Source organism: Python bivittatus, unplaced genomic scaffold, assembly GCF_059951505.1.
Source record: "Python bivittatus isolate LINGU-HERP-01145 unplaced genomic scaffold, Pbiv_v1 ctg000220_np1212, whole genome shotgun sequence".
NCBI classification, from domain to species: Eukaryota; Metazoa; Chordata; class Lepidosauria; order Squamata; family Pythonidae; genus Python; species Python bivittatus.
Window position 1 is genome coordinate 22022858 of NW_028277048.1, and position 71942 is coordinate 22094799.

Below are 71942 nucleotides of genomic sequence, written 5' to 3' on the forward strand. Positions count from 1 at the left end.
TTGTCGGAGCTGCGTTTAAAGCCTCCTTAAAGAGACATTACTTCCGGCCATCCCACTTCTAAAATCACCTTTGTTGTTTATTATTCATAGAATTTAAAGAGGCTATCCCCATTACAGAAATACTTCTTCTCTTGGTTGGCTTTTCATTATGTTTTGGGATTTCTAAGTGCGTTGTACTGGATCGGAAGGATTGAAATATGAGCACCCAACTCGGAAACTTTAAAATGCTGTAGAAAGTTTTGTATATTTTCAGGAGACTATTTTTCTATGTATACCTTACCTTTGTTTTTGAAAAGAAAGATTTTTATATAAGTGGTTTCCTGTGGAGTTGGAACGATCTATTTTTAGATGCTGTGGGAAAATTTTCGCCTGCTGATTTTCCTAAACTGTGATTGGCTGTAGACTTCCTTCTCCCTCTGCTTTGTTTCTAGTTGTGAATATCTGGTTACGTTTGATTGTTGGGAATACTATCCTGGGCCACAAGAGGGAGCTAAGGTATTATATCTGGATTATTGGATTACTGAAAGGAAGAAATAGCCCTTTTCTCTCTCCTTCTAAGTAAGGGGGGGAAAGAAGAAGATAGAAATAAAGATAATGGCCACCAGAAAGTTAACAAGACGTGGCTCTGGTGATCTTGACTGGATAAAAGGTATGTTTGAAGAATATACTTTAAAAACAACACAAATGATTACCCAAAGTGTTGCTCAAGCACTCAATTTAAAGTTTCTTGAACTTGAAAAAGGTTAGATCAAACAATTGATCAGAAAATTGAAATAATGGAGAAGAAATTAGAAGGCGGGATTAAAAATCTTAATGACAGAGTTGACTTGCTGGAAAAGGAAAGGGAAAAAGAGCTGGACAAAATTGCATTATTGGAGTTGAGAGACAGAGTTTTGTCTGAAGCTTAGGGGAATCCCTGAAGTTAAAGAAGAAAACTTAACAAATATGATTACATGTGCCATGGCGGAACTAATTGCCTGGGAAGAAAATAAAATGTCAGATGAGATAGAAAAAGGGTTTTGTATAAACTCCAAATGTGCAATTGTACATGGTAAGCCAAGAGATGTGCTGGCACAGTTTTCTAGGAGAAAAACAAGGGTTTTGATTTTGCAAGTGCATTTTGACTCTAAACTTAACATTGAGAGTGTGGATATAATGGTCCTCAAAGAAATACCAGTAAGGTTTTTAAGGAAGAGAAAAGACAATGTATTTCTGACAAATGTTTTGAAAAAAAATAAAATTCCCTTTCGCTGGGAAAAACTGGAAGGGATTGTTGGAATAAAATGCTTGCTTATCAGAAACTTGATTCAGGCTTCTGCAGTGTGGCCAGGCCAGTGGCCGACACACGAACCAGAAACCTAGGATGAGGGAAGGCACCAGATAATAAAAGCACCTAAAAGCACGATAAGGCGATCACTGCTTGAGAAATACCTGATGCCACGTAAGCAAGTAGGGAAACGTATAACCATGACAGGCTATACAGGAAACATAGAATAAACCAATAGTGTTGCTTAAAGCTGTTGCATGACTATAAAAGGCTATATGCCCCCACAACCTGCCCCCACAACCTGCTTCCTGACTTGTAATACCCAATAAAAGAGTAGTTCAGAACACGCTCTGGGCTCACTCACCTCGAGGAAAACCTGCGTGTTTGTCTTCACTCTCGCCTGTCGAGACCCCATGAGTGGCCCACCCTGATGCGGACTGCAAAGCCGCATTGTGGTGACCCCGACGTGATCGCGTGACTTCACGAGGTGCGTCTCGGACCGTCCTTACTTATTCGCTCGAGGGGAGCTGTGCACTCGTCCCGTCTGAAACACGGCTGGATATTCGTAAGTATGGGCGGAAAATTCTCTCAACAACAGACAGCGCATCTGAAGGAATTGAGGGAATTAACCGAATCTTCCTCTAAAATTTCTTCAAACGGAGGCAAAACCCTCCCCCGTTTGAAAAACAAAGAATTAATTGGCCTTTTGTCTTACATTTGGCAACAATGTCCATCATACCCTGAAAAAGGGTCACTGAAAATATCCACATGGACAAAATTGGGGGAATACTTCCACGCGGCCCCTAGGGCCCCGGTCCAAATTCTGACCTCATGGCGTGTGGTCATGGAATGCTTAATGATTCACCATAAATTCGAAAACCAAATGCCGGCAGAACCCATACCACCCCCGTATGATTCTGTTAAAAATTCTCCGGCCACTTTACTTCCCATGTCAGCAGGTTCTGGGTGCCTTGATCCAGCCAATGGTCCCACGGCTCCCATGGCTCCAAGCTCCCCCCTGACTATAAAACCTCAAAGGTGGGGTCACATAATCAGAGCTATGCAGACTGCTCAGCAGTCAGGTCAACTCTCTGCTGAGGATCTTGAAGCGTGTGCAATGTTTCCGGTGACCTGGGTGGTGCCCGCCGGAGCTGCTGCGGGCGCTCCCGGCCAGCCGGTGCATACGCACATAGATTACAAACAAATCAAAGAGATTAAAAGTGCTGTTAGAGATTATGGCCTGCAGTCGCGTTATGTTATGGGCTTGCTTACTTCGCTTTCTACTGCTGCTGTGGAAATGCTGCTTGCAGATTGGCAGTCGCTTTTTGGCATGATTTTAACCCCTGCTCAATATGTAATTTGGAATTCGGAGTACGGCAAACAGGCTGCCGTTGCCATAAATGCTGGACTCCCTCAAAATGTTACTGCTGACGATGTCCTGGGGACTGGCACCATCAGCACTATTGCACAACAGCAAAACTCCGATAGAGCTGCTTTTCCTATTATTAAAAATTGTGCCTTAGCAGCCTTACGAAAGGTTGATGACAATCAGGGCAAACCTTTGCAAACCTTTTCTAAAATAATTCAATCGCCTACAGAAGACTATTCTTCCTTTATTAGTCGCCTTCAAGTTGCATTAGAACGCCAAATTGACAACGTAGATGCTAGAGGTGAACTGTGTATGAAATTGGCTTATGAAAATGCTAATTCGGACTGTCAAAAGGTGCTCCAGCCCATAGCTAACAAACCTGGCATCACCCTGGCTGATTTTCTCCAAGCATGTCGTATTGTCGGAACCACCAGCCACAAAATGGCTGCGCTGGCCTCCGCCATTACCACAACCTTGCTTCCGCCTTCTTCTTCCTCCCTCACGCCACAAGACGCACTTCCTGTGTCACGCCCTGCCGGAAATTGCTTCAATTGCGGGAAACCTGGTCATTTCAAATCTCAGTGCAGGGCACCAGGAGGGCGCACATCGCAGTTTCTCCCAACAGGCAGTCAAGCCTAAGACCGTTTGTCCAAAATGCAAAAGGATTTCATTGGGCCAACCAATGCAGGTCCTTTAATCAAAGTCAGCAGAATTCGGGAAACTGATTGTGGGGCATGCAGCCAGCCCCACCCCCAAGGCTGAATTACCCAATGAGGACCCGTCCCCTCACTCTGTAGAGATGACTGCGGACGAGACCGTGACCTATTCTTTACCCGCTCATGTTTATCATCTTTTTATATCGCCTCGCTTGCCTTTGACATTGCCCCCGAAATGCCGGTGCTTGTTTTCCCTAACTTGGACCTTACCGCTCAAGGAGTCATAGCTGCCCCTTTTTGCGCAGTGCTGACTCCTTTTCTGATTTCGCCTTGGCAATTATGGTTAATTCTCCGGTAACCATTAAACAGGGAGATGTGGTGGCGACAATGATCCCCCTTGAGACTTTTTCTGACTGTATGACTATAGAGCAAAACGTCAACTCCAAAAGGCCAGTAGCCAAGTTTAAACTCAATGGACGTTCTTTTTCCGGTCTTCTAGATACCGGTGCCGACGTCTCGGTCATCTGCTCAGCTGAATGGCCTGCCGATTGGCCTACTGACCCTGCCCCATCCGTCAGAGGGGTAGGAGGGATCCAGACGGCTCAGATCAGCTGCAATTGGATCTCAGTCACGTCAGCCACAAGCCCTGTTACCGCTTTCATTAAGCCTGTAGTTTTACCTTTACATACTAACTTGTGGGGACGAGATTTGATGTCCCAATTCCAAACCAAGCTTATTTTGCAATAATGGCTGTTTCAGCTGTTTTGCGGCTGGAATTGCAATCTCAAACTCCAGTCTGGATAGATCAATGGCCGCTCACAGTGGAAAAACTCACTGTATTAAAACAATTGGTCAATGAACAATTGGACAATGGGCACCTTGAGCCCTCTTTAAGCCCTTATAACACTCCAGTCTTTGTAATTAAAAAGAAATCCGGTAAATGGAGATTTCTTCATGACCTTAGGGCGGTGAATGCAATTATCAAACCAATGGGGGCGCTGCAATGTGGCCTCCCAAATCCAAATTTGATTCCTCAAAGTTACGATATGATGATCATTGATCTTAAAGATTGCTTTTTCTCTATACCCTTGCATCCTAAAGATAAACATATCTTTGCCTTTACTGTACCTGCGCTCAATAATTCTCAACCAACTTCTCGCTATCATTGGAAAGTTTTGCCACAGGGAATGCTGAACAGCCCCACCATGTGTCAATACTTTGTATCGCAGGTTTTACAACCCTATAGGGATAAATATTCGTCATTTTTAGTTTATCATTACATGGATGACATTCTGGTTGCTGCACCAGGACCCAAAGGTACTGTCTTAAAAACATTGCCTCACCTACAACACATATTGCAACAAGGAGGATTACATATTGCACCAGACAAAGTACAACTTTCATCACCTTTTCATTATTTGGGACACAAGGTGCTTGAATCACACGCTAACCCCTGTTTGCCGAACATTCAATTGCCACCTGCGCCTACCTTGCTACAATTACAGCAATATTTGGGATCCATCAACTGGATCCGCCCCTACATAGGTCTTTCCACCATTCAACTTTCTCCCTTATTCACGGCACTAACTAAAGGAAAGCAACCTGCAGATGTCATCCCTTTGCAAAAGGAACAATTGGACGCTGTAAAATTAATTAATCAGGCCCTACGTACCAAATGGGTGGATCGCATGAAAGACAACTTGCCTTTCTCTTTGCTCCTACTGAACACGCTGACACTGCCAACAGGTGCGGTGGTTCAGGTGACACCTTCATTGCTAATCCTTGAATGGATCCACCTGTCTCACACGCCTCGTGCAACGCTTACTACTAAACCCGCTCAATTTGCTTCCCTTATTACCAAAGGTCGGCTGCGGTCTAAGGCCCTAGCTGGTGTTGAACCCTCTGTCATTTATGTTCCTTGCTCTCTCTCCACATGGGAGTCACTGCTAGCGGTCAGCGACCACCTTCAGTTTGCCCTCGCTGACTGGCCTGGCACTGTCTCTTGCCATCCACCACCAGACCCTCGGGTACAACTTCTCAGAACCACTCCCTTTATTTGGCAAACTCCTATGTCTCCTTTCCCCATTCATGATGCAGTCACTGTCTTCGCCGACGGCAGCAAAAAATCTGGCGCCTGCGCTTGGCAGATTGACGGCCAATGGCACACAAAAACCACCCCTCCACAATCCTCCGCCCAACGGGCAGAGCTTTATGCTTCCATCCTTGCTTTTGAGGCCTTTCCTCATCAATCTTTTAACCTTATTCTCGACAGTTTTTATGTTTCCCAAATTATTTCCTCCATTTATCAAGCCTATTTATCCCCCTCTATCGAACCAACTCTTCTATCTTTGTTTCTGTCCTTACAACACCTCATTTCTAAAAGGACTCATTTTTTCCATGTTGCACACATTCGTAGCCACCAACCGTTCCCTGGTATCCTCCAGGAAGGAAATAGCGTGGCCGACGCTGCGGCCGCGGCTGCATCCTCCTCCCCACTCATTTTTGCCTTTTCCTCACCCACTCCGTGGGAAAGTCATTCCTATTTCCACCAGAATAAAAAGGCGCTCATTAAGCAGTTCAAAATTTCTGCTACAGAGGCCACTGTAATTTTACAGCAATGCCCCACCTGTAGCAAACAAGCGCACTCTGTGCCCATGGGAGTTAACCCCAGGGGGACAGAGTGCAACCAAATTTGGCAAATGGATGTTACCCAATATGCTTCTTTTTCCCCATGGAAGTACTTACACGTTTCCATTGACACTTACTCGGGGTTCATCATGGCCACCCCTCAAAGGGGCGAAGCCTCTAAACACATTATTAATCATTGTATTCGAACCTTTGCAACGCTGGGACGCCCAAAAGAACTTAAAACAGACAATGGGCCTGGCTATACAGGCAGTGCTTTTGCCGCCTTTTGCCAGAAATGGGGAATCACACACAAATTCGGCATACCATACAACAGCAAAGGTCAAGCCATAATTGAAAGAGCAAATCAGACCTTAAAACATGCTCTTGACAGATATATAGAAACAAAGGGGAAAGGGCCCCTAGCCTCCCAGCGGTGCAAGACATTCTCAACCTTTGCCTCTATACTCTTAACTTTCTCAACTTGACCGGACTACCTGCCACTTCTGCTGCTTGTCGTCACTTTGCCTCACAACCTGCCGCTGACCACCAACGACCACTTGTCTACTATCGTTGCCTGCCAGACCCCGCCTGGAGAGGGCCTGCACAACTCATCACCTGGGGTCGAGGTTACGCGGCCATTCAGCTTCCCGATAAGGTTCTGTGGGTCCCTGGTCGCTGCGTCCGTCCTTGTCATCTCCCGCTTTCGCCGGACGCCCAAGACGCCCCTCCTCCTCCCCACATAAGAGGCCTTACTGGTGTCACTCCGGAAGCTGACCCTCAACGTACGGCCGAGGAAGAGGACAGCAGGGACAACAGAAGGTAGACCAAGGGAAGGGCCTCAGTCAAAATGTCACATCTGCCTCAATTGGGAAGAATACTGTGGTTCCCGGTTGCCCTTCAGCTACTGAGCGTTGCCCTCTGCGCACCTAACTATGCGCAGCACAATCCCCATCAACCCCAGAACCTAACGTGGGCGGTATTGGACGCACACGCAGACATCCTGAACTCCACTTCATCTATGGCGGTGCCGGGGTCCTGGTTTCCTGACCTGTACTTTGACTTTGGAGTGATGATGGACACCACCACTTCTCCCAACAGACCGGGTATGGTTAGCCACAGATGGATCAAGAGATGGCCCCTTTATGTCTGCCCCGGCCATGTCAGGGCAACAACATACCGGAAGAAGTGTGGTGGGGAAAACGATTATTTTTGTGCGGACTGGAGCTGCGTCTCCACGGGAGAAATAACATGGAACCCCCCTTTCAGAGGTGATCTTATTACACTCAGACGGACTGGTGAGAACGTACGATGTGAGCAAAACCAATTTGGAACATATGTTAATTGTAATCCGGTTAAAATCTCTTTCACCACTGAGGGAAAACGACACACGGGGTGGCAGTCTGGGGTCACTTGGGGAGGCCGAGTTCATGATAAAACCGGGGAGCCAGGGAATATTTTTACTATACGCCTAACACAAACCCCCATAGAACCCCCGGTACCGGTGGGCCCCAAGACAATACCAGCCAACCGCAGGGAGCCACCCCCACAACCCACCCCCACTCCCGGGAAAAGTTCGCCTACTTCCATCGGTTATTCTTTTTCCCCTTCACGGAGCCGCCCTGGGAACCCCCTTTGGGACATCGTCACAGCCACCTATCACATGGTCAATGACACCAATCCCAACCTTACTACAGCCTGCTGGTTTTGCTACGATGTTCGACCCCCATATTATGAGGCTGTAGGGCTTGTTTCTCCATACAACACTTCCTCGAATGACAAGGCATGCAGATGGAAACATGGCTCACAAACATTGCAGTCAATCTCAGGCAAGGGAACCTGCCTTGGACAGGTTCCCACACAGTATAAACAATACTGCAACACAACACATAGTGAGGTTGATACAACACTCTTTTACATACCACCCACAGATGGATGGTGGGCTTGCTCTACAGGCCTCACGGCCTGTGCCCATGGTCATGTAATAAGCACCAAAGGTTTTTGCATCCTTGTCCAGGTCATGCCACACATATACTACCACACAGAAGAAGAAGTTTATAACACTTACTCAGGGTCAGAACTCATAAGACACAAGCGTGAACCCATTTCCACCCTCACAGTAGCTCTCTTGGTAGGACTTGGCCTAACAGGAGCAGGAACTGGGATAGCATCCTTTGCAAATCAGTATGTCCAATATCACCACCTTAGGGCAGCCATCGATGAAGACTTAGAGAGAATAGAAACTTCGATCTCTCACTTACAAAAATCCCTAACCTCCCTCTCAGAAGTGGTCTTGCAGAACAGAAGAGGCCTTGATTTACTTTTTCTAAAAGAGGGGGGGTTATGTGTGGCTTTAAGAGAAGAATGTTGCTTCTATGCAGATCACTCTGGCATAGTGCAGGACTCCATGACCAAACTCAGGGAGGGCCTGGATAAACGTAAAAAGGAGAGGGAGGGTCAGCAAGGATGGTCTCAATCCTGGTTCAACTTTTCCCCATGGTTGACCACCCTGATAGGTACCATAGCAGGACCACTGATATTGCTACTCCTTGCATGTACATTTGGCCCCTGCATTTTATCTCGCCTAACAAAATTTGTGGAAACTAAAATAGGTGCCTTGGAAAATATGGTACTGGAACGCCACCATTACCAACCAATACGGTCTGGAGAAAATATGGAAAAAGCATCCCTCCGCATATTAGACTCTGATGAAGAGTTGGAATCCACCAGTTTTACTTTTAAAACAAAAACGGAGGAGATGTTGGAATAAAATGCTTGCTTATCAGAAACTTGATTCAGGCTTCTGCAGTGTGGCCAGGCCAGTGGCCGACACACGAACCAGAAACCTAGGATGAGGGAAGGCACCAGATAATAAAAGCACCTAAAAGCACGATAAGGCGATCACTGCTTGAGAAATACCTGATGCCACGTAAGCAAGTAGGGAAACGTATAACCATGACAGGCTATACAGGAAACATAGAATAAACCAATAGTGTTGCTTAAAGCTGTTGCATGACTATAAAAGGCTATATGCCCCCACAACCTGCCCCCACAACCTGCTTCCTGACTTGTAATACCCAATAAAAGAGTAGTTCAGAACACGCTCTGGGCTCACTCACCTCGAGGAAAACCTGCGTGTTTGTCTTCACTCTCGCCTGTCGAGACCCCATGAGTGGCCCACCCTGATGCGGACTGCAAAGCCGCAAGGGATAAGTTTTTCCTATCACCAACAAAGATTTAAATTAACTTCAGTTTCTAAGGCTAAGGACTTTTTAGCTAGATCTGGAACCAACTTGGAACAGGATACATCTGGAATTAAGCAAATGGATATGGTTACACATGGGGAAGAGACAGCTGTCATTCCTAAAGACTAGGGTGAATCATCTGCATAAAGATGGCTTTGAAATGTCTTACATGGAATATAAATGGGACAAATGCTCCGCAGAAAAGAAAAAAGGTCTTTCACTATTTGAATAAATTGAAATCTGATGTAATTTGTTTGCAAGAAACACATATAAAGAAGAAAGATACAAAATATTTGATAAATAAGAATTTGGGACAGGAATTTGTTTCAGCTAATTTGAAGAACATAAATGGAGTTGTATTATATGTTAAAAATTACTTGAAACCACTTTTGTTGTTAACAGATGAATAAGGTAGATATTGAGATAAAGTCTCAATAAACTTGATAATATTGTTTATCAACTCAAGTTACTACATCAACAAATTTCAGTGTTGACTGTGAAAGACATTGAAATGAAATTAAGATATGCTACACAGAGACACTTTGAATTTGCAAATAAACCAGGAAGTGGAGATTCATGGACTTAAAATGATTGTTGCGGGAGTATACACTCCGAATGATGACAAGATCAAATTTTTTATGTAGCTCTTGAATGAGTTGTCAGCTTTCTCATACCAAAGTCGGTGTTTGATGGGAGATTGGAATGGAGTTGCTTCACCATTAACTGATAGAACATCTGAAAAGCAAATTAAAATCAAACAAGGAAAATTACCAAAGTCCTTTTTTGATTTAATGGATAATTTGGTACTGATGGACTTATGGAGATATAAAAATGGACTGGCAAAAGATTTTACTTTTTATTCAGAGAGACATAAATCTTTTTCAAGAATTGATATGATATGGGTTTCAACAGACTTAGCAAATAAAATTTCCACAATGGATATTTTACCAAAGAGTTTTTCAGACCATAATCCTATAAGCATGATAATTAGAGAATTTACTAGGTCTTTTAGGTGGAGATTGAATGAATCTATTTTGCAAAAAGAAAATGTTGTGGAGGACTGTAAGAAGAAATTAAAGGACTTTTTTGAGATCAATCTAGATAAAGGTGTAGTTTTAAAAACAGTGTGGGATACCAGTAGAGCAGTTATGAGGGGACATTTTATTTAGCATAATCATATTCTTAAGAAAAAGTCTCAACAAAAATTACAAATGATTTTAAATCAGATCAAGCTGAAGGAGAAGGAACTCCAGAAAAAACCGTCTGATAATAATATTGTTTATGAACTCAAGTTACTACATCAACAAATTTCAATGTTGACTGTGAAAGAAATTAAAATGAAATTAAGATATGCTAAACAGAGACACTTTGAATTTGCAAATAAACCAGGAAGTTGGTTAGCATGCAAATTAAGTAAAGAGAGAGACAAGAACATGATTTCTAAAATTCAAGAAGGAAATGTGGAATTACTGGACAATTAAAAAATGTAAAAAGTATTTCATAATTTTTTTCTAACTTATATAAAAAACAAGAAATTTCTCTGGAAAAGGTTGATGAATATTTGAACAAGCAAAAATTACCAAAACTTCCACAGCTACAGAAACTAATATTGAACATATTAGTAGTCCTAATATCTACTTTTGAAATAGTTGAAGCTATAAAGAGAATCAAACTGGGAAAAGCACCAGGACCTGATGGATTATCTGCAATATATTATAAATGTTTTGAAGATGAGATTCTTTTACCTTTTAAAAGATTGATGAACTCCATATTGTTGGGTGCGGCAATGCCTGACTCATGGAAGGAAGCCAACATTGTGCTTCTACCTAAAGAAGGACAGGATCCTCTTTTAATTAAGAATTATAGACCAATTTCATTATTGAACAACGATTAGAAAATATTTGCTTCAGTGTTGGCAGAAAGGTTAAAAAAAATCTTGCAGGAATTTGTTCATCATGATCAATGAGGATTTTTGCCTAAAAGACAATTAAGAGACAATGTTAGACAAAATAGACAATATTTACAATATCATAATGAATGTCAAACGCCTCTTATTTTTTTGGATGCAGAGAAAGCTTTTGATAATTTGAATTGGATGTTTATGTTTAAAGTTTTGGAAAGTATGGACTTTGGAGAACATTTTATACAGGGAATAACGTCAATTTATACGCCTCAGAAGGCTAGTATTATTGTGAATGAAGAACTAACAATCATGTCATATACAAAAAGGAACAAGACAAGGTTGCCCTTTGCCGCCTTTGCTCTTTATTTTGGTTCTTGAAGTTCTTAATAGAGACATTAGAAGGGATGAACAAATAAAGGGCTTCAAGATTAAACAAGAGGTTTTTAAATTGAGGGCTTCTGCTGCTGATTTAGTTTTGATATTACAAGACCCTCTGGTATCTGCTGAGCACTTGATGAAGAAATTGAAGGAATTTGGCTCACTGGCGGGTTTTAAAATAAATAAACAAAAAAGAAAAATGTTAATTAAAAACATGACCCTGCCTGATCAAGATTTGCTGATGAGCAAGACGGGTTTCAGGACTGATAAAAAGGTCAGATATTTGGGGGTGATTCTGTCTACTAAAAATAGTGTGTTGTTCCAGAATAACTATGGCAAAATTTGGAATGAAGTGAAAAAAGATTTGGTAAGATGGGAAAAATTACAATTGTCTCTCATGGGCAGAATCTCAGTGATTAAAATGAATGTTTTGCCTAGGATGTTGTTTCTTTTCCAGACTATACCAATATTGACTACAGATTTACTGTTTAAACAGTGGCAGAGAGATATATCTAAGTTATTTGGCAAGGCAAAAAACCTAGAATTAAGTATAAATTGCTACAAGATGCCAAGGAACAAGGAGGTTTGGGTTTGCCTGCTTTAAAACTGTATGTTGACGCTTGTTGTTTGCTTTAGATGAAGGACTGGATAGCCTTGGAGAATAAAGGAGGATTACAACTTGAAGGTCATGAATTAAGATTCGGGTGGCATGCCTACCTGCGGTATGATAAAGTTAAAGTTAATAAGGATTTTAAAAACCATTATATTAGGAATGCCTTACTGCGGATCTGGAATAAATATAAGGTAAGACTGTCTCCTAATGTACCTTTGTGGTTGTCACCTCAGGAAGCATTTACTAGAAGAGAAAATGTGGGAGAAATGAAGTGGTTAAAATATAAAGATTTACTAAATTTTGAGGAGGGTGAACCAAGTTTTAAAACAAGAGAAGAGTTAGAATTAGAAGGTTTTATATGTCACTGGTTTACTCATATGCAATTGTTTGAACGTTTTAAGTTGGATAAAAAGAATTATACTGCAGATTTGTTAATGAAATATCTTATTTTGAGACTCAACTCTGTATAAATGATGAGCATGTTATTGCTAAAATGTATAAGATGTTGTTACAGATGAACTTAGAAGATGAACAAGTCAAGGAATGTATGATTAAATGGGCTAAAAGCTTTGGATACAATATCATGTTGGAACAATGGGAAAATATGTGGAACAAAGGTTTGAAATTTACATTGAATTATAACTTAAAAGAGAATTTTTATAAAATGATGTACCGCTGGTATTTAACTCCTGATAAGTCATCAAAAATGTATACTGGTATAACAAATGTTTGTTGGAAATGTTCACAGGGCGAAGGAAACTTTTATCATCTTTGGTGGACTTGTGAAAAGGCTAAAAAAAATTGGGACCCGATATGCATTGCTATTCAAAAGATTCTTAAAGTGAATATTCAAAAGAAAAAACCCAGAATTGTTCCTACTGGGTTTGATGGAGAAAGGATTGGAGAAACAATATGGATCTTTGCTTCTATATATGATCACAGCTGCAAGACTGTTATATGTGCAAAGATGGAAAGATTCACAAATACCTACAGTGGAAGAATGGATTATTAAACTAATGGACTTAGCTCAAATGGCGAAGCTAACAGCTTTAATAAGAGATAATACTGTTTCTAAATTTGTCTCCTTGTGGCAACCCTTCCCAGATTATGTGCGTGGGTTGGGAAAAAATGAAGCTTTGATTGTGGGATTTATTGATTAGATGGTTTGTGTTGATAGAAATCATGTGAATTAGGATTAATTAGTGGTAAGAGATTTATTTTTTTTTTAAAATTTGTATTCATATCTGTATTGGAGATAGTTGGAAGTCACTTTGTTCCATCTTTCTACTTGATCTCACTCTTTTAGTTTTTGTCTTTTTCTTTTAGTTCTATCTTCTCTCTCTTCTATACTTTCTGATTTGTATTTTAATTGTACTTGTTATATATCTTAATAGTAGTTTTGATTTTAAAAAATGGTGCCTCTCCCTTCTCTAAACTCGGCTTGTTCTTCTGCTATCAAGTTCTCACGATCTAGCCAGTCCTTGAGTTTATCTTGTAGGTGTTTAGCATGAAGTTTGCTAATTGTATTTAGCCGACTTATTGGTCTATAGTTTGCAGGGTCATCTCTGTTTCCCTTCTAAGGATTGGGACAACAATCACCAGCCCCCAGTCATCCGGGATATGTCCCGTATTGTCGATATAAGTGAAGAGCAACGCCAGAACTAGGATCTACTACTCATTATTCTTCAGCAATTCTGCAGAAACGAAGTCGGCTCCCGGGGCCTTCCCCATCCTAAGTTGATCAATAAGAGATTTAATTTCAAGCACTGAGACCGGGGGCCAGTTGGGTATGTCCTTAGCTGGTTGTGTTTTTGTCTCGCTGGAGGGATCTTCATACATCCTCCGAAAGTGAAGCTCCCAAACTGCAGATGATATATGAGAGTCTAACGGGTTATAAGTTCTAGCAGATTGGCAAGCTATTAAATAGAGGAGTTCTTTTTCTTTGCTGCCTCAATAAGCTGTTCCCAAGTGGATCTTGTGTCTTGATTTTTCTTAAATGCCACTAATTCCTTTTATTGTTTTTTGAGTATAAGAAGATGGTTAAGAGTCATTATATTGTTATCTCCGGTCTCCGTTTTGTATGTCTTATATGCTTTCTTAGCTTCTACACAGACCTTATCAAACCATGGCTTCGAAGAGAAGGTGGGCCTCTTAACTGAGAAGTTAGGATCACGGGCAAATAGAGGTTGTAGTTTTTGTACTAGATTTTTATATAGTTCTAGATTTTGAGAGGAGTTGGCTGATATAAAGGCTGATCGAATTATTTGGAAGTTGTCCTCTGCTAAAGCTCTCCTTACCTTCTGGTCAAGTTGCTGGGTTCATGCAACCTGACATCTTATTGGACCTACTGGGGAAATAGCAAAAGGAAAACAGTCCTCAGGAAGCATCTGTCTGGTAAAAAGGTTCAAGTATATGCAAAGTGGTAGATGGTCACTTTCTAGATGCAGTAGAACTTCAAAGTGTCCTATATACTGTATTAAATCCAAGGAGGTTAAGATATAATCAAGGGTGCTAGTTTTAACCCCTGCCATAAATGTAAACTCACCAGGGTAGTCTCCTACCAATGATCCGTTAGACATAAAAAGATTAAGCCTATTTGCCGTCTTAGCAAGGCAGAGTCCAGCATAACTTCCTCTTTTATTTTTAGAGTCGTGTGAGGGAGATATTAGTTAAGTTGGAATCTTGGGGAGGGTATTAATGAAATTTATTGTATAGTGTATAGTCATCCGGCCCCAGTCTGGCACTGAAGTCTCCCCTAATAGGACCCAAGCATTTGGATGTTCCAGGAGGAGATTACTAATGTAATGTTCCAACTCCATCCATAGGGCAGTGATTTTTTTTGCAATGGAGGGAAGTAGACATTAATAAAATAACAAGTGAGTCTGGGCCCAACTTAAAAAGAAGGGCCATAGCCATATGTTTTAGAGGGGGGATAGGTATGGGCTCTACTCTCAAGGAGGGGGAAATAAATATACCCAACCCTCCCTTCAATCTCCCTGGTCCTCTGCCTGGCCTTGCTTCTAATTTATATGAGTAATATCCACTGAGCAAGAGGTCTTCATCAGTCCATGTTTCTTGCACCAGAATGTCTTTACCTCTCAGAGGATCAAGATGAATAAGACCTCTAAAGCGATACCACCCAGCTAGATTCCACGTTAAAATATTTAGAGTGTTTATCTTGCACTGGTCTTCGTGATGTCAATTTATCTTCTCAGCAATGGCCATTGTTGAAACATGATTGTAAGGTGTGGTGGAAGCTCAGCTTGCTTTGTGCTGTTTATTATTAATTATAGTTCACCGAGAAGTGGATTTATTTTGGGTATCTAAGAGGTCATCCTCAGCAACAGCAGAAATAGCCCCAGAGATGGTACAGGACTCCGAGGCAAGGCTCTGTCTCTGGGAGACTGCTGGTTGTTGAACTGAAGAATCTTCACCTTTATCAGTTGTCTCTGGCCCCCCAAGGATTTGCGGCCATTTCCTGGGGGATACAATTGGGGATCCCCCTTGTAGGAAGAGGTTAAAAGCACATCTGACTCAGGTAAGGGCAGAAGGCGAACTATATCCTTAGGGCCTACATACTTGGAGGTCACGATACACCGAGACCTTTTACCAGTCCGCAAATTATCAGGGACTGGGTTGAGCACTGCAATTTCCCCACTGTCAGCCTGTGTATCTGAACTTTTCTTTACTGTAGAATTCTTAATATTCTGTTGAGTATGTTATCACAGGCCTGAGTACTTGGTAAAGTCAAGTTAATTAATGGCTTTGCTGTGGATTGTGTTGTTGTCAGTGCCTCTCTTAATTCATCCAAAGTCTGTATAACATCTGCTTGCTCTGGTTCTGGTCGCACACCAAATAAATCAATCAACAATTCTTCTGGCGCTTCCTCAGCAGACTCCCTAACTGTAGATAACACTTTCTGTTGGTTGTTACTCTGCTTTCTCACGGTCATTAGTGATGCAACAGTTTCATGTTTATCTTATGTGAGCTATCACAATCAAGTTTTAAAGTGATAGTGTCTTCTTGAAGAGACTGATCCAGAAGTGGGCTCACTCTCTGAGTGGAAGACACTTATGGGAAATATTGAGAAAGTACTCAGAAAGGGCTTCATTCTAAAAAGCCTGCTAGAAACTATAGGCTGCTTAAATGTTAATAAAATTCGGATACAGTCTTTTCTAGATGGCAGCCGTTCAGCATGCACTAGATCTATCAGAGAGCATTTACAATGGAGCAGCTGACTCAAGGACAGCGGGACAGCTCTTCTATCACCCCATCACCCTCTGTTCACCTTGTTGTCATAAATCTGCACTGTGATCTGAGCAAACTGCTGTAGACCGGGGAGAGGAGACATTCTCTGTGATGGAGGAGGAGAGCTCTATGAGCTCTTGACTTTCTAATTCTGTCTGTAGGTCCCATTCCAGTGAGTTGTAAGAATTAGATCTATCTTGTAAAAAGTCCGCAGCTGAGTGACTTACTGGAGCGATCTGCTTGTTCATTGTATAGTCGTCCATTTTCTGCTGCTTCAGTGGCTTAAATGAGGTCTGTGTTGCAGAGTGGACACGCTGTCTCTTTTTCTTCTTCCCCATTCTTAAATCCTGGGGCACCCTGTTGGAGAAGGCTTTCTCCCTACACAGTTTTTAAAACCAGTAGATTTTTTCACAACCTAAGCAACTGCCCCAATGCAGGACTTGCAAGAAACAGCCCGCTCTCCTACTAACAAGATGCCGAATTCGAGCAGTGGATGGAAGAGATCCAAACTCAGTGGCTATGATAACAGGATCTTGCAAGTGTGATTCTGGTCTACCACCTTCCCCCTTTTTAAACTCCAGTCTATTAGGAAGGTCTGTCTCAGCTACTTCTGAATATTATCTGGACATTGTGGACTTAGAAAATGTTTTAGCCCTGATTACCTTGGCAACAGAGCTGGTATATCTCCATCAAAGTCGTCGTCTTCAGTGAGGTCCCAGCAGCCTGAATGAGGGGCTGGCCCATCTACTTCTCAAGAAGCTGGATCCAGCAGGTGTGAACAACTGCCCCATCTCCCATCTCCTCTTCTTAGGGAAGGTTGTTGAGAAAGTGGTGGGCCTGCAACTAGAGAGAGTTCTGGAAGAAATGGACTATCTGGACCTGTGGCAGTTTCCCTTCAGCCCTGGGCATGGGATGGCAACTGCTTGTGGACCTGGATGAAGGAACCATGACCATTGTTGCCCCTCTAGATCTCTCAGCAGCTTTCAGGATACGGTCAACCACAGTGTTTGGTCTTTTGTCCTTGACAGGTTTTGTTGCCCAAAAGAGAGCAGGTTTCTGACTCATGCCAACTCTTTATTCCTTATGCCAAAAAAATCAGTAATTTCAACTTTTAAAATATTTTTAAATTTCTTTAATGGTAATTTTATTAAAAATTAAAGTTACAAAGATAAAAACTAATAGAAACTGAAAAAAGAAAATAGAAAGAAAAATAGAAAGTGCAGCAAAGAAAAAATAGAAAAGAAAAATAGAAAAGAAAAAATAATAGTAAAGAAAAATATATATCTTGAAATGACTTCCCCCTCCATTACAAGAAGTATAAACAATTTTAGTAACTTAACACGTTTTCTTAAACTACAAGAAATGATCTCTTCTTCCCATATCTTACCTGTAAACAAACCTTTAAATCCTCATTGTTTCAGTCCTGATCAACAGAACTCCAGTCAGGGTTACCAGACACAACAACTTATCTATTTTAACCTTGATCGCATAAATCAATTTTATATTCCTTCTTTCTATTTTTAACAATCTTGATCTTTATCCCTTCAAATAATGTCCTAGAATTTGATTTGCTTTCATTTTTTCTTTGTCCCTCAAAGCTTTAACAAGCCTCTTTTGTAAATCCAGTATAGGAAAATTATCCAGGTCACTCTCTTGGTTTGTCACCCTTTAATTATTAAGACATCAGCAGTTTTCATTTGTACGACCAGTGTAGCATCTTTTTCCATATCATTCTTGTAGCCTGTCATTTTTAAATCCACCTTCAGATCAGTCTCAGTCTTGTCAGGTAAAACTTGCTCCTCTTTCATAACATCTTAAACACAGTCTATCCATAGAGGCAGACGCTCTTAAAATTAACTTCTGGGTCCATTGTTCAAAAATAGCCTTCAGTATATCCAACGTTAAAATATTTTGCTTCATTCTGTATTAATTAGTCAATTTAAGTGTTCTTCTCCTTTAATTGTAATCTTTAGTTCCTTCTCATTCCCTCTACTGTCCAACCTTCAAAATATCATCTTATCATTTTTTTAAAGAGAATTCAAAACAAAAGCATTTTCCCTTTGGAAGGATTCTTATACTTATTTCCAAAACCTAATTTCAAATTCAAACCCTTTGTCTGTTGGTAACTTTCCAAAATCAAAGTTCTAATCACCCTTTTGCTATTTATTCCAAAAGAAAAAAAACCTAACTCCTTAAATTTGTATTTAAAACATCTTTTGCAAAGGATTGAAGGAAACTCACCCACTGCTGTAAAACCTATAGATGAGATTCAGGTGCTAGACCAAAAAAGGAAAACTATTTGCTAGCTCAATGATCTGCACTGAAAAACGCGTCCATGTTTTCACTCCCCTTTATAATAGGCTGCCTTGGAAATAAGATTGAAGAAGAGTGTAAAAATACTTATAAACAGTAAAAATATCACTGCTTTTCAGCGCCTTGCCAGAACTAAGTCCAGTCTGGTCATCTTCAGAAAGTCTGAAAGGATGACCTGAAAAGTTGACCTGAAAAGATGACCTGGGAAGGTGACCTGAAAGAAGATGACCTGAAAGAAAGTTTGAAGATGACCAATCTGGTAAGGGGGATGTGGTGGTTCATTTGCAGGGCCTCACAGAGGAATTTGCAGAGCACCTGCAGGATAAAATCACTCGGATTCATTCCAAGTTGGACTCCGAGTGTGGTGGAGGGTCTGGGGAGATACCAGGGGATCGTTCTTGCCTAGTTATCTGGAAACGGTTTGATCCTGTGGTTCCTGAGGAAGTGGACAGGATCCTCTGGACTGCAAGGACCACCACTTGTCATCTGGACCCATGCCCCTCCTGGCTGGTGAAAGCAGCTCGGGGGGTGACATGTGGTTGGATCCAGGCGATGCTTAATGCACCCATGTAGGAGGGAGTGTTTCCAGCACCCTTTAAAGAGGCGTTGGTGCACCCCCTCCTCAAGGAGCCCTCCCTGGATCCTACTGTACTGGACAACTTTCGTCCAGTCTCCCACCTCCCCTTCCTGGGGAAGGTGGTTGAGAAAGTAGTGGCTTCGCAGCTCCAAAGGGTCCTGGAGGAAACAGATTATCTGGACCCTTATCAGTCAGGTTTCAGGCTCGGCTATGGAACGGAAATGGCATTGGTTGCACTTAAGGATGATTTCTGGCAGGAGCGGGATGGTGGAAGTGCGACCATCCTTGCTCTCCTGGATCTCTCAGCAGCGTTCAATACCGTCGACCACGGTATCCTATTGGGACGGCTCAGGGATATGGGGGTGGGCGGCACAGTTTTGTGCTGGTTCACCTCCTTTCTCCAGGGCCGATCCCAATCGGTGGTGATAGGGAGCGAGAGGTCCCATCCTCGGTCCGTCCATTGTGGGGTGCCACAGGGTTCGGTTCTCTCCCCGCTCCTTTTCAACATCTATATGAAACCGCTGGGTGAGATCATCCGTCATCATGGGATGAGGTATCATCAGTATGCTGATGATACTCAACTATATATCTCCATCCCTGGTGAGGTAACTAATGCCGTTACCGCCCTCTCGTGGTGCCTGGAGGCTGTGAGGGTCTGGATGGGGAACAACAGGCTCCAGCTGAACCCTGGCAAGACGGAGTGGCTGTGGGTTAATGGTTTCTCTGTATCCGGGACATTGTCATCGTTGGTCTTGGATGGGGTAGCATTGCCCCAGGCAGACCCAGTGCGTAATTTGGGGTCCTCCTGGACTCACGGCTCCTGCTCAAAGAGCAGATGGCAGCCGTGGCCAAGAGGGCTTTTGCACAGCTTTGGGTTGTGTACCAGTTACGCCCTTTCCTGGATCGGGATGCCCGGCGAACAGCCACTCATGCCCTTGTTATCTCCCAGATAGACTACTGCAATGCGCTCTACATGGGGCTACCCTTGAAGAGTATCCGGAAGCTTCAGCTGGTCCAGAATGCGGCCACATGAGCAATTTTTGTGGTTGGAAGAAGGACCCCATTATATAACACCTTTGCTCCGTGAGCTGCATTGGGTACCGGTTTGCTTCCGGGTCCAATTCAAGGTGTTGATTATCACCTTTAAAGCCCTACGTGGCATGGGACCAGGTTACCTGAAGGACCGCCTCACCCCCACGATGTCAACCTGTCCCACCCGATCTCACAGAGAGGGCATGCTCTGGACCCCCTCGGCAAAAGAACTCTGACTAGCGGGGTCCAGAAGGCGGGTCTTCTCTGCTGTAGCCCCCGCCCTTTGGAACATCTTGCCCCTGGGGGTGAGACAGGCCCTCTCACTCCAGGCTTTTCGGAGGGATTTGAAGACCTGGCTCTGCCATCTGGCCTGGGGCGGGGAGGGAGGATATCAAAAATGGGGTTGGCTGGCTCCTTAGCAGCCTGGTGTGGCCTCTATTGGCCTCTTGGATTTTTTAGCCTTTTTATCTTTTTCTTTGTAACTTTGGTTTTATAATCTTTTAATTATGTATTGCCAATTTTAGTTTGTTGTAAGCCGCCCAGAGTCCCCCGTTGTGGGGAAATGGGCGGGGACAAGTCAAATAAATAATAATAATAATAATCCAGTCTGTTCATCTTCAGAAAGCCTGTTGAAAGCCTGAAAGATGACCTAAAAAGATAACCTGAAAAAAAGATGACCAGAAAAAACACTACCTGAAAGAAAGCCTGAAGATGACCAGTCCGGTCTGGTCACCTTCAGAAAGCCTGTTAAAGTCCCTCCTTCCTGTGAGCTGGTTAAAATGTCAGTGACCATTTCATCTGTAGGACAATATATAATGTCCATTAGTCCTTTCTGGTATAAATCCTTTACAAATTGACACCTTAATCTAATTGCTCTACTTCTTGCCTTAATACTTTCTCCTTTACACATAGTAATACAGGCTTGGTTGTCTTCAAACATCACAACTGGTGTAGGTTCATTAATACCAAAGTCCTTTAATAAGTGAAGAATCCATTCCAAATCGTTGCATGCGTTCGCTGCTGATATACATTCTGCTTCCGCTGAGGATTGAGCCATGACAGTCTGTTTCCTACTAGTCCAATCAACAAGATTATTTCCAAAATAAAACAGATATCCACTAGTTGACTTGTATTCCATTGGCTCTTCTCCCCAGCTAGCATCCATGTATGCAACTTGTTAGGATTTTCTCATGGGAAGAAATGCAACTCGCTATCTTCAAACAATTGTTTAGACTACAAAAGCAAGCCATCTTCATTTATTTTTGTTAGTTTGCACATACAGTGGTACCTCGGTTCACGAACTTAATTCATTCCGCGACTCTGGTCGCGAACCGAATTGGTCGTGAACCGAATCAAATTTTCCCATAAGCTTCAATGTAATTACGGTTAATCCGTTCTGAACCATACATTTTTTTTAAAACTGCAAAAATATGACACAAAGTACAGCATGAAGAGAGAGAGTGCTAACTTTGCTCGACGCGACTTCTGGCGTGGAGGACAGGAAGGCGAGTGGGGAGGCTGTTACTGCTTGGAGGGAGAGTTCCCCTCCCTACAGGAAGCCGCAACCATGTGTCACGGGAGGGAAAATGGCCGCGGATCCTGTTCGTCACCCGATGCGGAGTTCGAGAACGGAGGCAAAATTTTGCGACCGGAGCTGGTCGTGACCCGAAAAGTTTGTGAACAGAAGTGTTCGTGACCCGAGGCACCACTGTATACTGCTATTTACTGCCACCTATTGGCATTTGTATGCTAGTTACCCAATGGGGAGGTGCATAGTGTCAATCAATTGTGAGTGATTACATGTCTCACTGCTTAGTAGGATTTTAGCCATCATATAATCAGTTTTATAGGTTATGTAGTAGTAACTAATAACCAAGTAGTGTACCTCTTTTCTGAGAGTTTCTCTCTAGAGACTTTGTTAAACTTGTGCAGTGGATAAGTCTTGGATGGCACATATATGAGAAGAAGTGATTTTTTTCCCTATGTTTTGCATGAAACTTGTATTTTATGTAGTTTTCTATTTTTCTCAATAAATACCAGACATGTTGTATACTTTCTGGCTGGATTTCTTTGGAGAACAAGATAAGGACATTGCATTCTTTAAATCTCTCTAACGCTGGTGTGTATTTTTCGCATGACCTGTGGTTATAGCTGCACTCTGCAGAACAGGTTATGGGCCCCGGATGCCCAGAGTGAGGAGAGATTTATGCCTGGATTTGTTGCCCTGCCTGTGTAACGTCTGGTACAACCTTGTTTGAGGTTTGGATTTTTTCTCTGTGTTTTTTCTGTGTGTGCCTGCAAACTGAAGCATGGCCACCATGGCAGTGAGCCTACCCTTTGAGAGGTTAAATCTGAAAAATTACCAGACTTGGAGTATAAAGATGAAATCTTTTTTCCCGAAGGAGGGTTTATGGCAGTTTCTACAGAATGCCCCACCAGGAGCACCTACGGCCGCAGAGCAAGTTATGCTGGACCGTGCTTATGGTAACTTGATCCTGGGACTTGAATCTTCAGAATTAGTCCATATTCGTCATTTGGAGACTGCTCACGAATGCTGCGGAGCTTTGCGTGCTATTTATGCGAGACAAACCTCAGCTGCTATCATAAGTTTATCAAAGCAGTTATATAATCTTAAATTGGATCAAGGAGCTAATGTAATTGAGCATTTAGATAAGATGAAAACTTTGTTTGCTGAGCTGGAGGATTGTGATATGGCAATACCAGAGAGACAAAAAGCTTGCATAATTCTTTCGAGTTTGGATGATTCTTTTGATATGCTGGTTGAAGCAGCGCAGACTTTGACACCAGCAGATCTTCCAGTGGATTATCTTGCAAATCATCTACAGTAAATTCAGAATGCTCGTGAATTGCAAAGTTCAAAGAAAAGGCTTGATAATGTGAGGCAGCGACCTTCTGCTGGCATAGAGACTGCATGCGTGGAAAAAAATGTTTTCGCTGTATCTCTACCAAACATCTAATAAAAGACTGTCCTATGAAAAATCAGCCAACTGATAGTTCCAGAAAGTTCGTCCGTCATGGGAAGGGACTGCCTGTTAAACAGCAAGCAATTACTAGACTGGTATCTACTTTGATTTCTAACAGACACACACGTTCTTCTGATACGTGGTTACTGGATTCTGCTTGCAGTGAAATCATTGTAAATAATGAGCAGTTATTACTGACTAAATGCAAGCCTAGAATTCAGCAAGTTGCCTTGGCTGATGGTTCTATAGCTAAAGTAACTATGCAAGGTAAAGTCTTCGTCCCTTGTTTGGGGGAAGTGGTTTCTGATGTACTCGGTGTTCCTACACTTGATTTTTCCCTTCTCAGCGTTCCTGCATTAACTAGAACTGGGTATACTGTTACGTTCCAAGGTTCTGAATGCTTAGTTAATAAAGAGGGGGCTGAGTGTGCTAGAGGGGAATTGGTTAATCAATTGTATGCAATGCTTCCTAAACAAGATGTGTTGATTGGAAGTTGTGTTGGTAATGTACCTCTACATGATGATTGTATTCATTATTATCACAGAGTGCTTGGTCATCCTGGATGGAAATGTTTGTCACAGATGTCCAAGGTGTATCCAGAACTGAGATTTAAAAAGTGTGCATAGTTTCTTGATCGTACTGTGTGTAAGCAATCTAAGATCAGGGCTGCCCCTGTTGCTAGAAAAAGTGGTAGAGTATCCACCAAATTTTTTGCACTGGTACATGCTGATTTAGCTGGACCTTTTCCTCCAAGTGAAGGTGGAGCAAGATTTATGTTCGTTTTAGTAGATGATAAAACATGTTTTACGTTTTGTTATTTGCTTAAACAGAAATCAGAAGCATTCTCTCGTTTCAAAGAGTTTGTTGCCATGATAAAGAGAAAACATGGGTACAAAATCGGGAGTTTGCAAACAGATAGAGGGGGTGAATTTATCAGCAATGAGTTTCAGAACAGGCTGCGTAAGAAAGGAATTTTTCACAGACTAACAAATGTTGGTATGTCTGCAGAAAATGGTACAGCTGAAAGAAAGATTGGTGTGTTGAATATCATCAAACAGAGTCTGATGTTAGACGCTCAAGTACCAGCCCATTTTTGGGGTGAAGCAATTCTAACAGCAGTATTTCTTACTAATAGACTTTGGAATTCAGCTGTAAATGAAGTTCCTTATTTTTTGCTATATGGCAAGTATCCTTCTTTAGAGCACTTGTGTACGTTTGGGACTTTTGCTTATGTACAAATTCCTAAGTCTCAAAGAAGGAAGAAAAACCAAAAGCACAACGTTTAAGGTTTGTTGGTTATTCAGCTGAATCTAAAGCCTATCGTTTTTCTTTAGGTCATGGTCAGGTTGTAATCTCTAGAAATGCTAATTTTGAAGAGCCTACTGATCGGAAAAGGCTGCACGCAAATTCAGAGGTCATTTTGCATTCAAACACAGAATTAGCTAGAGAACAAACACCACCTTCTGCACCCACATCTCCACAAGTCCTCAAAGAACCTGCTCAGATAAAAAAAGAAGCAGTTTCACCAAAACAAATGCAGGGCCAGGAGGGGGAGTTAATGCAGGTAGCTGAGTTAGAGCAGAAAACAGAAAAAGAACAAAGTGTTATTGAAATTCCTCGTAGGTCGACCCGCACAACAAAGGGAGTTCCGCCTGAGAAATTTCTAATTCAACAAGTAAGAGTGTGTCAAATTACATGTGAGCCTCAATGTTTTGAAGCAGTTTTAAGTTTGCCTATAGATGAACAAGAGAAATGGAACATTGGTATGGATAATGAATTTCAGACATGAGTAAAACAGAATGTTTTTGAAGTTACTGATTTACCTCCATCACAAAAGGCCATAGGTTCCAGATGGGTATTTAAAAAAAAGCTTTTACCTGATCATACCGTTCAGTATAAAGCTAGACTAGTGGCACAAGGATATTCACAAGAGCAGTTTGTGAATTACAATCTCACATATGCACCTACAGTTAGGCCTGAGTCATTGCGTGTAATTTTGGCCTTAGCTTGCACAAAGAGACATGATTGTTCATCATTTTGATGTGGATACAGCGTATTTGAATGCTGAGCTTCCTGAAACTGTGTACATGAAACAAGCACCAGGTTACACATGTGGCAATTCCCCAAAAGTCTATAAGTTGCGTAAAGCACTGTATGGATTGAAACAAGCTGGGAGATGTTGGCATCAATGTTTAGATAAAGTTTTGTTAGAAATTGGTTTCAAGAAATCATTAGCTGATCCATGTGTATATACTAGAGGAACTGGAAAAGATTATACAGTACTTCTTACTTATGTTGATGATTTCTGTCTTGCTACTGGTTCTTTAAATGTTGTAAAAGAATTTGCCAAGCAAATGGAGCAATATTTTAAAATGAAGGATCTAGGTATGTTAAGATACTACCTTGGTATTGAAGTGTATAGATCTGACAATGGAGAAATCTATCTAAGTCAAAAGAAAAAGATAGAAGAGTTATTAACACAAATGGGAATGTCAGAAGCTAAACCTGTAAAAACACCAGTGGATTGTGATTTTCTGAAAAATGAAATATGTGAAGAATTGTGTGAAAAACCTGAAGTGTATCATTCTGTGATAGGTTCTATCCTTCACCTAGCACAATGGACACGCCCTGATTTGTCATATGCTACAGGAGTTTTAAGTCGTAAAGTAGCCAAACCAACAGAACATGATTGGCAAGGATTAAAAAGAATAATGAGATATTTAAAAGGCACAATAAACCTTTGTCTTAAAATGTCAAGTGTTGGGCCTGAAAGTCCTGTAATCTTTGTTGACAGTTCCTTTGCAGAGGAAGGAGACAGAAAATCTATAACTGGGTTTATTTGTAAATTTGGTGAATCTACCATTGCTTGGAAAGCAAAGAAACAAACATCAATAGCTCTTTCAACAGCAGAAGCAGAATTCGCAGCTTTGTCAGAAACAGTCTGTGAGTTAAGATGGTTTCATCAATTATTCACTGACTTAGATATACATCTGTCATTGCCTTATACAGTATATGAAGATTCTCAAGCTTGTATAGGGTTAGCTAAAACAGAAAACCTAAGAGCTCGTACAAAATATGTAGATGTCAAGTATAAAAATGTAAGACAAGCTATTTCAGAAAATTTCATTGATCTTGTGTATCTGAATCAAATCTTGCAGATGTATTTACTAAACCATTATCTATTGTAAAACATGAAGCAATGCTTACTAGACTTGGATTTAAACAAATGTAATTGTTACTGTATTGTTGTAACCATCTGCCTGTACTACCCTGCAATGTGTATTGTTGTTTTCCCAAAGCAACTTGAGAGGGGTGTTAGGATTTTCTCATGGGAAGAAATGCAACTCGCTATCTTCAAACAATTGTTTAGACTACAAAAGCAAGCCATCTGCATTTATTTTTGTTAGTTTGCACGTATACTGCTATTTACTGCCACCTACTGGCATTTGTATGCTAGTTACCCAATGGGGAGGTGCATAGTGTCAATCAATTGTGAGTGATTACATGTCTCACTGCTTAGTAGGATTTTAGCCATCATGTAATCAGTTTTATAGGTTATGTAGTAGTAACTAATAACCAAGTAGTGTACCTCTTCTCTGAGAGTTTTTGGCTAGAGACTTTATTAAACCTGCGTAGTGGATAAGTCTTGGATGCCACATATATGAGAAGAAGTGATTTTTTTTCCTATGTTTTGCATGAAACTTGTATTTTATGTAGTTTTCTATTTTTCTCAATAAATACCAGACATGTATACTTTCTGGCTGGATTTCTTTGGAGAACAAGATAAGGACGTTGCATTCTTTAAATCTCTCTAACGGTGGTGTGTATTTTTGGCACGACCTGTGGTTATAGCTGCACTCTGCATAATACAACTAATCTAGGATTTTCACAAGATGATATCTTTAACGTTAAGTCCTCTGTTCCTTTCAAGTATCTCATCACTCCCTTTACAGCATTCCAGTCATGATGATTTGGTGAACTCACTTTTCTACTTAAAATATTAAGGGATGCTGCAATATCAGGTCTCGTGGTTTTACTCAAATAAAGGAGTTTACCTATAGCTTCTTGGTATTTACCATGATTTGTAAATAACTGTCCATCCTCCAATTTTAAATAGGTTAATTCTAATGGAGTACTTGCAGGTTTACAATTTTTCATGCCAACAGATTGTATAAAGTCCATAATCTTCTGCTTTTGACTTAAGAGAAAACTCCCATCATTAGGTTTTTCAATTTCCATTCCTAGATAATATTTTACTTCCCCAAGCTGTTTAATTTCTATTTCAGTCTTTAATTCATTACCTATTTCATTAACATCCTCCTTGTGTTGACAACATATTAATAAATCATCTACATAGGTCAGGATATATTAATATTGTCCATTCTTGAGTCTCATATATAAGCAGGGATCAGCCTTTCCTTGCTTAAATCCTTGATAATAGAAAAGGTCTGTTAACTTATCATACCAGCTTTTGGCTGATTGTTTAAGCCCATAAATACTCTTATTAAGTTTACAAACAAGATTTTCTTGTCCAGTGTTTTGAAATCCTTCAGGCTGCACCATATAAATTTCTTCTGAAAGATCTCCATTAAGAAAAGCTGTTTTAATGCCTAGATGTTCTACAAACATATTTCTTGAACAAGCAACATTAAGAAATGTCCTAAATGTTGTATAATTAACCACTGGTCCAATTGTATCAAAATAGTCAACTCCATATCTCTGGGAAAAACTTTTCACAACCAAACATGCCTTATATTTATCGATACTTCCATCTGAATTATATTTGATTTTATATACCCATTTATTTCCAATGGCCTGTCTGTTAGGAGGTAATTCAGTAGGAGTCCAAACATGATTTTGTTGTAAAGTCTGATATTCCTCCTCCATAGCTTCTATCCATTTTTCTCTTTCTAAAATAGATAACTTGCTAATATCTTCCAATTTGCTGGTTCTTGCAAGTTCTCACAAAATCCATATCTTTCTGGAGGCTTACCTTTATTACTTCTATCTGATCGTCTTACATTAGTTGTTTGTTCTATTTCTGTTTCATATGGTTTAATTCTTCCTTCCCCTTCTGTTATAACGACATCTCCCAAAGATGGACCTACTAATTGACCAATGATCTCTATAGGTACCCCAGTGACCAATTCTTGTGGAACAGTATCTATGCTCTGTAATTCAGTTGTTAATATAGCCTCAACTGTCTTTTGCATTATATTTCTCTCATCCACATATACAACACTGCAGCAACACTTCACTTCAAGAGTTTTAGGATCAAAGACTCTGTACCCTTTCCTCCCAGGAGGATATCCAACAATGATTCCAATTTCAGCTCGTGGATCAAGCTTCCCCCTTTTTTCTTTTGGAGCATAAGAATATGCTTTAGCGCCAAAGGTTTTCATATGCTTTAAACTTGGTTTTTTCCAAACCATAGTTCAAAAGGTGTTTTACCTGTCACTTTACTAGGAATTCTGTTATGCAAATAAGCTGCTGTAACTACCGCTTCAGCCCATTAAGAGTCAGGTAGTCCAGCTTGCATCAACATAGATCTAGACATCTCCTGTAAAGTTAGGTTCAACTTCTCAGAACATCCATTCTGTTGTGGAGAGCAAGATATGGTTACTTTATGTTCTATGCCCTCCTGTTCCATAAACCTCTTAAAATCTGCATTACAATATTCTCCACCTCCATCAGTACATAGTGTTAAAGGTGCCTTACCAAATCGGTTCTTAATTGCGGCTACGTACCACTTAAAGCTTTCAAGGGTCTCATCCTTGTTTTTAAGTATATATACATAACTATATTTGCTCTTAAATTCAGTGAAGGTAAGAAAATATCTGTTCTTGCCTGCAGATAATGGCATAGGACCCACTAGGTCTGAATAAACCTCTTCCAAAAAATCCTTATCTTGCACATTGGATTGTCCTGAATAACTAGGAGCCGTTCCCTTTGCTTTTATACAGATTTCGCACCTTTCTTTTGCTTTATCACATTTAACAGCATTAATTCCATTTTCTGGCAATAATTTTTTGATATTTTGCATATTCCTATGAGCTAAGTTCACATGCCATGAATAAAGACAAGTTTTGTGATCACAGATATCTTGCCTAGTTTGACAGATAGGCCTCCCCTCATTTGTTATAATATCATTAACATCAACGATATAATGAAATCCATCTTTTTCATCAACTTTAAGCACTAGACCAGTTCTATCATTAATAATTTTTCCCTATTACAGTGTAACCATTCTTCACGATCCTTTTAGTACCGAGCAAATTATTTGAGGCTTCAGGAACAAAAGCAACATTTCTTAACTAAGGTTTACTACCTCACCTGTAGAAGTCAAAACTCTTAAAGGTACAGTTCCAATTCCAAGAACATTTAGCATTTGTTGATTTGCTTGCAATATCTCTGATCTATTTTCTGTATCAAGTTCACTAAAATTTTCTCTAAACTGCCAAATGTGGATAAAACTACCACTGTCAAGGAGAAAATGCCTTCTATCATTTACACCTTGATAATCAGATATTTGAAACATTTGATCATCATTGCAAGCATTCATACCATTATTAAACCCTTGATTATATCTCTTATTTGGTCTACCATTTAATGGTTTAAAGTCTCTGTGGCCATTAAAATGTCCTTTTTTACTGAAAGACATTCTTTCTGTAGGAACATTTACTCCTCTGGCCTTTTGACCTTCTACCCCTTTAAATCTACAATACTTAGCAATATGCCCAGTCTTCGAGCACACATAACATCTCCTTTCCTTAAGATCAGGTCTTGTTCTTAATACTGACATTTCTCCAGGTATGTTATCCGTTACCCTTTTAAGGCCAGAGTCTCTCAAATAAGCAATTGTATAATCTAAATCCACTTTTGCAATAGACTCAAGCATAGCCTTTTGGTTTACAAAGGATTGTGGGAGACTAAGTAATATACAGGTGTGAAACTCAGTCAGGTATCTCTGCTCCTGCAGACTGAAGCTCTGAAACAAGCTTCAACATTTCATCTAAGTGCTTCTCAATACTACTGACAAAAGTGACAACAAAGAACATAAATAATATAATATAAATATCCCAGACAGCAGAGACAAAAACAATCTCCATAGTTAATACTGTTAAAGGTGTAGATCTTGCAAATGTCCAACATGAGCTTCATTGGGTGTGGGCTACACAACAGGCGTCATCTGCTCCCCTTTCTCGAACTCTCTCCCTGCTGGAGATAAAAAAAAGAAGTAGAATGAAATGAAAGAAAACAGAATTATGACTTCTGCCCTTTTTTCTATCAAGTAATTACCATCTTCCCCTTTCCCTCGTTAACCCTTTTTGATCCCCAAATCCATAAATCACAGTTCAGTCTGTCTTTTCAACAAAAAGTCCATCTAAGGCTTCCATAAGGCTTTCAAAGAGTCTTTCTGTTTTTTCCCCTGACCAAACTGATCAGCTTTGCCATTTCTGTGAGCGCCCTCAATTTCATACTCCAATCTTCTACTGTGGGTATTTCATTCTTCTTCCATCTTTGTGTGTACAGTAATCATGCTGTAGTTACCATATAGAATATTAGTTTCCCATCTTACTTTTCTAGTTTAGCGTCCATAAAGCCCAACAGAAACAATTCCGGTTTCGTCGTAATATTAATCGGCAATATCTTTTGCATCATTGTATGAATCTGCACCCAAAATTTCCTTGATTTTTCACAAGTCCACCATGCATAATAAAAAGTCCCCTCTTCCTTTTCACACTGCCAATGTTGGTTTGATATCACTTTGTAGTTTTGTAAATTTAACCAGTGTCATATACCAACGATTCATGATTTTATCAAAACTCTCTCTTAAATTGTGACACAATATAAATTGAACCCATATCTTCTCTCATATATCCAATTTATATTATAACCAAAATTTGCAGCCCATTTCACCCTCATACCTTTTTTTTTTTTGGTGGCTCCATGCCAGCCACAGTCCTTCAGGATGGAGGTGGGTTTGTAAAATAATTTGTAAACTAGACCAATGGATAGAGCCATGAGTAGTGCTACAAATATCAAAATGGTGTGTTATAGCCCTCAGTTTTTAGGAATTCAAAAAATGAAGGAAAAGCAGAATGGAAAACACTGAGAAAGTTGGCCACATTCTACAAGTCACTTTTACTTAGCTTTTGAGTTATTTGAAGAAAATGCTGATGAAGAGGAGTTTTCTGACCACAGCTGATCCAAACTGCAGGTTTCCAGAAAGCAACAGAAACAAAGAAGCAAAAGTCTTGAGGCTGCAAGATAGAACTGCCTTCACTTCTGTTCATGTTGAAATCTATTCTACCCTACAACACAGCCTCATTAAAACCTCAAAGGCTAAAAAGTAGCAAATGCCACACAATGACAGGATTATGCAAAACACTTCAAAGGAGTGTTTCACAAAGCAGCTGGGCACAAACTGAGCATCTCTCCTCAAAGTCTTAAAGCAGCCATGTCCTCCAGCAGTCTCAAGCTGCTTTCCAGCCATTTCTCACTTGTGTTGTGTGCATGCAGACATCTGTTTGGCATCAATCGGACATGTGAAGGCAAGACCCGAGAAGCAAGGCAGCCTCTGAAACAGTCACACAAACCTTCCAAAAGGCACAGCTCTTCCATGCTCCTTCAGAAGGAGGTCATACTCACGCTGCTGCATTTGTGAAGGGCCTCGTTCTAATGCTTTGGATGGCCCCAACACTTCCCATCATTGCCATGGCTCACCACACATGTAACCAGGGCCTCTTTAATGCCAATTCAGTTTTCCATCCACAACACCACAATGGATTGTGCCCTTCACACATATTCGTCCGTGCCAGGAGAGACTGGTTGGCTCTGCTGGGTTCAGTTCTAGGAGAAGGGGTACTTCAAGGGGCTTCAACTATGGCTTTTAGAGCTGGGCGTTTTGTATCGTGGAACTACCTCTTCATTTTAGATCTTGAAAAGCAGAATGTTTAACCGTAACAAGAGAGTTGACTGTGTCAACCATGGAATAAGAGATAGAGTTAAAGGTATATGGCTGATAGCTATTATAATACGACTGCTCTAAAATACCTTGTTTGTATTGACTAATGTTGCACTGCACAGTCTTTATTAAAATAAAGGAAAGGAAAGGAAAGGATTGTGCACAGAATTGTCTGGATGAGAATGACTGTTGGCTGAATCAATTGTTTCAGTGTTTCCAGTGGAATTAAAGTTGATATTTTCTGTTTCCCGCATTCTCTGCCAATTACTCTTTTCTGGCACTGAATCTGGTTCTTTTATACCATGAAATAATACTCAAGCTAACGGCTGTTTTTGTGCAATTTCTTTATTTATAGCTTTTAATTCTTTAAAATCCCATTTTTAGCCTAAGACGAGACAACAAGGTAGCAACAAAAGAAAAACATGTCAAACAAATTGAAGGAAGCTCTTTAATGGACTTCATTTAGGAGAAGACTTGGACAATTGGTACACACTTTCACATTTATACATTTATTGAATGTTTGCAAAAGTGAGAGGGCCCTACTTGTCGAAATGAGCTCTTGCGAATCCAGGCAGGATGCAAAACCACATCTTCTCTTCTGAATGATGGCTAGCTTCTCAGTTTAGTAGTGAGACAATCTAACTTGTGTGTGCTGTTACATACAAAACAACTAGAAACAGCCAGTCCACCACCCAGCTTGGCAAATATGAGGCAGGCAGGAAGAGCAGCTTTGCATCCCAGCCAGCAGAGTAGCGAGCACGAGGATGGCGGGACGTTAAGGCATGCTCTATACGGTCCGTCACCAAATGGAGGTTCTTCGCACCATATGTCTTGGAAAGTTGCACGATTTTGCAATCTAGGTATGAAAAGCATTAAGCACAGAAACTATTGTCGGGCAGAGTGATAATCACAAACACTCCTGTTTGTGCAGAGCACAGCAAAAACTCCAGGAAAATATTAGCCATGACAGCAAACACAATGCAATGTCCATTTCTTGTTTCACAAAGAAATCCAGTCAGAAAATGTATACTAACTGGTGTTTATTGATACAAATGCAAAATTCCATAAAATGCAAATATCATACAAAATATAAAGAAAAACACATCTTCTCATGTAATGTAGCATCCAAGACTTATTAGCAAAACAAGCTTAACAAAATCTCTAGCCACAAACTCTTAGAGAAGAGGTACACTACTTGGTACTTTGTTACAACTACGTAGCCCATAAAACCTACATAGTGGCTAACACTAAAACAACTAACAACTACTCAGAGAAACTGAACATTTTCCTCTCCTTGTATTATACCTCTATGCCACCCCCACTGGGTAACTAGCATACACACGCCAATATGTGGCAGTAAATAGCACAATACACAACACACAATAACAGGTGTTTTTCACCTGATCTCTGTAGCCAAAATATTATTTGTTATTGTTGTAAAGATAATGGGATAAATCCTTTCCCATGAGAAAGAAAATCCTGACAGTCAGTTTATTTGATCAAGGTTAAAATAAGACTTTTTGTTTTTGTTTTCTTTGGCAAAGTTCCAGCAACCCTGGAACATGTGGCTCCCAGGATGCTGCAACTGCCCTGAATACATGCCAGTTGCCAACCAATCGAATTTTAATCACATGACTGCGTAGTCGCTGAGATGGTCGTAACTGGCTGGAGTTTTAAAAATTAAAGGGGAAATACAAATGACAAACCAAGAGATTGACCTGTAAAATGTTTTCTTATTGGATTTACAAAAGAGGCTTGTTACATCCTTGAAGAGGTTGGTGTGATGGGATAAAGAAGAATTGTAGAGGAATCAAATCCTATGACAATATTTGAATGAACTAAAGATTAAGACTGTTAATAATAAAAGGAACGAATATAAAGTCAGTTTATTTGATCAAAGTTAAAATAAGACTTTTTGTTCCGGCAACCCTTTACAGACTTTTGCTGACACCAGGATTGAAAAGGTGATGTTTTATGGATTTGCTTATAGATAAGGGATGGGATATGAGATGAAGAGACATCTGTTTGTCATCTTTAAGGGCGTGAAGGCTATTAATGTTTATATTTGTTGTGACAAAGTTTGGAAGTCACTTCTTTATATATTTCTTTTCTTTTTCTTCATTATATTCTTTATAATATAATTATAAATTATAAATATAATGGACACATACTGAATCAATGCCAAAACTGAATTGGACACAAATAAATTACATGCTGACTTATGACCTATCAAGATTTATTTCTGGTAAGGTGTCGGATTTTTTTTTTTTCCTTGAGAATAAATGCACGACAGATTCCCTTTCATCCCAAGAGATCATCCTTTGTCTCTTCAGTCTAAAAGTCAAGACACTGAGGCAATTTTGTATCGCTGGCAACATTTCTCAATGGTATATTAACTGATCTGGTAAATGAACCACCCCACCCTCCCCAAACACAGACAATAGCCAGAGATTTCACCTTGCAATAACGTTTCGGGTTACTCAGTTGGCAAGGTTCCAACTGTGATCTCCATATACCAGAACATATTTTCCGAATTTCCCCGTGAAACTGTTGCTTAGAGTTAGAGGAGGAGGCCTCACTGTTGTCCCTATCTCATTTTTCACACACATGCCCCATCGAATCACCTAACCCCTCTATGATTTGTGGCCCTTCTGCCTCTGGAGTTAAAAGAGTATTTCACCCTTCCTTGAACTGGCACAAAACAAGGGCAGCAGAAAAGGGATCTCCCGTTGCCAATCCCTAACCTACCTCGGCTGCATCTGGCTTCAGTCACTGCTGGAGGACATGGCCCTCATTTGGAAGGGCACTATGGTTATAGGCGAGGCGGAGGGTTTTCTCCTCTGGCTTTGCTCTCCTCCCCTTTCAGTAACTCACAGTCAAGCCCTCCAGCAGGAACAGCTTTTAGGCAACTCTAGGCTACCCTTGACTTGGCCTTCTCCCACACCCCACCTGGGCACCTTCCAAGGTGTAAAGAAACACTGGAATAGAGATAGCCGAGGAGGAGGAGGAGGAGGAGGAGGAGGAGGCACGCCCTGCCAGAATTGGGCTACTAGCTAGATCCTGTAGCCTGGGAGAACTGAAACGGATCAGTTGCGGGGCAAGCCCTCTCGCTTCTTGGGGAAGGGGAAAGCAACTGAGCCTGACAAATTCAGGGGAAGTGTCAGGTAAGCACACGCGCACTCTCGTCTTCTCTAATTGGAGGCCATGCGTATGACCCTCCCAGCCAACCCAAAAACTCCTCTGATCCCTTTTGTTTTATTTTCTTATTTGCCAATTTATAGCCTCCGGTGAAGGGGTTCTACTGGGAAATGGTACAGACCAGCAACAAACAGACTGTTTCATCTTCCCTGTGTTTCTCCAGGGAGGTTTTTATTGCAAAAAATTAACAAACTTACTTATTGTCTACCTTATGTACTTAATGAACTTACTTATTACTAAGCTTATGCTTTCTTCAAGGGCAGGTAGACCTTGGGTTATATCCATTTGTTCAGCAACTGTTCAAAGTAATGATGGTGCTGAAGAAATGGACGTTATGACCAGTCCCTGAAGCTCCAGCCATCGCCGCACCACTGCGGTCACATGATCACAATGCAGGCAGCCGGGTGCCCAGCTTGCGATTACGAGGTCACAGAGAGCCTCGGTCACATGATCAGCATTTGTGACCTTCCCTGCTGGCTTCCCACAAGCAAAGTCAATGACGAAGCCAGCAGGGAAGGTTGAAAGGCACTTCAGTAGGTCTCTCCCGGCGCGGCAACCCCACCACCTGCAAGCAGCCTCCACCGGCTCCCCCAAGCCCTTCCCCAGCCCCCCTCGACTCAGGTGCAGCCCGTGCCAGGCCGCCCAGGGCTCCCACAGCCTCCCCCACTATATCCCCGCAGCAGCCCCCATGCTCCTTACCTGGGACTCCCGCCACTTCTTGCTTAATGGCTCATGCGTCTTGGAGTTACTCCGGCAACTGCTGTCGCTAAGTGACGCAGTCACATGACTTTGCGCTTTACGACTGCATCTCCAAGCGACGGTAATACCCGTCTCAATTGCTGTCGTAACCTGAGGACTTCCTGTTTCTCTATACTAACATCTATGTCTACATCTTATTCTTAAACAGTCTGTCCTTCTCGGTTGCTTCAGCTTACACCAAGGTCTCTAGCCCCCTTTTAGCCACCCTAAAATTGGATTCTTTATTGCTGTCAACTGCTGCTCTACTCTGCTGCTAAAGCCTGCGCTTGGCAGTTCCACAATCTGGCTGGGGTAAAAAAAGGAAGGCACTTTACCAGCTGCTGGTTGGCTGTAGCTTCTCGGCGTGGCTGCTAGAGTGGTGAAGCTGCTGAGCTCTGCTTCTCTTTCAGCTTCTGCGCTGCTGGTTGGGTGCAGTTCAAGACTGCTCCTCCTTTACCATCACTTGCTGTTGACCTGACAGCTGCTCCTCTCTCGGCGGCAGAGTCTTCCTTTATGCTCTCCCAAAAAAGGTGTAAGATGCGACACATCCCGGACACACCCTCATTCCGTGTCCTCCGTGTTTTCCTCTCATCACCGAAATCCGATGTGGTGCAATCCTCTTCTGCCTGCCTGACATTCCCGGGGAGAAAAGAAAAGGCAGGAAGAACTCCTGCTGGCCACTGGAAGGCTCTCCTTCCACATCTCCCACTCAAGACCCCCTCGCGTCCCCACCACAGCTCAGCTGCCTTTGCCCGCAAGGTAAGAGTGGCAAAACATAACCAATGTTATATCTTTTGAATGCAAGCTCCCCCACAAGCTCTTTCCGCTGTAACTCACACATTTTCAAGAACTTCTGCCCTTTCTTTCTTTGCTCTCTTGAATGTCTGGGGCCAGCTGGCGCCATATTCTCTGCAAGGACCCCTGCTGATGATTGTCGATTGATGTTGAAAAAGCGCCAGGTTCAACCACGCTGACGTGGACCCCAAAGTCTGCATCTCTTGCCTGGATTGAGACCAAAGCAATACGGACAAAAGAAAGGGCTTGTTCTTAGACCAAGGATCCACAACATTCAATGTCCTGCTCCCACAAGCATCAAATACAGGAAATTACCCTCTTCTGCTGGATTTCTCTAAAGGGAGGTTCAGAAGGGTGACAGAAACTGTCCCCCAATTATAAAGTGCCTTCCATGTCCGATTGACATGCCTTCCTAGAAACCTTTGCTAGACATTTCCCATTGTTTCCGTGAAACCAATTTCCAAATGGCGCCTTCCTTTTGGACACCATAGAGAGGCGGATACCTCAGGTTTTAAACTGGTTGTGACAACTCTGTGGCTGGAAGAAGAAATGCCAGTGCGTTTTAATTGCATTCAGTTGATGGGGTAAGTTATATAATACCAGTCTTACTGTTTATGTTTAATTAAAACATCTTTAACCCACGGTCTCTAAATGGGATCTATAAAGCATTCAAACTGGCTGACAAAAATAGTTAAACACAGGATGTTAAGGTATAATATCCACATGAAAGACACTTTACAAAAAGCAATATATGTAGTCCTCGGTTTCTGACAGTAATTGGGACCAGAAACTCCATTACTAAGCAACACGGTGGTAATGTGTGACCACAGGCCAACTTATAATGGCACTTCTGGCTGTCCTAGTTGCTGCTTCCTTCAGGGCACAAATGTGTAGCCACTAGAACTGTCCAATTTACAGACACAGCTGTACAACAGAGAACACGTTTTATAGAACACATCGGGGTTGCATGCAAAGGTGATGAATTCACATACTGTTTTCAAATTTTAATATTTATTTTATTATATATCTCTGCATTCTATTTTATCTTATCTTATACTATTTTATCCTACTTTTTATCCTTACTCTATCTTACCTTACTACATTTATCTATTTTCTCTCCCTGTAGTCTATTCATCCTATTTTACTGTACCTCACTTTATTACATTTTATTGTATCTTACTCTGGCTGATGCCTATGCTTTGATATGGTCAAATCACTAATCAATAAAGTATACTGCTGTTGCTACTACTACTACTACCCTTTGAATCTGTCTTCGAACAGTGCAAGGACCGTGAGTGTCAGACCAGACCTTGAAATCAACACCACAGGAAGGATAAAACTACTTTTATTGAGACTGGCTATGATAACAGGATCTTGCACTGTGATTCTGCTCTACCTCCTTCCCCCTTCTTAAACTCCAGTCTGTTAGGGAGGCCTCTTTCTCAGCCACTTCTGAATGTTATCTGGACATTCTGGACCTAGAAAATGTTTCAGTCCTGGCAACAGAGCTGGTATATCTCCATCAAAGTCGTCTTCCTTATTCTCCTCAGTGAGCTCCCAGCAGCCTGAATGAGGGGCTGGTCCAGCTACTTCTCAAGAAGCTGGATCCAGCAGGTGTGAACAACGACTGTCCCAACTCCCCTCTCCTCTTCTTAGGGAAAGTTGTTGAGAAAGTGGTGGGCCTCCAATTAGAGAGAGTTCTGGAAGAAATGGACTAGCTGGACCCGTGGCAGTTTGACTTCAGTCCTGGGCACGGGATAGCAACTGCTTGTGGATGTCCCACAGAGGGACCTGGATGAACACAACCATTGTTGCCCCTCTAGATCTCTCAGCAGCTTTCAGGATACCGTCGACCACAGTGTTTGCTCTTTTGTCCTGGACAGGGTTTTGTTGCCCAAAAGAGAGCAGGTTTCTGACTCATGCCAACTCTTTATTCCTTATGCAAAAACAACCAGTGATTTCAACTTTTAAAATATTTTTAAATTTCTTTAATGGTAATTTTATTAAAAATTAAAGTTACAAAGGTAAAAACTAATAGAAACTAAAAAAGAAAAGAATAAAAAGAAAAATAGGAAGTGCAGAAAAGAAAAAAAAGAAAGAAAATTAGAAAAGAAAAAATAAGAATATAGTAAAGAAAAAAATATATCTTGAAATGACTTCCCGCTCCATCACAACAAGTATAAACAATTTTAGTAGCTTATTACGTTCTCTTCAAATATAACAAATGATCTTGTCTTCTCATATCCCATCCCTTATCTATAAACAAATCCTTAAAGCCTCATTGTTTCAGTCCTGATCAGCAAAAGTCCACTAAGTATTTCCAGCGATGACAACATATCTATTTTATACTTGACCAAATATACTTTTTACTTTTAACCCTCTTGATTTTTAGTTCCTTCAAATAATGTCCTAAAACTTTATTTCTTTTCATTTTTTCTTTGTCCCTTCTCACCAAATTCTTCAAAGCTTAACAAGTCTCTTTTGTAAATCCAGTATAGGAAGATATCCAGGTTACTCTCTTGGTTTGTCATTTTAATTATTAAGACATCAGCCGGTTTCTTTTGTACCACCAGTGCAGCACCTTTCTACATATCATTCCTGCAGCCTGTCATTTTTACATCCACTTTCAGATCAGTCTCAATCTTGTCCGGTAAAACGTGTTCCTCTTCCATAACATCTTTTACACACAGTCTATCCATATCCAGTCTATCCTGCAGCGCTGTCTCCAAACCAACTTGCGTTTCAGTGTAACAAATCCTGCTTATAGTTTAATGGTAGCCATGAAAAATTCTACTACAGGGGAAACTCCCAATAACATACAAGTTTGCACGTAGAGGGAAGGCTTTTGAGCCATGCAGAAGTCCTTTTAACAGGATGCATTAAAAAGAAAAGAAAAGACACCCACCCCTACCACCCACGGCCCTGAGAGATGAGATTCGTGTGCTTGAACAAAAACAAGAAAACTATTTGCTAGCTCAGTCATCTGCACTGAAAAAACACGTCCATGTTTTCATTCCCCTTTACTATAGGTTGCCTTAGAAATAAGATTGAAGAACAGTGGGAAAATATTTATAGACAGTAAAAATATTGCTCCTTGAAAAGGAGAACTTTTCACGGTCTTGCCAGAACTGAAGCCAGTCTAGTCATCTTCAGAAAGCCTGTCCCCCTCCTTGTGAGGTTCATGGGGTGTGGGTGACCCAGCAGGCCTCCTCTGCTCCCCCTTCCTGGAACTCTCTCCCTGTGGAGGTACCTGCAGCCCCCACCTTACTAACAATCTACAACCAAGCCATAATTGAGTTCTTCAACCAACCCTTCAGCCCTTCACCCCAGCTGATTTGGACAGGGGTGTCTGTCTTTAATTTAATATAATATAATTTATGGTTCTCTTATGTAACTTCTACCTTTTTAAAAAATATTTTTATCAGAAATTTTCTATACAATAAAAGTATAAAAAATAAAGGGAAAAAAGGTGGGAAAACAGTAAAAAGAAAAGAAAACATAGAATTCTGACTTCCACCCTTCTTTCTATCGAGTAATTGTCATCTTCCTCTTTCCCCTTCCTCATTAACCCTTTTTAATCCCCAAATCCATAAATCATTAGTTCAACCTCCTCCTCTTTTTTTTACTTTTTACTTTGTTGGACTTATGAACAAAATGGACTTACGAAAAGCCTCTTGGAACGTAACCCGCTTGTAAGTAGGGGAATGTCTATGAAGGAATGCCTTAAGTGGCAATCCCTGTAAAGCGGGTAGCTAAAGTGCTTTTGGCTTTTGAAGTCCTCTCAAGCGGGAGATGAAAAGCAGGATGAGAAGCAAGAAAAGAAAGGACTCTGGGCAAATTGAAAAATGGGGTTTATTTCAGGCTGAAAGCAGAGGTTTCCTAGGAATTGTCTGGGCTGGCAGCATTCCTTCAAACAGTAGTTTTATCAGGAGGATACCTGAAACATTTCAGCTGTTGCTTCGGCCCTAAGGAAACAGTGGGAACTCAGCCCAGGACTCTTGCCCTTTTATTGGTTGACCCAGGGCCACAAGGATACGTAGGGTAGCAGTTCATGCTGAATGCAACCTGCCAACCCCCCCCCCCCCAAAAGCACTGAAGACATTATTTTAAAACATTTTTTTAAAATCTCATTATAGAAACTAGATGGAAACAAGCTGGTACCTGTATCCTGCCTTCCTTAAACTCAGTATTCCCCCCCCCTTTTTTTTTTTTTATTTGCTGTAAGGAATGGGAAGGCCTACCCTTTCCTGCATCTCATTCAAGTTAAATACAGTACCTCTTCCAAGGCAGGAGGATATCTGGGCAGGAATGCTGCCAGCCCAGAAAAGTTGGCCTCTGGTCACACATTACCACCGTGTTGCTTAGTAATGGAGTTTCTGGTCCCAAATACAGTCAGAGAACTACATATATTGCATTTTGTAAAGTGTCTTTCATGTGGATATTATACCTTAAGGTCCTGTGGTTAACTATTTTTGTTAGCCAGTTTGAATGCTTTTTAGATCCCATATTGTTTGACCCCAGGGCCACAAGAATACAGGATACAGGCACCATCTTGTTTCCATATAGTTTCTATAATGAGATTTTAAAAAAGATGTTTTAAAATAATCTCTTCAGTGCTTTTGGGGGGGGGGGTTGGCAGGTTGCATTCAGCATGAACTGCTACCCTATGTATTCTTGTGACACTCCCTAGTGCACACCTGTGGCACATCCCCCACCTGCGCCCCCTAGAGCCCGCTTGCAGCACCCCCTACCCCACCCCACCCACACTCCTTAGCTCTTGCCCGTAGCACCCCCACCCACAGTCTCTAGTGCATGCCTGCAGCACCTCCCACCTCAGCTCTCTACTGCCACCCATGGCACCTCCCCCACCCGCAGCTCCCACCTGCCAGTCTGCTAGCCTGGGACTCCTGCCTCTTCCCACATCACGGTCACATCAGGTCCTCACTTAACGACCCGCAGAGTCCTGGGGTTACGAACGCAACCGGGACTGCCAGGATTGCTGTTGCTAAGTGATGCGGTCAGATGACATCATGCTTTTATATATATATCTGTCAGTTCTATTAAAAGTTTTACAAAGAACGTAACAACTAACACAAACTAATAAAAAGAAGGAAGAAAGAAAGAGAAAGAAACAAAACTGCAGAAAGAAAGAGGACAAAGAAATAGAAAGAAGCTTCTGATTTCCTTTGCAGCAAATGTAAGTACAATTACAAAATTGCCTCTTACTGCGTGATTATAAAAAAACCTCCCTGTTTCTAGTACCCAATTCTTTCCCAGTCATCAAAACCACAAGTCATACGCGCATTTTTTTTCTGTTTCATGAAAAAAGTCTAAAAGAGGTTTCCACCCAGCCATAAGTGTGGATATTGTTTTTTCTCTGAACAAAGAAGTTAATTCCGCAAGTACCATCATCTTCACCAACCGTCCCCTTTTTGAGCTTGTAACAGTCTGACATGACACCATGCTTTATGATATCAAGCAATCAGTCAATCAATTTTATTTCGGTCATAGACCAGCATATAACCAGTGACGTAGCTCTTACGCTACAGTAAGTGTAAAAACAAAAATCATGTTAATAGCATAAAATAGGATGTGGATAGAATTACTGAGGTAACATTGCAGTGTCAAGATATTATAAACAAAGAAAATCCGTTGTAGTTACGGTTAACTTTACAACAATTAACCTAAATACTGTAATTGACTAAAACAAATAACTATAAAATGTTATAAATAACACTACAATTTATAAACGACTACAAGAGTAATACATTTTTATACTAACTTGCCGTATCGGATCAATTATTATTTGGTCACAGAGGAGGAAGTTAGACATAAGATTCACACCTGATTAGGGATGTTACAGCATATTGTACAGAGCGTAAAACAGAATTTAGCTGAGGACAATGAAATAAGATCAGATTGGTCTGATAGGAGCAACTTGAGATAGAAGGAGTCCGAACGACCTGGGTGTTTATCAAGAAACTGGGATAAGAGTTCCTGGCGAGCATCTGCACAGAGAGGGCAATATAAGATGACGCGTTCCATCGTTTCGATTATTCCTCTGCCACACGGGCATAGTCTTTGACTGAGGGGAATATGTCGATATCTGCCTTCAGTGATAGCCGTTGGAAGGGCGTTGAATCCGGCCAGGGAAGAGGCCCTTCTAAATTTTGGAATCGTTATGCAGGTAAGATATCTAGCTGGTTGGAGAAAGTGTGCAGAATGACCCAAGAAAGGGTCCTTAGGTAGAAGTGATAGATCTGATTGTTTGAGATTCTCTCGTGCACGTTTGTAGCCCACCAGGATGATGGCTGCCCCTGAAAAGCCATATAGGTGCAGTTTAGCATGTATTGCCCGGCACCAAGAGGACCGAAAATTACCGGTCATAGTCAGGGGAGCTAGGCCGTCTGGGAAGAAGGAGAGCTTAAGCCAGTAGGAGAAAATGTAAATCCAAGCAGAAGTTTCTATTTTCAGTAGGCCAGCTTCACGGCGTAGCACCACGTTGGAGACACAGCAAGGAACTTGGAAAATCGATCTTAAAAACTTGGATTGGACTCTCTCAAGAGAAAGGGATGACCTATGAGGGCCAAGCTGAGCTCCAAAAAAGGGCTGAGCTTGAATCTTAGCTGAAAACACTTTTATCGCTACTGGTATATCTTGAGCCGCGTTGAAGAAGTGGAAAGATTGTAGAGCTGCCGCTGGTTTTTGTGCATTCAGACTGATATAATCGGCATGAAGTTTGCGGTTACCCGAGGCATGAGAAACAATCCCCAGGTATTTAAAAATCTTGACTTGCTCTATTAGATGATTGCTTAACCGCCAGATATGTATCTTAGGGCGCTTGGCAAAAACCATAATCTTGGCTTTCGAGTAATTAATTTCTAGCCAATCTTCTTGGCAATGCTCATCAAGCGTACGGAGTGCCCTCTTCAGGCCAATCTGTGTCCAAGAAAGCACCACGGCATCATCTGCATATAGAAGAACAGAGATGTGTCTGTTTCCCAGTTTTGGGGGGTGCAGAGGTGGGCTATTCAGTTTGTCTACAAGTATTACAAGAATTAACGTATAAATTAAAGAGAAGGGGAGCTAGGATACACCCTTGTCTTGCTCCTCTCTCGACTGGAATTTCCTTGGTGGAATGTCCATACATATTACACCACACATTCATCCAAGAGTTTTCATAAAGCTTATATTTAAGAAACAGTAATCTTCTATCCATCGAGGAAGAGTTCAGTTTTTCCCACAGTTTGGCTCTGGCAATGAGATCAAAAGTGAATCTTAAATCAATAAACGCTGCCTAAAGGGTTGAGCGAGCTCCAGAGGAATATTTTTCAACCAGATGTTGAAGAATTAGGGCCTGGTCAAAGATTGAGCGACCCTCTCTAAAGCCTGCCTGCTCCTCAGCCAAGAAATTCTTCGTTATAACCCAGTCCCAGAGCTTGTTGTATAGGTGTCTGGCATATCATTTGCTGACCACACTGAGAAGGCTGATGGGCCGATACTTGGCAGGTAAATATCTGCCTCCCTTTTTGGAGATTGGAATCACCAGAGCTCGGCCCCAATAATCAGGGATCTTAGTATAGTTAACAATAAAGGTGAATAGGGACGCCAGGATGGGTGCCCACCAGTCTAGATTATTACGAATGACCTCCGCTGAGATTCGATCATATCCTGGAGCTTTATTCGATTTCAGCTGTTTTACCAGGTTTATGTTCTTGGAGCCTGAGACTGGGGGCCACCAGGGAAGTAAGTGAACTTGATATTCTAATCCCCTCTTTGGATAAAGTGGTTCCTCCTGCGTATACGATGATCTGAGGTGATCTTCCCAAGCTGAAGCTGGAATAAGAGATGAAATCTGTATGTTAGAGGAAGCAGATTGAGTAGTTACACATTTCCAGAATAAAGCTGAATTCTTAGAGCGAGTAGTAGAGATTAATTTATTCCAGGACTCCCTCTGAGCCTGCCTCTTCTTTACCCACAGCAGCTGTTTATATCCCTTTTGAGAAGCAGCAAATCCTGCATTGAATGGGAGAGAGGGTCATTTTTATATCCCTTAAAGCTAGAGATCAGTTGTTTCTTAGCTGCTTGACATTCACTATCAAACCAAGTTGGTTTGGGGGGCGCTGGTTCCTCTTTACTCTGACTGGGTGGGTGGAAAGAATTGGCTGAAGAAGTTGAGCTACTTGTGTGTAAGATGACACACAACTAGTTCAACTTCTTCAGCCAATTCTTCAGCCAATGACGCACCACTAGTTCAACTTTTGTGGGGCATATATTGCCCGCTTCTCTTTCAGCTCACCAGCTGCTCTCAAGTGCATAACCCTGAACCAACGTTGACTGCCACACAAGGATTTTCCTCCAACCTCTGGCATTATCCCAAGCAGATGTAACATCTTCATCATTCTCGCCATACAAATTTTTCCAAAGGAACTGGCAAGTATCATCCAGGAAAACAGCGTCAGGACTGAACTTCTGATTTACGTTCGGTACCCAAATAGTTCAGCAAACTGAACATCTCCCCCTTAATGCCAAATTTTTATTTTTATCCATAAAAATAAGTTTCATCAGCAACTTCTTCCTCCTCCTCCTCCTCCAAGTGCCAGAGAGCTTTCTGAAGACCAGTTGCAAATGGCTGTACAAGAACTCTTCCTCGGGGAACCTTGCAAATTTCCCTCCTCTCTTGGAGCTCTGTTGCGCCTTCTTCCCCTTCCGTAGGGACCCAGCTGAAACCAAGCATCCTTTATACACAGAATACATATCCTTGTTTCGCGACGATGTTCTGTTTCAGAGAAATGGTCGCTAATCAAAATGGCTGCTAATCAAAATGGTCGCCAAGCAAACCATGTGACTGAGAGAGAGAGAGAGAAAGAAAGAGAGAGAGGCCGCAAAGGTCGCTGGTTGCTGCCGCCTCATTCGGACAAAGTTCTCTCGTTAAGCTATGCCAGCCTTACTCTCACTCTGGCATGTGTTGCAGTCAAGTGCAAACAATTTGTTTCGAAAACGCATTTTTCACTTCTGTTTACTACTGTTTATTACCGTTATATGTGCACACAGTTGCTAACCGAGGCAGCCGCTAAACGGGGACTAAGTGTAGCTGGCACTTTATCGGCTCCCAGTCCACATTCCCTCGTGGGGTTTCAAACCTAACTCTGTCTCGATGGGCCACATGACTGCCCTTCCTTCCTTCCTGGTGCTTGAGGGGATTCTGTCTGCAACGCAGAAAGCTGCAGCCTGCTCTTCCCGCTAGTTCTTGCGGGCGCTTTTGGGGGCCCACCGCTGGCACCTCTCCAGGTCTGGGGTGCAGCAGCTGCACAAGGGCCCTTTGGACATAAGAGGCATCCTGGCAGCCGGCTGGTCTGCTTCCCTGGCCGTGGCTCATTGTTTGGCACTCCCGGGTCCTGGGTCTTGCCTGAGCTGTGCCAGCTCTCCCCTCACCCCCACCCCTGGCCTCCCTTCCGTTTGGTTCTCCCGTTCAACATCCGGATTGCCTTTAGGATTGCACAGTGAGACTCACACCTCTGCTGCATAAAAATACTGTCGTCTCTCTTCTCTCTGCCCCCTCTCTCTTCTCCTCCTCCCTTTCCCAACCTGCCCTTTGCTCCGGTGCATGCCCTTGTAATAATTAGCACTTCTACCAAAGATTACCCAGGAGCCAGTCAGCGTTTTCCCCAGCGGTGTGGCGAGGGCATTGCTCCACGGCCTTTGGCCCATTCCACTCTAGCGCCTTTCTGAGGCAAACCTCTGGAGAAAGCACTGGGCGCTTCTCTCCACTTCACTTAAAGCCTAAGAACGCAAGCACATGGGAATTAGGCAGGATTCACATTATGAGCCACCTAAGGATGGACTTCCCCATCAATGCTGATTTGAAGCCTTTGTTTTCTCTTAGCCGAACTCAAAAGACCAGCTACATGATGGTATCAGGTTCAACCTAAATGAGCCCTATCAACCAACCCATCTGAAACCTTGAGAAATTATTCCGGCCCTCAGCTCCTGCAGACCGACCATTTCCGCGGCCAACTTTCAGAATCGCAATTCAGCAAAAACTGTTGAGATTCTGCAATATCAGGAGGTGAAACAACTAAAAGAGGTAAGAGACTCATTTATCCTATTTTTAAGTAATAATTTCATTAAACATTCGAATTAAAAAGATGTTTGAGCAAAGATGACTTTCCCTCGTCTCCCAGAACTCTAAACCTGCCGGAGACTGCTGTCTCGTGGTTTCCTCGTGAGCAACAAGTGTCTGGAGCACTTGTGGGCGTTCTCAGGTCTTCCCCTTGTCCAGAGAGGAATTTCGAAGAGCCGGTCTACTCACTGGTTCTTCATTCCCCCATGGTCATCTAAAAGCAGAGCTGTCTTCAGTTCACCATTTCTTCCCCAAAGTCATGAGACTCATTTATCAAAAGGGTTTTTTTTCAGTTTTCCTTTAAAGAATGTACTGAAAAGGATCTCTGTTACTGTCTTTATATAATGCTAAGTTTGTCCATAGTTACTGAAGTATCTCTTTAAGGGATAGCGCCAGTCTTCCATCCCAGTCTAATTTTTTGAGCCGGAGTACCAGGAACAAAATTGTAAGGAAAGTTGAAGGTAAATGTAACGCGACAGACTTTCCTGGGGGAAGGAAGGTTACAACTTCCAAATTCTAGGGTGATTGGGAACAAGTATAGGTTTTTAATTCTTTTCCCCATTACAGGCGCACAAAAAATATACAGTAATCTAAGAACTGCACTTGGCCTAGTGGCAATCATTTCTGGCCCCCAGAACGCCCAAAAGAGACAAGGGAAACTTTCCCTTCCTTTGGGGACAGTATGTTTGTGACTTTCAAAAGATTTTCATGGTTTAAATTCTGGAAATATGTTTTCACTTTCCGAAGCTAGCCCTACATCTTAGGGATTTCCTGGTGGTTTCCTATCCCGAGTCCTAAACAGATCCCGTCCTCCTTTCCCCAAAGTCAGATGAATGCTGCCGCCTCTCTGGGCCTAAAAGGGAAAAGTGTTACACCAGCGTTCTTCACACACCGCAACTGCAACATGTGTGGCCTTGCTGGCCGGGGAATTCTGGGAGTTGAAGTCCACACATGTTGCAGTTGCGGTGCCAGGCCTGAAAAACCCTGCGTTAAACTGTATTAAGCTGAGGACGTTCCCAGAGGAGGCTTCTGCTGTGCCGTCCCCCGGCCTCAGGCAGTCAATGGGGATCCAAACAGCTACATCTTCCCCTTAAATCCATCCCGTTTTCCTACCTCTTCATCCAACTTTTTTTTTCCTTACCTCACAAAACCGGTTAAGGAGGGAGGTAAGCCATGCTAGGTGCCTAGCGGGCAGGTTTGGAATTGGGAGAATACCGTATGCTGCTCTCACCAATGGTGCGATTTGTGCCCATTTATGTTATTTGTGTAATGATGTCCGTATGCAAATGTTGTACAATTCCCACGATGCACTGCTCTCTGATTCAACAGACATTCCTGAGTAATGGACGCTCTCCCCACCAACTGGTCTTTTAAAACAAGGTTTTATTGTGTAAAGATTACCAAAAGAAAAACAGAGGAAACAAACATGATAAAGGATTAGCCTTGGAGCATGGGGAATCGGTTAAGGCAGTGTTGTCCAAACTTGGCCACTTTAAGATGAGTGGACTTCAACTCCCAGAATTCCCCAGCCAGCCATGCTGTCCACTCATCTTAAAGTGGCCAAGTTTGGACAACACTGGGTTAAGGAGTTGGATGAGTTTCAGTCTGCTCATGGAGTGGCTTTGGGCCAGTTATTCTCTCACGGCCCGCCAACTTCGCCAACTTCCACTTGGGGAAAATAGCAGGAATATATGCGGCCTTGAGCTTTTCTGCAAACAGCAGGTTATAGTCCAAATGCACGCAAACCTACAGTGTGGAGCCACTATCTGAACATAGTTTTGATATTGGGTGATTCAAGGCGCTACCTGAGCAAGGCTGCCGTTCACCCGTTGAATAAGAAAGCTGCATGGCTTCATTCTCCCAGCGTCACGGACCCTGCGCTTGCGAGCGCAGATTTGCGCGAGGAGCCAGCCCATGACTTAGCATATTTATAATATTTCCTCTCTGTCTTTTGGCTGCTTTCTGATTTCTTTACCTTAATTTCCTAGGCCTGTGGGAGGAAGTGCAGCAGGGGGCGCTCTCTGTGCTCGGCCACAGCGGCTGCAGCCGGGCAGCGATCTTCCTCCCCCCACCCGCACCCCCTTCCCCAAGGCCATCACGGCGCACGTTTGCTTGCAGCGGGCTGGAAAGGTTTCACTTAGCCCCCCACCGCTCCGCCGGCATTCCAGCTGCCCGGCTAATCGAGCCGCCTCCCGGCGCCTTCGAGGCAGCCTCACCGCCGCCCGCCCCCCCCCGACCAAACAAGCGCTAAGGGACCGCCTGCGCGGCTGCAGCCGGAGGGGCGGAAGGGCGGCGTCTGGCGTAGGCAGGCAGGCGCGGGAAGCGTAAGCCGGCCCTCGAGACCGCGGCTACGCTAGGCAGCGTGTCCTCCCGCGATTCCTGCCCGGAGCTTGGCTTGGGAGCTCCGCAGCAACGAAGAAGGAACAGCTACAGCGAGGCAGCAACTTATTTCACCCAGTACGAGACCAGGTGAAAAAAAGCCTTAAAAGTCGTATGCTACTTTATAGACTTTGGGGCTCTTCTTTGAACTGCGTACTAAAAGATTGAGTATAAAGGACCTTGCAAGTCCTAGATGGGTGAAGAGCAATAGCTTGTAGTCGTTGGAGAAGGTGTGGGCTGCAATGAAGCACTTTATACAGATTTGCTATGCTGTGGTGTGTCCAGTCCCTGGATAGCAAAAGACCCTCACAGTCTATCTTCTCCCCCCCCCCCCTTAGGTTTCAATCTAATCTTTTGCTCAGGAGCTCCAGACAAGGTACATAACAGCCCTTGGTCCTGTTTTCCCCCACAACAACAGCCCTGTGAGGTAGGCTGGGCTGAGAGAGCACGACCGGCTCAAAGTCACCCAGTGAGCTGCTGTGGTTAAAGGTGGACCAGAAGCTGAGTCTCCTCAAGCCACACACTCTCCACTACACCAGATTACTGCATTTAGCCACGACTCTTTGTAAAAGAAAAAAGCTTTGAATGATTATGCCGTTAGGAGTAAGTCAGTTGTAGAAGCCCAAGCAACTTTTTGTCCACATTTTGAAAAGGAAACAGGCAGAATTCGTGTGGAAAAAATGGATGCAGTAGAGCTTGAGCGATTTGGAAATTATTAGAAACCCAAATTTTGGGTCCTATCTAATAGATGAATTACAGGTGACTTAAATAAGGTGTGAATATTGACAAAATGGGTTTTATGAAATAAGAATGACTAAACTAATGCAAACTTTGTAACAGTATAACTAAGAAATAGTATAACTACTTTATTTGCAGAAGAGCAAAGTCAGGTCGTATGAGAAAGTGTATACAGTATTTGGTTCTTATGGATATGCCAGCTAATACGCATCAGTGTGGTAAAAGTGTGCCTGAGTAGAATTCTGAATTAAGAAATATTGCACATCATTTAATTGTAAAGCTTATTTTATCAAGCTTAAATTATGAATCTATAGTTACCATGAGTTTCATTTTATTAGCAGTGGGATTTCCCTCTCCTTCAAGTAGGAAAGCAAGGGGATAGGAAGGGAGGATAGAAGACTGTTTTCAGCGGTATTAAATAAAATGTAAGTGATTACATTGACCTTTATTCTGGGGTAATTGTGACTGTTTTAATTGTTTTATTGAAGGCACATCCAGCCAGAACACACCCAAAGAAGCGCGGAGATCTTTCTTTAGGGAAATTTTTCTCATATGACGGCAGGGCTGGTGCTGTGGAATCCCCCCCTCCCTATTTTTTTCACCTCTCTAGAAAGCCTCCCCTCTTGTTAGCAAAGAGAAAATCCTTGGGAGCTGGCAGTGGAAGTTAACAACCTTGTTAGTTAGTTAGTTAGTTAGTTAGGGTTGGGTGGCGTCACTTAGAAAGAAAACAGAAAACTTTGGTTGCCAGACAAAGATCTGCTCTCTCCAGCATCCAGAGCACAAATGGCACAGAATCACAGAGCCCCGTAGTGGGTGGGAGGGGCCGTCCCGCAGCGGGCCAATTGGAGCCCTGCGGGTCACCGGTCTCCCTCAGGCTCCTCCTCCAGGTGAATCAGAACGTTTGGCTGGGTTTCCAGGATGGAGACTCCATTGTGAGGAGACGTCCTCTGCACGAGGCAAGCAGGCCATCTCCGTGCTGGGGACAAGAATGAGGCTCCTCAGTCTTGGAACCAAGCTGGTAACTTGACAAGCCTTCCACTAGATGTAGCCCATGTCTCTGGAATCCCTGCGAGGCATACCCGATCCGTTGCAGCTACAACAGGTTGAGACTGTCCAGTGTACCCAACCACTGCACCAACGGGATCCTAAAACGGTGTGGCATCCAATCCACCTTCTTCGGCCACATTGTCATTAGGCTCCTCCAGCATAATATTCAGGAAACAAAGAAGGCGTTCATTTTGGAGGTGAAGATGGTATTAGTGGGGGCAGTATACTCTTCCATCCAGCGTTATCACATATCACAAAAAAGTGGATCACATTTTTCCTTCACTGCAGCAGTTACCCACACATTCACTAGTCTGTGTTGGCACCTCATCTCCCTCTTACAACTCCTTCAGTGACTTTGCGGTACAGACATAAAAACATTTTCGTCTGTGATAGACATGCCGAGGTTAATTTTAAATACAGTTAGATATACTCAGTTGAACACTGCTCTCCACCAGATTCTTCTCTTTTCTCTTTTAGACTAAAGATATAATTGAAAACAGGAAGCCCTTGCTTACCAACAGTGATTGGGACCAGGAACTCCATCACTAAATGAAAGGTCGTAAAGCGTGACATCATGTGAGCTATGATGGCAGTTGCAGCAGTTCCAGTTGCCATCATTACGCAAATTCCACACGGTCGCAGCAGCTCACAGTCACACGGTTGCCATTTGCATCCTCCTGCCAGCTTCCCCATTGACTTTGCTTGTCAGAAGCCGGCAGGGAAGATTACAAATGGTGATCACATTAATTTTAAAAAGAGTATCCTGATGGTAAATGCTGTCAACCAATGGAAAAGGTGGTGTCATGAAATGCTATGCTCCCCTTCATCAGACTATTTATGAAAAGCTGAGACGGTGCAACACAATATATACTTCCATTCATTAGATTACTGTCAATACAAATCAGCGGCTGACGTTTTTAGACTCCTAAAGCTATTGAATTAATACACAGGATTTTTCTGACTTGTACTTCATTTTCTTGGTAGGTGTCAGCTATGTGGCTCTACCTGGCTGCCCTGGTGGGGCTTTACTTCCTTCGGCGATGGTACCGAGAGAGACAGACGGTGGAGAACCTGACGGAGAAATACATCTTCATCACGGGGTGTGACACTGGCTTTGGGAACCAGCTGGCCAGGCAGCTGGATGCTCGGGGCCTGAGGGTGTTGGCCGCGTGTCTCACTCCGGAAGGGGCAGAACAGCTGGAGAAACTCACATCGGACCGGTTAAAAACCACCCTGCTGGATGTCACCAGCACTGAGAGTGTTGCGGCAGCAACTGAGTGGGTGGAGGAGCAAGTAAGGGATAAAGGTAGAGTCTAAATGGGGTTCTTTCTGCATGAGGCCAGTTGGACCAAACTATTGGCCCACCTAGCCAACAACTGGAATTCTACAAGCAGAAGATAGTATCCTTCCCTAGGATTTCTCCCCAAAATCTGGGATGTGAAAAAGCATTATCTCTGATCATGAAGTTCCATGATGCTTTTGTGGACAATATTTTTGAATAAATTTACCTGTCATAACCTCCTGTCACCAATACTTCCATCTTCCAATTGTGTTTCACTTTATTAGCTATCATTCAGCATTAGCTAGTCTAGGCAAGTTCAACATTTTTTCAGCCATACCTGACATGCCTTTAGAGAAATAGAGTTGATGGCATCAGCCCACTTAGCACTCAGGGGGTGTCACCCAGTCACTGAGTATAGTTGAAGACCAGGGCTGATGAGGTGGCACCAAGGAAAATCCTGTTGCCTTGCTCAGATACTTCCAAGCAGTGCAACTCAACTCAAAAGTGGTGGAGATAACGTGCTCTGCCTTGAAGGGTGGCAGGGCAGAATCAATGCCTCTAGATTTGACTAGTTCAAAAACTGCAGTCTTTTTCCGTAGGCCTCTGGGGCTTGGTGAACAATGCAGGCATCGCTTTCCCGTTGGCCCCCAACCAGTGGCTGACCAAGGATGACTTTGCAAAGGTGCTAGATGTCAACTTGCTGGGAGTGGTTGATGTGACACTCCACCTGCTGCCCCTCATCAGGAGAGCCAGAGGGAGAGTGGTCAATGTCAGCAGCCTGGCTGGAAGGGTTGCCTACAGCGGAGGAGGCTACAGCCCGTCAAAATTTGCATTGGAAGCCTTCTCCGACAGCCTCCGGCAAGTCATTCCCACGGATAATCATTTCATTCTGTTTCTCCTAGGCCTGCTACCACCACGGGAAAGAGGAGATGAGGCTAGAACTCGTCTAGCCTCTCATCTCAGTTAAAAATGCGCTTGTTGAATACGTATCATCACCATCTGCTAGGCATCTCATGTTTCAACTCTGTCTTTTTTTATTTTTTGGCTTGGGCATTCCAGCATTTTCTGTCCAGGTTTACGTCCAGGTGCCTTACTTTCAAAATGAAGCACTGCCAACCCTTGATTTGGCTTCCCTTTCACATTCCTGCACCCCAGCATTTTGGGTTTCTTTTTTTAAAAAACACACTTCATTTAATGGAAATCCACATAATTGTATACTTTGATACTTATCCAATAGCAGTAAAACAAGAACTAAAGTAAACTAAACTAAACAGAAACTAAAAAGAAAAATGTCACTCTGATTTACTTTTAATTTTCCCAATTCTGATTTTGGTGGTGGTGGTGGTGATGATGATGATGATGATGATATTTCTGACCCCCCACCTACCCAGACTTGACTGATCTCAAAAACCTCAGTAGCTTTCAGTTGTATGAAAATTTTATTAGACTTTAAGGTGCCACAAGACCAATTTTTGCTTTTAGCCTGTATAGAAACTGCTTGAATGTGACTGTGAAGTCACAAAGAATTGAACTCAACTTGAAGACTTGCAGACTTTAGCCCAGCAGGTGGCAGCAAAAAGCCAACTTTGGCTGATCTCCTAAAAACTAAGTGGGATCAGACCTGTTTAGTACGTGGATGGTGGGCAACTAGGAAATCCCCGGGCTAGACCAAGAGTTAAAAATATCCTGGAATAAGGCAGTGGCAAGCCACTTCCACATTGTTGCCAGGTAAACTGCATAGACAGATGTGTTAACAGGGTCACCAGAAGCACCATGTAGTCACCATGCAATCGAGGGGACATTTTATGAAGGGTATAAAACCAGTCAGATGAAGCAAGGAATTATTCTAGTTCTGGGCAGGGGGTGGGGAACCACCACTTTTTCAAGAGCTGATTTTCCTTGTAGGCGTGAACTGCGTCCTTTTGGGGTCAAAGTCAGCATCATCGAGCCAGGCATGTTTTCAACAGGAATTAATAAATGCGCAACAGAGTACTTCACCACCTTCTGGAGCAAAGTACCAGCTGATATCAAAGAACTCTACGGCCAGGAATTCAGGAGTAACTGTAAGTTCAAATTTTGTAAACCAGAAAGTTAACATTGCCAGCAAACATTAATCTTGCAAGACCTTATTTCTCATAGCGCAAGCTTTCATGGACTACCATTCATTTTGTCAGATGCAGGCACTCTTCTCCTGAGAACAAGATGCGAGTCCAAGTGTGAGCAGATTCCCCTTTATGTGGAAAAAAGGCTGAGGAGCTCTGAGGGCGGAAAGAGGGCATATGGAGTTGGTGGGCTGGTATGCAAGGCGAGAAAAACTGGGCGGCAAGAGAAAGAGTGGGACAGCCATCTTGGTCTGTGATGCTCTGGAGTCCTGCTCTGATATTAGATTCAGCCCTGCCAAAACCACTGCTGAGAAGCAGAGTCCCATGGAGTTCGAGGGGGCAGGTTCGCTCTTGAGAAGTGCGCGCAGCTACATACAGAGCTGCCTGCGACTGCTAGGGAAAACCACTCCCTGCTTGGGGTTGTTATGATGCATCCTCCATGTCCAGTGAGAGGAACAAAGAAATTTGTTTTTCCAAACAAAGAGCATCACACGACCGCTGCTACAATAATAGTCTTGCACCAGCCAGGGGGGTTGGACCGCACGATCTCCAAGGCACCTTCCAACCCATTCATCCCATGGTTCACCAAGTAAACAGGTCAGAACATTTCCAACTGTTGGTGACCACCCCCAGAAAAAGTGTGCCATTTTCTGAATGATTTCTTTCTTGAGAGATGATGGACCACCACCACCCAAAGTAAAGGTCTTCACCATATCCCTGATTATAAAAGTTTATTCTGCTAAATTAATGGGTAGTCTAAGCACTCCACGCTGTGCTGGTGTACGTTACCATTATCCCTCAAGGCAAAGCCTTTTCCCATCCGCAGCACCACTTTTAACAGTCTTGATTTTTTCCCAGTGACACTTGATAACGCCTCTGGGACATTGACTTATCTTTGCAACGTGATAAAACAGAATGGTTCCAGCAATCAGGTGGAAATGTTTTTGTTCTACATAATTGACTAGTGGACAGTGATTGCTAATATGCTGAGCCTAATTGCACTAGGTTATTTCTTCAAGCGCTTTCCATCTTACAACTGTAGTAGCACTAGCCCTGGCTCATCGTTGTTAGCTGGTAACCAAAGAAATAGAGTGGAGCAGAGGAGGGCATCACCATGCCAGGCAGGCACCAATAAATGAAAGGTTATACATTGTCTCATTCCCGTCTAGCCTATTTCATTTTCAAAGCAAAGGGTGCGTGTCTGTGTGTGGATTTAGTAATATGCACATATACACGTCCTTTAAAATCGATTGACTGATTATGTGCCATTAGGTCACTGTCGACCCTTAATAACCACATGGAGTTTCTCCACGGCAGTCTGTCTCTTCCTTGGCCCTTCAGGCCTCCCAACAGTGCAGCCATCGCTGCTGTAACGAGCCCATCCACCTTGCCGCTGGTCGTCGTCTTCCTCTCCTTCCTTCCCATCCTCTAAAACACTGATTTTAATATGAAAATTCTTATTGTGGTAGATGGATTTTATTGATCGTTGCTCCGCTCCAGCTGTTGCAGTCACACTAAAGTTTACCGCTACTGTTCTAAAAAAAGCTGGTTTGCGTTATCCTAACTAGGACACAGCTTTAAGCCATGAGAGGATCTCCCAGATTTAGAGTTAGACTAGAAATGGTACTGAGATGTTTAAAAAATAACAGTAAGTAGACAGCAAATGTGTTTCTCTCCAACTGGAAGACCGTAGCATTCAACAAAAGAATTCAATGGCAGCAAAGTAGCAGCACAGATTTTTACCACATGACTAAATTAGGTTTAAGTTTATATACCTGTACGTGGGCTATCCAGATCTTATAGATATGCCAAAACGTATCATGTTAATGTTAGGTCTGATCGGAGAAAAAAACTGGGAAGTGTGTGTCGGTAATAGCATGCGCGAATCTAATTTGCATGTTACACTGAAACTTCCAGATGAAGCAGAATAGAGTGTACTTTTTCTGTTTTTTTCCTCTGAAAATTATGTTATTAAATACAAATGAAACCTTCAGATATTGTGAAGTACTTGCACCCTACTTAGAAATGGGGAAAAGGGTCAGGGATCCCAAGATTCACTCAAGACTGAACTTCCCTAGGTGTAAGTTACAGGAAACTGATGCCGTTTTTACGATATAAAATGCTTCCGGTGTCAACATCCTAACAGATGACTTTTCGCCATAGCGTCTGAAGATTTCCTGCAGAGGACTTAACCAGCCTTTTACGCCTTTTTTTTTTAAAACACCAGATCCAGCATAGATAGCCCTCAGCTTCATATGCAGATCCCACTTACCCACTCCCTGAATTGTTTTTGCTTTCTTGGGTGATCGTTACACCTCCCAAGACACCAGAAATTTACTATCAGCTGCTGCTTTGTCAAGTCTGCAGAGGCTCCACCTCCAAACATCAAATTAATACCTCTGCCACCTAAAAAAATAAAACACCGGAGGGTTTCAGGCCAGAATGCTGAAATCCCTCAACATTTTGGCATTCTCACGTAAGATCATGGGAATGCGATGGCTGAAATCTCATAAGGTTTGCTGATCTCAGACACTTTAAGTGGGAATAACTATTTTTAGGATAGGTGCCAACGCCAAGTGCGAGATCATGCAGTGGCACGTGAAGATATTGCCAATCACTGGCACAGCCTAATGTAGAAAGGCATATTAAAACTGGCAAGATGACACCTAGAACAACAATTTTCTGTCACGTTTTCCAACTCGGTAATATAGAATACAGCTTCATCTCTTTGGAAGGTAGCCACAGCTGTGGTACAGGAGAGGATACAGCACAAGGCCGTCAAGGCATGAGAGACGCAACGCTGTTTTACAGCTGAGGGGCGGATCCCAACACAGGCTGCCAGTTGACTGTTTCTCATGCTGACAAGCAGATGGTTTGCCTAATCAAGGAGGGCTGACTTGTTCTTATTCTTTCCCTCTATCCACAGTTCACCAAACGTTAGTCGGCAATAAATGGCAGAAGACAGACCTCCACCTGGTTACGGACCGTATGGAACATGCCCTGATCTCTCCCTACCCTCATAGCCGCTACACTGCAGGCCGAGAGGTCAAATTCTTCTTCATCCCCCTCTCTTACTTGCCAACCTCACTGGCAGATTATATTATGACTTACGGCCACCCCAGACCAGCCAAAAGTCTGTATTGATCATAGTCTCATCGTTTGTACAAGAACCAGACTATACTCCTCATTTAGCAACTACCTCGGTTAGTGACCCTTCACAGACACTACAGTAATAAAAAATTCATTTACCAACCAATGGGCGCATTTACCACCAAATTTCATATGCATTATAACAATGCACACTGCCCTACAATGTACACTCTCTCTCTCTCTCTGTCGTGTGTTCACTTAGCAACCATTTCGCTTCACGACCCGGTTGTTGGAACAGACTTCGGTGACTGAACGAGGAATGGGTGTATAGAAATGAGGAGACACACGGATTATAGCAAGGTCCTCCGAGGTCCTAGGAGAGCTTTTCAGAGCCTTGCCAGAACAGATCTGGTCATCTAGGGACAGCCGCCTCCTTGTGAGGTTCATGGGGTGTGGGTGACACAATAGGCCTCTGCTGCTCCCGCTTCCTGGAACTCTCTCCCTGCTGGTGGTACCTGCAGCCCCCACCTTGGTGACATCCTGCAACCAAGTTAAAGCTGGATTGTTCCACCTGGCCTTTGGCCTTCGGCCCCCAGCGGATTTGGACAGGGTTGTCTGTCTTAGTTATTTAATTTAATTTCAGGTTGTGTTATGTACTTCGTTGTCTTATTTGGTTGCTCCATGCCAGCCACACTCCTTCAGGATGAGGATGGGGTTGTAAAATAATTGGTAAACTAGACAAAGGGGGTGTTACCTGGAATTTTAGGCTTCATTATTACCTTTTTAATAAAGGTGATATTGGCCTTTTAGCGTTTTAGCATGGCATCCATGCCTCCTTTTGAAGTTCAGGAATCCCTGTTTTCCTTTTGGAGTCCTTGAATGTTGCAAGCATTAAAGAAACAAGACTGGATGGGAAAGCAGACGATGCAACATATTTTAAGAGTATCTGTCTTTTCTCACATCTAACCAAACAAAGCCTTTGCACAACAGTGCCTTTCATTGTTTGATTTGTTGCTTTCTGGCGTATCACGTATACCAAATGCATGTATCATTTGTTTCTGTACCCTATATAAAGAATTGGCTCCCCCTTCATAAACACTTTTTACTTTGCCTGCAACTTGGTGATTTGTATTTTCGGGGGACGGAAAAGGCCACCTTGTAAAGGTAAAAGTGTTTTGTCTCCCACATTCAGGGATCAAGTTCCTATGGGCTCTGCGCCAATTCCGGTGCCTGAACGTTAAAGGCAACGGTGGCAGAACACCACTTTTGCACTCCTGGGGGACTGGTGGAGGACCTCTTCCTGCAAAAGTGGAGAAATCCAAGATTTTGGCGTAACGGGGATTCAGTGCCAGCGCGTTCACCCTTTGTCTTGCTCAGAAAACAGCTCAGCTTGCCTAATTCCCAAGCCATCATTGCTCCAGCAATAAGGCGTTTCCCCTGAAAACTGAAGGTGGGAGGATACCAGGACGCCCGTGAGGGTGAAGAGAGAGAAGGACGGTGGTGGACCGTCAAACATCTCCTCCCCCGCGCTCTGCACAAAAGGAAGAATGGGAATTGCTAGCACCCATCCTCCCCGGGAGTCAGTGGCAGAAATGCAGACCCTTCTTCCCTACTGAGCAGAAGGAAGGGGCAGGTTGACCTCTTCCAATTGCACCGCAGCTCCCCTCATACACACCATTGTGGGAACAGCAGTTGTGTGGATTTGCAAAGAATCAGCCGCCAGATCAAGCCAAACTCCCTTTTAGAGCTGAATCAGCACAGTGGTGTGTGTGTGTTCTTTTTATGTGCAAAAACACTGGAGCGGTTGCTCTGAAGGCAGACCTGTGAAGCTCTCCAGCTACCTTTGTCCTTGAAAAACCTTGAACAAATATTGTTTCAGCTGAAGCCTGGGGATAAAGCCTGTTTAATCCCCCAGGAAAACAGGCCCGCCATAAGTTCTGCAGGGCTTGAGGGTCACGAGCAGAACGATCTTTCCATGGGTATTGTTTGCGTGACAGCAGGCAATCAGCCATGACTCTCTGCTATCCTTCCATGAGACCGCGGTTCTCGACGGCTAACATGAGGCCCTCAGAGTGAAAAAGCCTAGGTTCTCATAACTTTCCCACAGCAAGGAGGGACCGGTGCTGAGTGGCAAAAGGAGGAGGAAGCTGGAGCCTCAAAGCAAAGTATTCTGGGAAGAAGGAGAGTTGGAGGTGTCATGGCTGGCCGTGTCACCATACAGTAGTCTCCCTCTCCTAGGCTATTCCCATGTGTGGGTGGGAATATTTGCAAGGATTTCCAAGAATCGGAGCTGGCAGACCAATCTGGATGCTAGGCCCTGCTGGCTTCATTCAAGTCAAGTCTCATTTAGAGCTCCTTTCCCACTATTTCCCACTAAGGAAAGTGGGAGAGTGGGGATAAAGAAATTAGACTCGTCATAAAATACTCCCTGAGATCAAAGTATGATTTCCTTTCTTGTTCAGAGTTTATAATTTTCTTGAGATAAGTGTCAAGGCCGAGGACCATCTGTCTTCACTAAATAACTGTCCTTTGTGTTGTTATCTTTTCTTCCTTCGTGATTCACACATTCTTACCAACAAAAGGCAAGACTTCTTTCATCACCTTTCATCCCCATGTCTCGCCTTGGTGTGACCCTTTCCTTTTTGTAAACACATTCAGATTCCAAGCCTAATCACTTTAACCAGTAAGTACCAGAAAGTCTTCTTACCAGGACGTTTTGTTAAAAGGTGATTTCTATTCCTTACAAAACACACCAGAAACATCCCCAGAGGCGTCTTCAGTGCTGTGTCACAGATCGATTTCTGGGAAACTCACTCTGTTTGGATGACGCTCCCAGGGCTCACCCAGCGATCAACTGACGGCAGCAGAGATGCATCAAATTATAATCTGTTATTACCATCTGGCTGTAAATAAATTTATATAAATGGCCTTCTAATTTCTGCAGCCCAGATCTGATAGCTCTGGCTTTGGATCACATCAGTATTCAGCCAGTATTCAGCCACAGCTCACCACACATGTAACCAGGGCCTCTTTAATGCCAGTTCAGTGTTCCATCCACAACACCACAATGCGTTGTGCCCTTCTCACATATTTGTCCTTGGCAGGAGAGACTGGTTGACTCTGCTGGGTTCAGTTCTAGAAGGGGTATTTCAAGGGGCTTCAACTGTGGCTTTTAGAGCTGGGCGTTTTGTATCGTGGAACTCCCTCTTCATTTTAGATCTTGAAAAGCAGAACATTTAACTGTAACAAAAGAGTTGACTGTGTCAACCATGGAATAAGAGATAGAGTTAAAGGTATATGGCTGATAACTATTATAATACGACTGCTCTAAAATACCTTGTTTGTATTGACTAATGTTGCACTGCACAATTGTTATTAAAATAAGAAAGGAAAGGAAAGAACTGTGCACAGAATCCTTTAAACTATCACCTTATTAGTCCCTTATCTGGGATCAGTAAATTATACACCAGATTTTTGTACTGTGACCTTTTGCACTGGGTGCTTTGGGAGAATAATTTGGCCCCAGACCAGGCAGGGTTTAGACCTGGTCAATCCCCTGTGGACTAATTCACAATATTGACCCACCTAGCCAAGAAATATTATACTCTTCCCAAAGGCAACTTTTACATTGTCTTCATCGATTTAAAGACATGTGAGACACTTTGGAGAAAACTGGCTGCAACCTTGATTCATCACCATCTTCCAAAAACGCCTTCTTAATTTAGGCAAGAAAATCATGATAACATTGGCATGCTAATTAAAAATAATGGGAATTTTGGGGCACACTGAGGACACGGAGTAAGAGTTAACCAACACAGTACCTTTGTTCCCCACACATGTTTTCACCCACTCAGTTGCTGCTGCAACACTCTCAGTGCTGGTGACATCCAGCAGGGTGGTTTTTAACCGGTCCGATGTTCGTTTCTCCAGCTGTTCCACCCCTTCCGGAGTGAAACACACGGCCAACACCTGCAGACCCTGGGCATCCAGCTGCCTGGCCAGCTGGTTCCCAAAGCCAGAGTCACACCCCGTGATGAAGACGTATTTCTCCGTCAGGTTCTCCACCGTCTGTCTCTCCCGGTACCATTGTCGAAGGAGGTAAAGCCCCACCAGGGCAGCCAGGTAGAGCCACATAGCTGACACCTACCAGGATTGAAAATTACGGGTCATAATCAGGGGAGCTAGGCCATCTGGGAAGAAGGAGAGCTTAAGCCAGTAGGAGAAAATGTAAATCCAAGCAGAAGTCTATTTTTAGTAGGCCAGCTTCATGGCATAGCACCACATTGACAACACAGCAAGGAACTTGGCAAATAGATCTTAAAAACTTGGATTGGACTCTCTCAAGAGAAAAGAATGACCTATAAGGGCCAAGCTGAGCTCCAAAAAGGAGTTTGAATCTTAGCTGAAAAAACTTTTATCGCTGCTGGTATATCTTGAGCTGCTTTGAAGAAGTGGAAAGATTGTAGAGCTGCTGCTGGTTTTTGTGCATTCAGACTGATATAATCGGCATGAAATTTGCGGTTATCCAAGGCATGAAGAACAATCCCCAGGTATTTAAAAATCTTGACTTGCTCTATTAGATGATTGCTTAACCGCCAGATGTGTATCTTAGGGCGCTTGGCAAAAACCATAGGGCATGGTTTTCGAGTAATTAATTTCTAGCCAATCTTCTTGGCAATGCTCATTGAGCGTACGGAGTGCCCTCTTCAGGCCAATCTGTGTCCTAGAAAGCACCACGGCATCATCTGCATATAGAAGAACAGAGATATGTCTGTTTCCCAGTTTTGGGGGGTGCAGAGGTGGGCTATTCAGTTTGTCTACAAGTATTACAAGAATTAACGTATAAATTAAAGAGAAGGGGAGCTAGGATACACCCTTGTCTTGCTCCTCTCTTGACTGGAATTTCCTTGGTGGAATGTCCATACATATTACACCACACATTCATCCAAGAGTTTTCATAAAGCTTATATTTAAGAAACAGTAATCTTCTATCCATCGAGGAACAGTTCAGTTTTTCCCACAGTTTGGCTCTGGCGATGAGATCAAAAGTGCATCTTAAATCAATAAACGCTGCCTAAAGGGTTGAGCGAGCTCCAGAGGAATATTTTTCAACCGGATGTTGAAGAACTAGGGCCTGGTCAAAGATTGACCAACCCTCTCTAAAGCCTGCCTGCTCCTCAGCCAAGAAATTCTTCGTTATAACCGAGTCCCAGAGCTTGTTGTATAGGTGTCTGGCATATCATTTCCTCCTGTGTATACGATGATCTGAAGTGATCTTCCCAGGCTGAAGCTGGAATAAGAGATGAAATCTGTATGTTAGAGGAAGCAGATTGAGTAGTTACACATTTCCAGAATAAAGCTGAATTCTTAGAGCGAGTAGCAGAGATTAATTTATTCCAGGACTCCCTCTGAGCCTGCCTCTTCTTTACCCACAGCAGCTGTTTATATCCCTTTTGAGAAGCAGCAAATCCTGCATTGAATGGGAGAGAGGGTCATTTTTATATCCCTTAAAGCTAGAGATCAGTTGTTTCTTAGCTGCTTGACATTCGCTATCAAACCAAGTTGGTTTGGGGGACGCTGGTTCCTCTTTACTCTGACTGGGTGGGTGGAAAGAATTGGCTGAAGAAGTTGAGCTACTTGTGTGTAAGATGACACACAACTAGTTCAACTTCTTCAGCCAATTCTTCAGCCAATGACGCACCACTAGTTCAACTTTTGTGGGGCATATATTGCCCGCTTCTCTTTCAGCTCACCGGCTGCTCTCAAGTGCATAACCCTGCACCAACGTTGACTGCCACACAAGGATTTTCCTCCAACCTCTGGCATTATCCCAAGCAGATGTAACATCTTCATCATTCTTGCCATACATTTTTTTCCAAAGGAACTGGCAAGTATCATCCAGGAAAACAGCGTCAGGACTGAACTTATGATTTACTTTCGGTACCCAAATAGTTCAACAAACTGAACATCTCCCCCTTAATGCCAAATTTTTATTTTTATCCATAAAAATAAGTTTCATCAGCAACTTCTTCCTCCTCCTCCTCCCAAGTGCCAGAGAGCTTTCTGAAGACCAATTACAAATGGCTGTACAAGAACTCTTCCTCTGGGAACCTTGCAAATTTCCCTCCTCTCTTGGAGCTCTGTTGTGCCTTCTTCCCCTTCCAGCTGAAACCAAGCATCCTTTATACACAGACTGCATATCCTCGTTTAGCGACCGCGTTCAGTTTCAGAGAAATGGTCGCTAATCAAAATGGCTGCTAATCAAAATGGTCGCCAAGCAAACCATGTGACTGAGAGAGAGAGAGAGAGGGAGAGAGAGAGAGATGCCGCGAAGGTCGCTGGTTGCTGCTGCCTCATTCGGATAAAGTTCTCTCGTGAAGCTACGCCAGCCTTACTCTCACTCTGGCATGCGTTGCGGTCAAGTGCAAACAATTTGTTTTGAAAACGCATTTTTTACTTCTGTTTACTACTGTTTATTACCGTTATATGTGCAAAACGTTGCTAACCGAGGCAGCCGCTAAACGGGGACTAAGTGTAACTGGCACCTTATCGGCTCCCAGTCCACATTCCCTCGTGGGGTTTCAAACCTAACTCTGTCTCGATGGGCCACATGTCTGCCCTTCCTTCCTTCCTTCCTTCCTTCCTTCCTTCCTTCCTTCCTTCCTTCCTTCCTTCCTTCCTTCCTTCCTTCCTTCCTTCCTTCCTTCCTTCCTTCCTTCCTTCCTTCCTTCCTTCCTTCCTTCCTTCCTGGTGCTTGAGGGGATTCTGTCTGCAACGCAGAAAGCTGCAGCCTGCTCTTCCCGCTAGTTCTTGCGGGCGCTTTTCGGGGCCCACCGCTGGCACCTCTCCAGGTCTGGGGTGCAGCAGCTGCACCAGGGCCCTTTGGACATAAGAGACATCCTGGCAGCCGGCTGGTCCGCTTCCCTGGCCGTGGCTCATTGTTTGGCACTCCCGGGTCCTGGGCCTTGCCTGAGCTGTGCCAGCTGTCCCCTCGCCTCCACCCCTGGTCTCCCTTCCTTCCGGTTCTCCCGTTCAGCATCTGGATTGCCTTTAGGATTGCACAGTGAGTCTCACACCTCTGCTGCATAAAAATACTGCCGTCTCTCTTCTCCCTGCCCCCTCTCTCACCTTCTCCTCCTCCCTTTCCCAACCTGCCCTTTGCTCCAGCGCATGCCCTTGTAATAATTAGCACTTCTACCAAAGATTACCCAGGAGCCAGTCAGCGTTTTCCCCAGCGGTGCGGCGAGGGCATTGCTCCGCAGCCTAGGTTATTTCTTCAAGCGCTTTCCATCTTCCGACTGTAGTAGCACTAGCTCTGGCTCACCGTTGTTAGCTAGTGACCAAAGAAATATTGTGGAGTAGAGGAGGGCATCACCTTGCCAGGCAGGCACCAATAAATGAAAGGTTATACATTTATATCTTTATTTATTTGTTTGTTTGTTTATTTATTTATTTATCATCTCCCCCCAATGGGGGACTCTGGGCGGCTTACAACAGATTAAAACAATAAATAAATACATAGTTAAAAATTATTAAAAAACACATTTAGACAAAGTAAAAGGAAGAGGAAAAATCCAGGAGGCCAATGGAAGCAACACCAGGCCTCTAGGGGGCTAGCCAACCCCATATCTGATGGCCTCCCTCCCCACCCCAGACCAGATGGCAGAGCCAGGTCTTCAAGTCCCTCCAAAAGGCCAGGAGTGAGGGGGCCTGTCTCAGCTCTGGGGGCAAGATGTTCCAAAGGGCGGGGGCTACAGCAGAGAAGGCCCGCCTTCTGGACCCCGCTAGTCGGAGTTCTTTTGCCAAGGGGGTCTGGAGCATGCCCTCTCTGTGTGATCGGGTGGGACAGGTTGAAATCATGGGGGAGAGGCGGTCCCTCGGGTAGCCTGGCCCCATGCCATGTAGGGCTTTAAAGGTGATAACCAACACCTTGAATTGGACCCGGAAGCAAACCGGTACCCAATGCAGCTCACGGAGCAATGGTGTTACATGGGTCCTTCTTCAGACCCCAAAAATAGCTCGCGCAGCTGCATTCTGGACCAGCTGAAGCTTCCGGATACTCTTCAAGGGTAGCCCCATGTAGAGCACATTGTACTAGTCTATCTGGGAGATAACAAGGGAATGAGTGACCATTCGAAGGGCATCCCGATCCAGGAAAGAGCGTAACTGGCGCACAACCTGGAGCTGTGCAAAAGCCCTCCTGCCCGCGGCTGCCACCTGCTCTTTGAGCAGGAGCCGTGAGTCCAGGAGGACACCCAAATTATGCACTGGGTCTGTCTGGGGCAGTGCTACCCCATCCAGCACCAACAATGACAACATCCTGATACAGAGGAGCCATTAACCCACAGCCACTCCGTCTTACCAGGGTTCAGCTGGAGCCTGTTGTTCCCCATCCAGAACCTAACAGCCTCCAGGCACTGCGAAAGGGCGGTCACAGCATCACTTACCTCACCTGGGGTGGAGATGTATAATTGAAAGCCACAGAGAGATCAAGGAGAGCAAGGATCTCCTTCCTTCCACTATCCCGCTCCCGCCAGAGATCATCCATAAGTGCGGCCAATGCCGTTTTCATTCCGTAACCTGGCCTGAAACCTGACTGATAAAGGTCCAGATAATCCATTTCCTCCAGAACCCTTTCGAACTGTGATGCCACCACTTTCTCAACCACCTTCCCCAAAAAGGGGAGGTGGGAGCCTGGACGGAAATTGTCCAGCATGGTAGGATCCAGGGAGGGCTTCTTGAGGAGGGGGTGCACCAACGCCTCTTTAAAGGGCGCTGGAAACACTCCCTCCTGCAACGATGTATTAACTATCGCCTGGATCCAACCGCATGTTACCTCCCGAGCTGCTTTCACCAGCCAGGAGGGGCATGGGTCCAGATGACAAGTGGTGGCCCTCACAGTCTGGAGGATCCTGTCCACTTCCTCAGGAACAACAGGAGCAAACCGTCCCCAGATAACTGGGCAAGAACGATCCCCTGGTATCTCCCCAGACCCTGCCACACTCAGAGTCCAACTTGGAACGAATTCAAGTGATTTCATCCTGCAGGTGCTCTGAGAATTCCTCCATGAGGCCCTGCAAATGAATCTCCAGATCCCCCTTACCGAGGAGGGATCTAGTGATCCCAAACAGGGCTGCCGGGCGGCACTCTGCGGACGCGATAAGGGCGGAAAAGTATTGGCGCTTTGCTGCTCTTAGCACAATAATGTAGGCCTTAATAGCGGCTCTAACTTGTGTTCGGTCAGATTTGGTCTGTGACTTCCTCCAGTGGTGCTCTAGATGTCTCTTGGCCCTTTTCAGCACCCTCACCTCCTCCGTAAACCACGGGGAGTGTCGCGGCCAATGTGGCAAGAGAGGTCGCATAGGCGCGATCCTGTCCAAGGCGTGGACAGCTGCCTCCCTATTCCAAGCAGCAGCCAAGGCCTCCGCTGGACCATGCAGCAGACCCACGGGAATGCTCCCCAGTTCCCTCTGGAACCCTGATGGGTCCATCAGGCGCCAGGGGCAGACCGATCACATGGGTCCTGCCTCCCTGTGGAGCGGGGTGGCATAGGAGAAACTCAGGGTCACCAGGACGTGACTTGACTATGACAGCAGGGAAACCTGTAAATCTCCCCTCAGATCACTTTGCCATTGTTCAGACAAGAAAACTAAATCCGGCTTGTGGCCACTGTCTTGGGTTGGGTCCCACACAAATTGAGACAGGCCCATGGCTGCCATGCTCACCATGAACTCCCAAGCCGCCTCCAAGGACTGTCCCAGGGATGGCAGGTTGAAGTCCCCCATAACCATAAGCCTGGAGAACTCCACCGCCAGCCCCGAGATTGCCTCCAGCAGCTCAGGCAGGGAGGCTGCCACGCAGCAGGGAGGCTGGTACAGTAGCAGCACTCCCAACTGTTCATGGGAACCCAATCTAAGAAACAGTGTCTCACAGCCAGAAACCTGTGCAGCAATGCCCCTGAAGGCCACCAGAGACTCTCGGATGACAACAGCCACCATCCTCCCCTACCCTGGCATCTCGGCTGGCGCCATGCCGTAAACCCAGCAGGGCACATTTTTGAGAGGGGCACCCCCCCCCCTCGGGCCCCAGCCAGTTCTCAGTGATACGTGCCAGGTCTGCCCCCTCCTCAGTGATCAAGTCAAATATGAGGGGGGCCTTGTTTTTAATTGACCTGGCATTAAGCAGCAGGAGCCGGAGGCCAGGGCCCCTATGAACCTGCTGGTAAGGGCCTGGGAGCGAGCAAGGAGGTCCGGAACACGCCACCAGTAGCACACACCAGGGGCGTCTTCCCCAAAAATGGCCTGCCTCCTGCTCCCTCCATATCGTCCCCTACCCATCACCACCTCGATAATGTAGCCCACCGCATCGTTCCCAGGGGTGCCAGGCCCAGATACCTGCAATCGCGGACCCCTGGAGTCCCCGATCTGAGGCAAAGATCCCTCTATCCAGTCAGACATCCACATTCAAAACCAAACACTCCCAGGTGAGGGAGATCCCGCCCACCCACTAGCTCACACTCTCGGAGCTGGCTGGGACCCCCCCCATCAACCACACACCACAATCACACTCTGACCCCCTGCATGACCTCTCTCACTAGTCAGCAGTGCGAGCATCCCATACACTCACTCACACCTCCTGGCTCTTGCCCCAATTCGCCCCTATTGAAAACAAGAGTCAATTGGGATGCCATCTGGCACACCCCCCCTGCTGCCCAACTGTTCCTCCAAAGCTAAGGGGTCTTCTCCACAGTTGGACAGCCACCCTGCATCAGGGCCTGCTGGGGTTCACCGCATCGTACAGGGCTCACTGGGACCTGCTGAGCCTGCTAGACCTGGAGTCCAATAGGCTGTTGGGCCCACTGGGCCTGGGGTTGGAAATGTCATGCCAAGCCCCACCAGAGTTCATCACATTGCGCTGCTGGTCACTGGAGCCTGCCATGCCGCACCGCAGTTCATCTGGGCTCCCCGAGGTTCGCTGCGCCCCATGGGGGTCGGATAGTCTGAAGGCTCGCCACCAGTCACCGCCCATGCCGGGACCCAGCAGAATCCTCCACGCCACTCCGGAACTCAGCGGGCTTGCCACGATGCACCGGCGCTTCCCGGGGCCCACCGCATCAACCCCATGCTCATTGCGGATCACCGCCCATGCCAAAGCCTGGTAGAGCTCCCCGACCTGCTCTGGGGATTGATGGGGCCTGCCGCCCCGGGCCAAAACTGCACTGGAGTTTGCCAGGTCTGCTGCTCGTTGCTCGCCCGGTTTTGCCACTCTCCGCCGCGCTCTCTCCGCCGCGCTCTGCTGCTCCGCTGCCCTGTCCTAGGGCTTGCGGCTGGGTGACCCATCCGAGGGGGAAAACCCCTTCAAGGTCTCCCTCCACACCCAACTCAGCCCTAGGAGGTGGAAAAAATCCCTGGAGGGGGGGGATAATCCCACAATCTTCCCCCTTCTACCGCACCCGGCGTTTGCTGGTAGTCACCATCCTGGATCATCTTGAGCATTGTCTAATTCCCAGTCTAGCCTATTTCATTTTCAAAGTAAAGGGTGTGTATCTGTGTGTGGATTTAGTAATATGCAAAGATACATGTCCTTTAAAATCAATTTACTGATTATCTGCCATTAGGTCAGTGTCGACCCTAAGTAACCACAGAATGCTGAAATCCCTCAACATTTTGGCATTCTCACGTAAGATCATGGGAATGCAATGGCTGAAATCTCATAAATTTGCTGATCTCAGACACCGGGAACGGGAATTGCTAGCACCCATCCTCCCCAGGGAGTCAGTGGCAGAAATGCAGACCCTTCTTCCCTACTGAGCAGAAGGAAGGGGCAGGTTGACCGCTTCCAATTGCACCACAGCTTCCCTCATACGCACCACTGTGGGAACACAGCAGTTGTGTTGTTATCTTTTCTTCCTTTGTGATTCACACATTCTTACCAACAAAAGGCAAGACTTCTTTCATCACCTTTCATCCCCATGTCTCGCCTTGGTGTGACCCTTTCCTTTTTGTAAACACATTCAGATTCCAAGCCTAATCACTTTAACCAGTAAGTACCAGAAAGTCTTCTTACCAGGAAGATTTGTTAAAAGGTGATTTCTATTCCTTACAAAACACACCAAAAACATCCCCAGAGGTGTCTTCAGTGCTGTGTCACAGATCGATTTCTGGGAAACTCACTCTGTTTGGATGACGCTCCCAGGGCTCACCCAGCGATCAACTGACGGCAGCAGAGATGCATCAAATTATAATCTGTTATTAGCATCTGGCTGTAAATAAATGTATATAAATGGCCTTCTAATTTCTGCAGCCCAGATCTGATAGCTCTGGCTTTGGATCACATCAGTATTCAGCCAGAAATCAATCAGCTCAACTGACAGACTCAGATAACAGCACGCGAACACTGAGGTGCAGAGCTGATTCTGGAGCAAAAGAAAGACCCCACACAAAAGTGTTGTGAATATCAAAATTATGTCTTTTAGATGTTAACTCTTAGGAACACAAAAGATGAAAGAAAAACAGAACAGAAACAAGTGAGATACAGTTAGTCCTTGCTTACCGACCTGTATACCTGTATTTGGCCACATTCTAGAAGACACTTTTTGCTTACCGACCGTAATTATTCCTGACAACTGCATCACTAAGCGCCACAGTCTGTAAGTGAAGCAGCATGTGACCATGACGGACTTATAGCATCGCTTCGCATTTGCTCATTAAGCGAGACATTACGTGACTGCGACTTCCAATTTTACTGCCACCTTTCAGAATGTCGCAAGCCTATTGTGAAGCACGCCATGTGACTGCAGGACGCTGCAATGGTAGTGAATACCCATTGATTGCAAAGTGCCCGAATATCAATCACGTGATCACGGGGACACTACAGCGGTCATGAATCTGAAGATTGGTCATAAAGTTGCTTTTTCAGCACCATCATAACTTTGGAGAGTTGCTAAACGAGGCAGTCAGTAAGGGAGGCCTACCTGTATTTGGCCACATTCTAGAAGACACTTTTACCTAGCTTTTCAATTATTTCCAGAAAATATTGATGGACAGGAGTTTTGTCACCTCAGCTGATCCATACTGCACATTTGCTACAAACAGCAGAAACAAAGAAGCAAAAGTCTTGAGGCTCCAAGAAAGATACAACTGCCTTCACTTCTGTTCATGTTGAAATCTATTCTACCCTACAACATAGCCTCATTAAATCCTCAAAGGTTAAAAGGTAGCAAATGCCACACGATTACAGGTTTATGCAAAACACTTCAAAGGAGTGTTTCACAAAGCAGCTGGGCACAAACTGAGCATCTCTCCTCAAAATCTTAAAGCAGCCATGTCCTCCAGCATTGTCAAGCTGCTTTCCAGCCATTTCTCACTTGTGTTGTGTGCATGCAGACATCAGTTTGGCATCAAGGGGACATGTGAAGAGAAGAACCGAGAAGCAAGGCAGCCTCTGAAACAATCACGCAAACCTTCCAAAGGGCACAGCTCTTCCATGCTCCTTCAGAAGGACGTCATACTCAGGCAGCTGCATTTGTGAAGGGTCTCGTTCTAATGCTTTGGGTACCCCAACACTTCCCATCATTGCCACAGCTCAACATGCATGTAACCGGGGTCTCTTTAATACCAATTCAGTGTTCCATTCACAACACCACGATGCATTGTGCCCTTCTCACATATTCGTCCTTGCCAGGAGAGACTGGTTGGCTCTGCTGAGTTCAGTTCTAGTAGAAGGGTTATTTCAAGGGGCTTCAACTGTGGCTTTTAGAGCTGGGCATTTTGTATCATGGAACTACCTCTTCATTTTAGATCTTGAAAAGCAGAACGTTTAACCGTAACAAGAGAGTTGACTGTGTCAACCATGGAATAAGAGATAGAGTTAAAGGTATATGGCTGATAGCTATTATAATACAACTGCTCTAAAATACCTTGTTTGTATTGACTAATGTTGCACTGCACAATCTTTATTAAAATAAAGGAAAGGAAAGGAAAGGAAAGGAAAGGAAAGGAAAGGAAAGGAAAGGAAAGGAAAGGAAAGGAAAGGAAAGGAAAGGAAAGGAAAGGAAAGGAAAGGAAAGGATTGTGCACAGAATTGTCTGGATGAGAATGACTGTTGGCTGAATCAATTCTTTCAGTGTTTCCAGTGGAATTAAAGTTGATATTTTCTGTTTCCTGCATTCTCTTCCAATTACTCTTTTCTGGCACTGAATCTGGTTCTTTATACCATGAAATAATACTCAAGCTAGCAGCTGTTTTTGTGCAATTTCTTTATTTATAGCTTT

The 71942-nt window shown here is 43.6% G+C and overlaps 1 protein-coding gene and 1 long non-coding RNA gene across 6 annotated transcripts; one reads left to right on the plus strand and one right to left on the minus strand.

Annotated features, from left to right (window-relative positions):
• Positions 1–32612: 32612 nt before the first annotated feature.
• Positions 32613–36149, minus strand: LOC148216296 (uncharacterized). The gene is made up of 2 exons (XR_015795693.1): positions 36076–36149; positions 32613–33034 (listed from the first exon to the last, which is right to left on the minus strand). It is a non-coding gene; the product is annotated as an uncharacterized LOC148216296 (long non-coding RNA).
• Positions 36150–46594: 10445 nt separating this feature from the next.
• On the plus strand, positions 46595–58805 carry LOC103062275 (retinol dehydrogenase 16-like). Of its 5 annotated transcripts, none has more exons than XM_088138101.1 (6): positions 49103–49501; positions 50488–50574; positions 52181–52502; positions 53078–53336; positions 54384–54541; positions 57507–58805. In XM_088138101.1, exons 3-6 carry the CDS (start codon positions 52190–52192, stop codon positions 57722–57724), a joined length of 948 nt encoding a protein of 315 aa, XP_087994227.1. In that variant the 5' UTR covers positions 49103–49501; positions 50488–50574; positions 52181–52189; the 3' UTR covers positions 57725–58805. The 5 variants fall into 5 exon arrangements, with proteins under 5 accessions (XP_025032955.2, XP_087994227.1, XP_087994229.1 ...); XM_088138103.1 differs by having other exon boundaries at positions 49103–49489; XM_025177187.2 differs by lacking the exons at positions 49103–49501; positions 50488–50574 and adding an exon at positions 46595–46996.
• Positions 58806–71942: the final 13137 nt, after the last annotated feature.

Bases quoted from the DNA above. Each gene is read 5' to 3' on its own strand.
- LOC103062275 (XM_025177187.2), top strand. From the start codon at position 52,190: ATGTGGCTCTACCTGGCTGCCCTGGTGGGGCTTTACTTCCTTCGGCGA. The intron at 52,503-53,077 runs GTAGAGTCTAAA...CTTTTTCCGTAG, and splicing joins GGAGCAAGTAAGGGATAAAG to GCCTCTGGGGCTTGGTGAAC. The intron at 54,542-57,506 runs GTAAGTTCAAAT...CTCTATCCACAG, and splicing joins CCAGGAATTCAGGAGTAACT to TTCACCAAACGTTAGTCGGC.